General features: G+C 36.4%; 1 long non-coding RNA gene, 1 other non-coding gene and 3 pseudogenes across 2 annotated transcripts; 3 read left to right on the forward strand and 2 right to left on the reverse strand.

The window, feature by feature from the left end:
- Positions 1–10,584: 10,584 nt before the first annotated feature.
- On the forward strand, positions 10,585–21,440 carry LOC146915559 (uncharacterized; annotated as a pseudogene).
- An 8,069-nt stretch (positions 21,441–29,509) lies between these two features.
- On the reverse strand, positions 29,510–29,616 carry LOC146915560 (small nucleolar RNA R71). Its single transcript, XR_015017010.1, has one exon. It is a non-coding gene; the product is annotated as a small nucleolar RNA R71 (small nucleolar RNA).
- Positions 29,617–54,777: 25,161 nt separating this feature from the next.
- Positions 54,778–60,000, forward strand: LOC146915561 (uncharacterized; annotated as a pseudogene).
- A 2,007-nt stretch (positions 60,001–62,007) lies between these two features.
- On the reverse strand, positions 62,008–62,598 carry LOC146915562 (uncharacterized). The gene is made up of 2 exons (XR_015013364.1): positions 62,389–62,598; positions 62,008–62,278 (listed from the first exon to the last, which is right to left on the reverse strand). It is a non-coding gene; the product is annotated as an uncharacterized LOC146915562 (long non-coding RNA).
- A 2,927-nt stretch (positions 62,599–65,525) lies between these two features.
- LOC146915563 (uncharacterized) lies at positions 65,526–68,748 on the forward strand (annotated as a pseudogene).
- Positions 68,749–72,089: the final 3,341 nt, after the last annotated feature.

Raw genomic sequence — 72,089 nt, forward strand, 5'->3', positions numbered from 1 at the left:
TAATTTTTATTCCCTTACTTAATGAATAGTTCTCTACCCGATGGTAAACCTAGCATTTCTCTCACATGCCATGCTTCACTAAATTAGTTAAATACTTGCCTCATTTTCAAGAAAAACATTTTAGAAGATTAACCATTAGGGTCTTGGCTTGAGGGGTTTACTTTTGTAAAAGATTGTACAAAGAAATATGACCCGAAAGATGCCAGAGCTGCCTGAAGCAAGCAAATAGTGCATTTCCACACTGTCTACTCGCCTAGGCGAGCTGTAGCATGTGGGAGGCAAGTAGTTGCTCGCTGTGGCGAGTTGGGGGCGAGCAGACCCCCTGTTCAGTAGTAGCTCACTCCGGCGAGTCATGACAGTCCAGAACCTTCAAAAATCACCTTCTTCCTTCCTTTGTTTGCATGTTTAGCATACCCTTCATTTTTCTTTTCAATTTGCAACTTCACTTGCTCATGCATTTTCTTCACAAACTCAGCTTTGTCTTTTCCATCTTTATGCTTCAAAAGAGAATTGTTAGGCATAGGTAACAAGTCAAGTGGAGTTAGTGGGTTAAAACCATAAACAACTTCAAAAGGTGACATTTTTGTAGTACTATGCACCACACGATTGTAAGCAAATTCCACGTGGGGTAAACATTCTTCCCACATTCTTAAATTTCTTGTAAGAACACTTGTAAGAAGAGTAGAGAGGGTTCTATTTACTACCTCAATTTGACCATCTGTTTGAGGGTGACAATTTGTTGAGAAAAGTAACTTTGACCATCTGTCATGATCTGAAACTATACTCCTTGGAACTCCATGAATGCGCACAATCTCCTTGAAAAATAAATCAGCCACAGGGCTTGCATCATCTACCTTTTTGTATGCAATGAAATGTGTCATCTTGGAAAACCTGTCAACAACAACAAAAATAGAATCTTTCCCGTTCTTTGTTCCAGGTAAACCCAAAACAAAATCCATGGAAATGTCAACCCAAGGAAATTCAGGAGCTTGTAACGGTGTATAAAGACCATGAGGCAAACCTTTTGATTTGGCCTTTTTATTTCACACAACTTTTGGACATCAATTTTCATATGGGGCCAATAAAAATGTTCTTGCAGCAACTCTAAAGTTTTAACAAACCCAAAGTGTCCCATTAATCCCCCCTCATGCGCCTCTTTTAAAAGCAAAATTCTTATGGAACATTTTGGCACCCACAATCTTTTTTCTTTAAACAAATAGCCATTGTGCCTAAAATATCCATTAATGGCAGCATGTTCAAAAGCAAAAAACTTTGATGAAAAATCAATATCACTCTCATATAAACTCTTAATATGCTCAAGTCCGAAACTTTAGTTTCAAGAATGGAGAGTAAGGCATACCTTCTTGAAAGTGCATCTGCAACCACATCAACTTTACCTTTTTTGTGTTTAATCACATATGGAAATTGTTCAAGAAATTCAACCCATTTGGCATGTCTCTTGTTCAACTTACCTTGCCCTTTTAAATGTTTCTAAGATTCATGGTCACTATGAATGACAAATTCTTTGGGCAATAGGTAATGTTGCCAAGTTTGCAATGCTCTAAACAGAGCATACAATTCCTTATCATAAGTGAAGTAATTAAGGGAAGCACCCTTTAACTTCCCACTAAAATAAGCAATTGGATATCCTTCTTGCATCAAAACAACCCCAATTCCAACATTAGAAGCATCACATTCAATGTCAAATGATTTGGAAAAATTTGGCAATGCTAAAATTGGTGCTTTAGTGAAAGTTTCTTTAAGTGCAGCAAAAGCTTGCTCTTGTTTCTCACCCCATTTAAAAACAACATTTTTCTTAACAATCTCATTAAGTGGTGCAGTAATGGTGCTAAAATCTTCACAAACCTCCTATAGAAACTTGCTAAACCATGGAAACTTCTTACCTCACTTACATTTTTGGGTGGTGGCCAATCCTTGATTGCTCTTACCTTCTCTTCATCCATATGGATTCCCTTGGAGCTTACAACAAAACCTAAGAAAATTACATGATCCGTGAAAAAGACACATTTTTCCAAATTTGCAAACAAATGTTATTTTGTTAAAACTTCTAAAACAACCCTGAAATGACCATAATGTTCTTCTAAATTTTTGTTATATATCAAGATATCATCAAAATACACAACAACAAATTTTCCCAAAAATTCCCTCAAGACATGGTTCATAAGTCTCATAAAAGTACTTGGTGCATTAGTTAAACCAAACGGCATAACCATCCACTCATACAAACCATATTTTGTTTTAAAAGCAGTTTTCCATTCATCTCCCTCTCTAATTCTTATTTTGTGATAGCCACTTTTCAAATCAATCTTAGAAAATAAACATGCACCAAACAATTGATCAAGTAAATCATCTAGCCTAGGAATTGGATGTCTATACTTAATGGTGATATTGTTAACAGCCCTACAATCAGTGACATTCTCCAACTACCATCTTTTTTTGGAACTAGAATAACAGGGACAACACAAGGACTTAAACTTTCTCTTACCCATCCTTTACTTACCAATTCAGCAACTTGATTTTGAATTTCTTGAGTTTGTTGGGGATTGCTTCGGTAGGCTGGACGGTTTGGAAAAGATGCTCATGGAATGAGGTCAATGTGATGTTCAATACCTCTTAAAGGTGGTAGCCCATTCGGTATCTCTTTAGGGAACAACGCCTCAAACTCCTGAAAAAGAAATTCAACACAACTTGGAAATTATTGAGTGTTAGGAGTGTTAGTAAACAAAGCCACCTCTTTGCAAAATAGAAAATATAGGGGTTGTTTGCTAACAATGGCATTCTTTATTTCTTATTTTTTTGCCATGAAACTTTCTTTCTTTTCTTTCTTTTTCTGTTTTTGCGCATATTTTTCTTTCATTTTCTTTTGATCTTCTCTTACATCATTAGGACTCAATGGTGCAAGAATAATTTTTTTACAAAAGTGCAAAAAGGAATACTTATTACTTCGGCCATCATGTTGCACTCCTCTATCAAATTGTCATGGCCTTCCTAACAACAAATGACAAGCTTCCATTGGTACTACATCACACACAACAACATCTTTATACTTCCCATTTTTAAAACAAACCTCTACTTGTTTGTCAACAAGAATTTCTACTCTTTCACTAAGCCATTGAAGTTTGTAAGGCCTAGGGTGAGGTCTTGTTTCTAATTCTAATTTACCCACCATGTGTGCACTACCAACATTAGTACAACTACCTCCATCAATAATTAGAGAACATACCTTTCCATGCACTAAGCATCTTGTATGGAAAAGGATTTCCTTTTGATTTGATTCTTCCTCCTTGGCTTGGTTTCCCAACATCCTTCTAATCATGAGAAAGTCACCATTTTCACCATCCTCCTCTTCTTCTCCTCCTTCATCATTCACGACGCCCTCCTCCTCCTCAAGATCTTCATTCTCTTCAATTAACATAGTTCTCTTTGTAGGACATTGAGAGGCTATGTGTCCTTGACCTTGGCACTTGATGTAACAGCCCGATTTTCGCTAGATTTATTTTATTATTTATTTATGTGTGTTATATGTGCTCTTATGTGATTATTTGCCTCTGTGTGTATTTTTGGTCAGGAATTGTAGAATTCGGTGTTAGGAGGGTATTTTAGTCATTTTTGACTTAAGGGTATTTTGGACATTTTGAGAGTAAGGGTAATTTAGTAATTTTGTTGAGGATTATTTTTAGTTCTTAGTGAGAGTTGTTATTTTACTAAGTGCTAGGGAGATGTAGTAATTTATTTTATTACCGGTAGTTGACCGTTAGTATTACATTTTACCGTTAAGTGAGTAATAACATTTTGGGTTAGAATAGAAATGGGTTAGGCCCATTAAGGCATTGTGAGTTAAGCCCAAATAGGTGAACCTATATAAACTCTTGTTAGTAGAGAAAGAGGGTTTTTTTTTCACCAACATTTGCAATTGAGAAGAGATAGAGATAGGGAGAAGATAAGGGGTTGAAGAGGAAGGCTAGAGCTAGAAGAGGAATTCATTATCTAGGAGCTAAATTGAAGCTTGAGTTAGAAATTCTTGATGATAGAGGTAAGAGGGTTAGACTTCACTCATAATTTCATAACTTTTCCTTTTACCCATTTTTATGAAATTGATGAATTGAATCTAATTGTTGTAAATTCGTGCATGATTGTTGTTGTTATGTTTGAGAACATGATATGTATCATAATTGTATGATTGTATGTGAATTAACATGTTGAAATACATAAATATTGGTATATTGTGTTCTTGAGCAAATTTGATGAGAAATGAAGTTATGGTGTTGAATTGTGCATGAATTTGTGTTCATTAGTTGTTGTTGATGATTGTTGAACTGTTGGAACCAAATTGGTATAACTGGAATCGTTGTTTATGGATTTGTGAGGAGATTTGTGGTTGTGTTGGTGTTTTGAGAAAATTTTATGATTTTGATGAAATGAGCCATTTTGTTGTTTCTAATGCTTGAATCATGTTTGTTTAAGTGTATTGAATCTATATTGACCTATAAACACTTTCTGGAACTTGTTTTGGTGAATTGGGGATTTGAAAATTGGATTTTGGGGTGAAATGGGTTGAACCCGAAAGTTTGATTTCTGAACTAAAGAAGCTCGTGTTCAGAAGCTCCTGTTCAGAAGCTCGTGTTCAAAAGCTCCTGATCAGAAGCGAGTCTGTTCAGAAGCTCCTGTTCAGAAGCTCGTGTTCATAAGCTCCTATTCAGAAGCTCTTGTTCAGAAGCTCCTGATCAGAAGCTCGTGTTCAGAAGCTCGTGTTTAGAAGCTCCTGTTCATAAGCGAGCCTGTTCAGACAGCACGCCCTGTTTTGCGTTCTTGCGTCTTTTTCTCACATTTCTGTTTTGATTTGGCTTTTGACGTAAGCACGAAAGTTGTAGATAATTTAATTAGATTTCCAATGGCTTTGGATTGACTTGAAAATGTTTTATGGATTTTATGTTATGACGTAAATACTCAAAGTGGGTTTTGAGGAAATTTTAAGAAAACTTAGTATAACTTATTCCAAGTTAGTCCAAAACCAATGGTTGGTTTCTAAACTTCAAAACTTATGTATTAGAGGTTAAATTGAGGTGTTTTATGAGTATTTAACTTATGTATTGTTTACTCAAATTTGATCTTCCCTTTGAAAAATGTTTTGGTTTTGCAAAACGATAAAGAGAGACGAACTTTGTGATTTTCATGAATTCGTCGTATTTGGGCGGTGAAACACCAAAGTATCCTCTACTGCACCCACATGTGGCCTAGAGGTATACTTAGTTGAGGCATTGGAACTTGTTTACTTGGTTTTGGCTTAAATGCTCAATTATTTCTAATGTTGTGATTTTGAGAGACGAACTTGATTGAAAATGATTTTTGAGAACCAATTGCCTATGGATCCTTTATGGATGGTTGTTATACCTTATGAGAAGATGATTGGTGGTGTATATATGTGACAACTATATGTTTCTTGAATTATGGATGTTGTTGGTGATTGTATATATGTTAAGTGGTGGTGAATTGTTGTTGATTGCATATATACAAGTATTGGTGATGTTGAGGTGATTTGTTTGTGTGAACATATGTATTGTAGTCGAGTCATATGTTCATGCATTCATGACTGATGGTGTCGGATTTTATATCCAATTGAGGTGATTACGATGTTTTTGTTGCATTGAAGGTGACGACCTTGAAGCAATTTGGTACCACATACATCTAGACGAGTCTAGAGCCATTGCATACATTGTTAGTGAATTGAAATGCATTTGAGTTGTGCATGATGATTGAATTTGTTAATTGTTAATTGACATGGTTGAAACTGTGATACCTGTATGATACACTTGTTGATATGAACTTGGAATGATGATATTGAATGACCTTAAATGATATGAATGTTGTGAATACTTATGAGTACATGTATGATTTGTTATGCATCGTTCTTGGATATATCTTTCATTCCCAATGTTCTTGTTTATTTTACCATGGATTATGATGATGTAATGCTAACCCTAAGTGGTTTACCACCTACCTTTCTGTATGGACGGGTAGATGGAGTGCAGGATGCTTAGACTGTTTGCTTGATGTTACCGAGGAGCGGAGTTCCTCTTTTTATGTGCAAGTGTCTAGATTTGGGCTCTGATCTAGGATAGAATTTGCATGTTGGATTCTGTTAATTATGTAGTTTGGAGTTGAGATAATGTTTGTATCTGAGATCATTGAGATGTATTTACTATCTGTTTTATCTTGGTTTTCGGGTGTCAAACATTGATTACGTTTGAACCTTTTTAACCGGTGATATCTTATTTTTTCTTGGGAAGGGAAAAAGTAAGCAAAACCCTTGAGAATCGAGGTCCGGGAGTTGTTTTCGCTACGGGAAGGTGTTAGGCACCCATAACGACTATAGTATCCTATAGGAACCGTCTTTAATTTCTACGCGCGCGCTTTATTTTTAAATGCTATTTTGAAAGAGAATATTAAGCCTAAGAGTTTTCTAAGTGGAGAATTGGAGGGAGAAGAATGTGTTTGAATTTTTATTTTATTTGAATTGAAGGAATTTTGATTCCTTGCCTACGTACCCGTTTAAGGGATCAAATCCACCGTAATTCTCTTCCAAAAATGTTTTTGTTTTTATTGGTTGATTTTAAGTTTGAAAATTGGAATTTGAAGAATGAGAGGGAGAGGCCTCAAGGGCATAAGATTGGAAAAAGGTGAGGTGGAATTAGTTATTTTGCAAAAATGAAAGTCAAAGTATGATTAAAATTCATTAAAATTTGATTAAGAAAATAAAAGGAAAATCAATGGGATTTTGATCCCAAGGTTTATTATGAAAAAGGATTTGAGTGATGTTGTTCATATTTTTTGGAAGAAAGATTTTTCTAAGTGTAAAGCCTAAGCATTCATCTAAACATACAATCCTAAACATACATCTAAACATGCATATCCTAGCCATATATCTAAAGTGAGGTGTGTGCATGTGTCGGTGTTTGTGTCGGTGTACATTATTAGAGTCCATAGTCCTTATTACATCATTGGCCTAGATACATTCTATGGTCTTGCAAGAAATTTAAAGGCATAAAGTAAAATATTACAAGATTCCTAAGTCTTTACATTCTAAGCTTTGCATGAATCTTAAAGTGTAGGAAGATAAAAACCAAGAATGTGAGATGGAAGATGAAATGCTTATGGGATGCATGAAACATGAAATAAAATGGTTAGTAGGATAAGGCATGGTAGAATAGAAACTAGAAGCAAAAGAAACTACTAAAGAAATTGACACAAGGTAATGAAATTTTAACCTAGAAGTAACAAGATGCACCTAAAATTTACCATGACATCAAGCCAAGTATATGACCCATAATCCTCATATCATGCCAACTTTCTAAAGAGTTAATCACATTCAATGATATGAGCATAATGAGGATATATTCAAGGCAAGAATCATGATATATTTATGCATATTTGGCATTTTATCTATAAACATAACTTGCGAACCAAGCAATTTAAACAAAATCCACACACATGCAGCAAAAGCATATACAAACAGTAGCTAAAACTTCACAAAATCATATAGTATAGGTCACAAACATTCATCAAGAAATTGGGATTAGAATCAAGCAAATTTTCACCCATTTTTAATACAAAACATCACAAAATAGCAAGAAAGTCACCACATTATTCTTATCAATTTTTAATAGGCTAGAAACATCACAAAAATACCACAAAACTATCAAGAAATGTGTATGAAAATACTTAGAATTTTTAAAGGATTTCTGGACACAAGAGCACATAAAACTTTCACAAATTTAACAAACATAGTAAACAATTAACAAGAAAATACTACATATTTTTTAAATCAAGACTTAACACATAACAACATCACAAAAATGTCAAGAAAATGATCAAGAACACATAGAATTTTTTTTAGGATTTTTTATGAAAAATTTTGGACAGGCAGGGGTATAAATAGCAAGAAAGCAGCAGGAATATGCAGGAAAGGGGGGGGGGCGCATAGCAAATCAATGAAATTGGGCCCAAAAGCAAGAATCTAACGGGTTAGGGTTTGGAGGCGGGTTAAACCATGGGTTAAACCGATTCATTGGCCTATATAAGGCCTTGAACCGGTTTTGGTTCATTTTCCATCCCTACTTCTCTCTCTAATGGAAACTAGAGAGAGAGAGTCTGCAACAGACTCTTCTTCTCCGATCGTCCTCTTCTTTTCTCCGACGTGGTGTCCAACGGTGGCGCCACCGCGTCGGAGCTCCAAACCACTCCATTTCTAAACCTAATCACATCATCTTAATGCTCTTTCTCTCCTCTACGTGATTCTGAAACTAGTTTTCTAAAAAGATCTTTGGATCGGTGTAGATCTAGAAAAGAAACTTACGGTTTCAGACTTTTCAAAGCTCTTCGAAATCTTTTGAAACGAGGCTCTAATCTGAACTATTTTCACTGCTGATTATGAATATGAACTCGTATTCACGAAATAAACGGTGAATCTTCGTGGATTTATGTTTTAGGGTTTTGACTTCAAGTTTTTCGAATCTCTTTCAATCTTTTTCAAACAAACAAGTCTCAGGACTTGTTATCCTACTTGATTCACCGTTTATTTTTGTTCACGGGCCTTCGATGAAGATTTGAGACAAAAACGAGAAGGTTTTTTTGAGATTACCTGGATTTTGATGTAGATTCGAACAGAAATCCTTGAGAAAGTCTTTGATCCTTCTTCTTCTCGCTCTCTCTGGCTGTGATCGTGCTAATCCACTGGATTTGCGCTTGAATTGCAGTCGTTATAGTTCGATGATGATGATTCTTTGGTGAATCTCTGAGAACTAACATGAAATCCACTTCAATTTTGTTCAATTTGTGATTCTGGCAACTTAGGGTTTACGTGACTTCTTGTGAATTTCTTGTTTTCTTGTGAAATTGAACCAGTTTGATGATTGTGATGGTTCTGTGATATTGAATTTGGCGTGAATTGACTGGATTTGGATGGTTTTGTGGTGGATTGTGTTTCTGGAAATTCAATTAGGGTTTGAAGATGATGAAACTCTTCATCGTGTTCTTCAGATTTTGTGGCTTTTTGATCTGTTTGATGGAGAGAGAGAAAAATGAAATGTGTTTGTGTGAGTTGGCAGGAAATGAATGGGCCTCTGTACTATTGCATTGATGACACAGCCTTATATAGGCTGACATGTGGACCTCTGGACCAATATGTGACTGCCACGTGTTTGGACTTGCTGACTTGGACAATAACTTGGACAAAAGGGCTAATCTGGAAATTCTAAGACTAAAAGGACCAACCTCTAAATTAAAAAAAAAAACTATTCTGCAAAAATTGAAATCTCGAAATAAGAAAGGACTTAAAAATAAAATTTGAACCTAGGAAAAGGACTTGAATGCAATTTCAGAATTTTTTTTAGGACTAAAATGAAATTAAAGTAAAATTGAATTTAAAATTGGCAAAATGGAAAATAACGTAAAGTGAAACGATTAAAATTGACGAAACGGACTAAAATGAACCAATTACCTAAATGAGGTACTTTAAAGTAACCTCTCTGCCGAAATTTCGTGTGAAATGACCAAAATGCCCCTAGGGACTAAAACGACTCGAAATGACTCAAATGCAATTTAAAAATGGTTTTTTAACAGAGAATTGAAGCAAGAGCTTATACAAGCAAAATTAAAAGACTCAGAGACAATTTTAAGAGACTAAACATAGCTTTAACACATGAAAAGACTAAAATGCCCCTAGGGGCTAAACTGACTCAAAATGACTTCGAATGCAATTTTTGGAATGGATTTTGACATAGAATTGAAATGAAGACTTATTCAAACTTTTTGAAAGGACTCAAACAATTTTTAAAAGACTGAAAGAAATTTTAACATAGGAAATGACTAAAATACCCTTCTACGTGCATTTTGCAAGTAATGTTGAAATAAAATGCAGAGAAAGATGTAATTGATCAGAGACATATCAAATGACTTGAAATGCAAGAAGAGAAGAATTGAGTTAGTATTTTTAGGTCCAAAATTAGGGTATAACACTATCCAGAGATTTGGTGATGTTATTCACTTGGTTTATATATATGTTCCGCTGCTATGTTATGAACTTGATAATTTATACATGTATGTTTGTTTTGTTTGATGGCGTAGCATCTATTTCTAAAATATATTCGTATATTCGCGCGTTTTACCGCTTATTAGAAGTAGGGTGTTACAAGTTGGTATCAGAGCCGTGGTCAGTCCTTGTCCAGACTAGTATACGTTGATATTTCCTGCTAGTATGCGAATGCTAGTGGATTACCTTCGGTACTTGTTTGTTGTTCTGTTGTTCTTATCTGTTAGTTGGTTTTGTGTAGAAGTGAGATGGCTGGTGGTAGAGATGATGCAACGATTGCGCAGGCTTTTGCTTCGATGGCTCAGATGTTGGCTCAGGCTAAGGAGCAGGCGGCGGTTGGTCATCGTGACCCTGGAGAGGCTGAAGAGCAGAGGCTTGATTGTTTTTTGCAAAACAGTCCGCTGACGTTCAAGGGTAGGTATGACCCGGATGGAGATCAGTCATGGATGCAGGCCATGGAGAGGATCTTTTGTGCTATGGTGACTAGTGAGGATCAGAAAGTCAGATTGGCTACTCATATGCTTGCTGAGGAGGCTGAGTATTGGTGGACCAATGCTAAGGGAAGGCTTAAGGCCGATGGTGGAGTTGTGACTTGGGCTAGGTTCAAGACTGAGTTTTTGAGGAAGTACTTTCTTGAGGATTTGAGGACTAAGAAGGAAGTGGAATTCTTGAACTTGAAGCAAGAGAACCGTTCAGTGGCTGAGTATGCTGCAAAGTTTAAAGAGCTTTCAAGGTTTTGTCCGTACATCAATGCGGAGGATGCTATGGTTTCTAAGTGTGTGAAGTTTGAAAGTGGTTTGAGGCCTGACATCTATCAGTACATGTGTATTCAGGAGATCCGTGACTTTGACACCTTGGTGAACAAGTGTCGTATGTTTGATGACGCTGGAAGGGCTAAAGCTAATCACTACAAGGCTTAGAATGAGAAGAAGGGAAAAGGTCATGGATTTGGGAAGTCGTATAATAAGGACAAAGGGAAGAAGAAAGAATCTGGTGGAGGCTCTAAGCCGAATGTTGCTGAGGTGAGATGCTACAAGTGTGGAGGTTTGGGTCATTACTCTAATGATTGCAAGAAGGGTGATAGTTGCTACAAGTGTGGGGAAGCAGGTCACAAGGCTTTTTAGTGCAAGAAGGAGATCACTTGCTACAATTGTGGTGAGAAGGGGCATATCAGTACTAAGTGTACCAAGCCGAAGAAGGCGGCAGGGAAGGTGTTTGCATTGAAAGCGGAAGAGGTGGGGCATCCGGATAATCTCATCCGAGGTATGTGTTTTATCAATAGTACTCTTTTGATTGCAATTATTGATACTGGTGCTACTCATTCTTTTATTGCGGTTAGTTATATTGAGCGTTTGGGTTTGGTTGTGAATCTGTTGTCTCGAGGGATGATTATCGACACCCCAGCTAGTGGTTCAATGACTACTTCTTTTGTGTGTTCTAAGTGTCCTGTTAGCTTTGGTAATGTTGATTTTGAGCTGTATCTTGTGTGTCTTCCGTTGAAGCATATGGACGTGATTTTCGGTATGGATTGGATGTTGACTTTTGGTGTTAACATTAATTGTTTGACCAAGAGTATAACGTTTTCTAAGCCGGTAGCTGAGGAAGGTGGGAAGTTCTTGACCGTGGAGCAAGTGAAGAAGTCTTTGGACGGTGAAGCTAGTGTGTTCATGATGTTTGCTACCTTGAAGGAAAGTAGTGAGAAAGGAGTTGGTGATTTGCCGGTAGTGCAAGAGTTTCCAGAAGTATCTTTGGACGACATTACCGAGTGACCGCCGGAGAGGGATGTTGAGTTTGTAATTGATTTGGTACCAGGAACGAGTCTTATTTCGATTGCCCTGTATCGGATGTCTGCATCAGAGTTGGGTGAGTTGAAGAAGCAGTTGGAAGAGTTGCTTGAGAAGCAGTTTATCAGGCCGAGTGTTTCTCCGTGGGGTGCTCCTGTGTTGTTGGTTAAGAAGAAGGATGGAAGCATGAGGTTGCGTGTGGATTATCGATAGTTGAACAAGGTGACGATTAAGAATCGATATCCGCTTCCGAGGATTGATGATTTGATGGATCAGTTGGTTGGTGCGGAAGTGTTCAACAAGATTGATTTGAGATCAGGATATCATCAGATTAGAGTGAAGGCGGAAGATATATCCAAAACTGCATTCCGAACAAGGTATGGACACTATGAGTATTATGTGATTCCATTTGGGGTATCTAATGCGCCAGGTGTTTTCATGGAATATATGAATAGAATATTTCATCCGTTTCTGGATCGTTTTGTGGTGGTGTTTATCGATGATATTTTGGTGTATTCAAAGTCTGAAGAAGAGCATACCGAGCATTTGAGGATTGTGTTGCAAGTTTTGAAGGAGAAGTAGTTGTTTGCTAAGGTTTCGAAGTGTGAGTTTTGGTTGCAGAAAGTGAGTTTCCTTGGTCATGTGATTTATGAAGGTGGTATTGTCGTGGATCCGTCGAAAGTTGATGCAGTGTTGCAGTGGGAGTCACCTAAGTTTGTTTTTGAGGTTAGAAGCTTTCTTGGTTTGGCAGGTTATTATCAGAGGTTCATTGAAGGATTCACTAAGTTGGTGTTGCCATTGACGCAGTTGACTCGGAAAGGGCAAGCTTATGTTTGGGATGCTAAGTGTGAGAAGAGTTTCCAAGAATTGAAGAAGAGGTTGACTTCAGCTCCAGTGTTGATTTTGCCGAATCCAAAGGAATCATTTGTTGTGTATTATGATGCATCTAAGATGGGTCTAGGTGATGTGCTTATGCAGAATCGTCAGGTTGTGGCTTATGCTTTGAGGTAGTTGAAAGTGCATGAGAAGAATTATCCGACTCACGATTTGGAATTAGCGGCCGTTGTGTATGTGTTGAAGAATTGGAGGCATTATCTGTATGGTTTTAAGTTTGAAGTGTTCAGTGATCACAAGAGTTTGAGGTACTTGTTTGACCAGAAGTAGTTGAATATGAGGCAGATGAGATGGTTGGAGTATCTTCCTGGAAAGGCGAATGTTGTTGCTGATGCTATGAGTAGGAAGTCGTTACATATGTCTGCTTTGATGGTTAAAGAGTTGGAGTTGATTGAGCAGTTTCGAGATTTGAGTTTGGTTAGTGAGTTGACGCCGGATGGTGTGAGGTTGGGAATGTTGAAGCTGACGAGTAATATTTTGGAAGAGATTAAGAATGGTCAGAAGGAAGATTTGGAACTTGTAGATCGAGTGGTGTTGGTTAATCAAGGTAAGGGTGTGTCATATCCTAATTTTGGACCTAAAAATACTAACTCAATTCTTCTTTTCTTGCATTTTAAGTCATTTGAACTGTCTCTGATCAACTGCATCTTTCTCTGCATTTTATTTCAATGTTATTTGCAAAATTCACATAGAAGGGTATTTTAGTCATTTCCTGTGTTAAAATCTCTTTCAGTCTTTCAAAAATTTGTTTGAGTCCTTCCAATTAGTTTGAGTAAGTCTTTGTTCCCATTCTATGTCAAAATCCATTTCAAAAATTGCATTTGAAGTCATTTTGAGTCGTTTTAGCCCCCAGGGGCATTTTGGTCATTTCACACGAAATTTCGGCAGAGAGAGGTTACTTTAAAGTACCTCATTTAAGCCATTGGTTCGTTTTAGTCCGTTTTGTCAATTTTAATCGTTTCGCTTTACGTTATTTCCAAATTACATTTTTTACCAATTTTATTATTAATTACCTTTTTAGTCCTTTTTTGTCACTTTTGCAGTCTAGTCCCTTATTTTTAGTCATTTGCAAATAGGTCCAAAAGTTAGTTACAGTCCAGTGCCACATGGCAGTTTGTCATTGGTCCAGATACTCCAGTCATCAGCTATATAAGCCACATCACAGTCAAGGTCAAAGATACCATTCATTTCTTTACACATCATCAAAACAGAATTTTCCTTCTCTCTCCACCAAAAAACAGATCAAAGAAGCTAGAAACTCAAGAACAGTATGAATGTTGCATGAATCTCCATGAACATTCATACGAATTCTTCAAGATTCCAGAAACAAATCCGTTTCGAACCAACACAATCTCACCTCGAATCATCACAAATTGATCCCTTCAAGATCGAAATTCACCAAGAGGCGAATTCCTCAAACCCTAACCGTTCCTAGAGCTTCGGATTCATGTCAAATTTTCACCAATTCAACACTGAAACTATCAATTCATGACTGTATCCATCGTAATTCATCACAAGAACAACGAACACAACAACAAACTCACGCAAAGGGAATCAACAGCAACGCCAGTTTTCGGATCAGAAGCACGAAAGGGAAGTAGAAGCTACGGCGGCGAAGAGAGAAGAGCAACCTTCGTTGATTCTCCGTTCACATACAAGAGAGGTAGCTCGCCGCACCTTTTTATTTTGTTTGAAGTTGTGGAATAGAAATATAGATCTATAAGTCTGAGTGAGTCTCTTCGAAATTTCGACCACAAATCTAGAAAGAGCATGGAAAGAGGTTCAAGAAACTGAAAAAATTGTTTGATTCTGAAAAATTTTCCTCGCCGGCGCCGGAAACTAACTCCGGCCGCCGCGACGGAGCTTAGTGTCTCACCGGAGAAGATGAATCTTCATCTTCCTCCGGTTGCTTTTCCAGGTTCGTGGTTGAAGAAAAGAAGAGAGTTTCTCTCTCTAGTTTAACCTAGAGAGAGAAACGAGTGGAGGATTATGTTGGTTTTCCTATGTTTCATGCTTATATACCCCCCTGTGATCACATGCATGCGCGTCTTTGGTCATACAGTGCTCCATCATGCTTTCAGCTGTTAGATCTAGGGTTAAGGGGGACTGGATCAATCCAACGCCCCTGGTGCGTTTGGATGATCCAGGATCCATTTTCCCTTGGGCCTAAGCTTCTTTTCTGCGCAGATCACAGTTTCTTGCATTTTTCTTGCTATTTTAACACTGCCTAATGCTGTTTACACCATTGTTCTTACTAAAACCCTTTAAAAAAATTCCAAAAAAATTTACTCAAGGTTTTCTTGTTGTTTTCAATGAGTTTTGATGTGTTTTGCATGTTAATTTTGATGGAAAACACATGGAAATATTTGTCCCCTTTGTTAATTCAATTTTTTCCACTTTTTATTAAAATTCTTGTTAAAGAACTTCTAAAAACTTTGTGAACCCCCTTGCAACTATCTTTGGCACCTAAAACTTGTTTCTCATGATATTTTGGTATGTTGAAAATTGATAAAAATATATAGGGAGTTTTCTTGTGACTTTGTGTTACTCTTTGTTAATTTCTTGTGAAATTTTTGCATATTCTTGTTCCTAAAATCTTGCTATGGTGTATTGATCCTTGGTATGAGAATTTGCAATGTGTATGCCCCTGATTTAGAGTTGTTCTTTACTGTTTTGGAGTTTGATTTGTTAGTTTCTTGCGTTACAAGTCATGTGAATAATTCTATGAGGAATTAAAGTGCAAAATAGGCCTAAAATGCTTCATAATTGCTTAGTTTAATGCTTCTCTCTAATCCTCATTGTTAAAATTGAAATGAAACCTTTAAAAATTGATAGAAGTATGAGGATTAGGGGTTATGTATTGACTTTGCTTTTGTGGTCAAGTTTGAGGTATGTTTTGCCTTTGTTTTGGTGTATCTTGAAATTTTGTGATGTTTACTTGCTTACATACTATGCTACATACTATGCTACTAACCCTTTATTTCATGTTTCATTCATCCATAAGCATCTCATACTCCATCCTTCCTCTTCATTTTAATTCCTTGTACTTTAAGTTTTACCAAGACTTAGTATGTAAAAACTTAGGAATTCTTGTATTTTACTTTTATGCGATTTTAAATTTCTTGCAAGACCATAGAATGTATCTAGGCCAATGATGTAAAGGACAATGGACTCTAATGATGTACACCGACACAAGCACCGACACATGCACACACCTCACTTTAGATGTATGGCTAGGATATGCATGTTTAGATGTATGTTTAGGATTGTATGTTTAGATGAATGTTTAGGTTTTACACTTAGAAAAAAATCAATTTTCCAAAAAAATGTGAACAACTTCACTCAAATATTTTTCTTAATAAACCTTGGGATCAAAATCCCATTGAATTTTCCTTTTATTTTCTTAATCAAAATTTCAATGAACTTTAATCAAACTTTGACTTCCTTTCTCAAAATAACTAATCAAACCCCACTTTTTCTTAAATATCATGCCTTTGAGGCCTCTCAATCTCCATTCTTCAAACTCTAATTTTCAAACTTAAAATCAACCAACAAAAAACAAAAACATTTTTGGAAGAGAACTACGGTGGATTTGATCCCTTAAACGGGTACGTAGGCAAGGAACAAAATTCCTTAAATTCAACTAAAATAAAAACTCAAACACATTCTTCTCCCTCCAACTCTTCACTTAGAATACTCTTAGGTTTAATAACATCTTTTCTAATAGCATTTAAAAATAAAGCGCGCGCGTAGAAATTAAAGACGGTTCCTATAGGATACTATAGTCGTTATGGGTGCCTAACACCTTCTCGTAGCGAAAACAACTCCCGGACCTCGATTCTCAAGGGTTTTGCTTGCTTTTTCCCTTCCCAAGAAAAAATAAGATATCACTGGTTTAAAAGGTTCAAACGTAATCAATGTTTGACACCCGAAAACCAAGATAAAACAGGGTGGAGACTTCATATTGGATGAGAACGGTGTTTTGATGTTTTGTGACCGTGTTTGTGTACAAGATGTTCTTAAACTTAAGAGACGGATTTTGGAAGAAGGTCACAGAAGTAGTTTGAGTATTCATCCAGGAGCGACTAAGATGTATCAGGATTTGAAGAGGTTGTTTTGGTGGCCTGGAATGAAGAAAGAGATTGTAGAGTTTGTGTATGCTTGTTTGGTTTGTCAGAAGTCTAAGATTGAACATCAGAGACCGTCAGGTTTGATGCAACCGTTGTTTATTCCAGAGTGGAAGTGGGATAGTATCTCTATGGATTTTGTTGGAGCTTTGCCGAAGACTGTGAAGGGTTTCAATTCGATTTGGGTAATTGTTGATCGGTTGACGAAGTCGGCACATTTTGTTCCTATTAAGACCGGTATGTCTGTGGCAAAGTTGGCTGAGATCTACATTGAACAGATTATTAGATTGCATGGTATTCCTTCTAGTATTGTGTCGGATCGGGATCTGAGGTTTACTTCTAAGTTTTGGGAGAGTTTGCAAGTTGCTTTGGGAACTAAGTTGAGGTTGTGTTCTGCTTATCATCCGCAGACTGATGGTCAGACGGAGAGGACTATTCAGAGCTTAGAGGATTTGTTGGGAGCTTGTGTGTTGGAGCAAGGTGTCAGCTGGGTTGAATGTTTGTCATTGATTGAGTTTACTTACAACAACAATTTTCATTCTAGTATCGGAATGACACCGTTTGAGGCTTTGTATGGTCGGAGGTGTATGACTCCTTTGTGTTGGTATGAGTCAGGAGAAAGTGCCTTGTTAGGACCGGATGTGGTGCAAGAGACAACCGAGAAGGACAAGATGATTCAGGAGAAGATGGGAGCGTCTCAGAGTAGGCAGAAGATTTATCAAGATAAGAGGAGGAAGGACATTGAGTTTCAGGTTGGTGATTATGTGTTTTTGAGAGTGAATCCTGTAACTGGTGTTGGTCGTGCTTTGAAGTGTCAGAAGTTGACTCCTCGTTTTGTTGGACCATTCGAGATTGTAGAGAAGGTTGGGGTTGTAGCCTATCGGATTGCGTTACCGCCATCTTTGTGGAATCTTCATGATGTGTTTCATGTGTCTCAGTTGTGGAAGTATGTGTATGATGCGTCTCATGTGATTCAAGTGGATGATTTGGAAGTAAGAGATAATTTGATCGTTGAGACTTGGCCAGTTAGGATTGAGGATCGTGAAGTGAAGCGTTTGCGTGGAAAGGAGATCGTTTTGGTTAAAGTGATTTGGGTTGGACCGATTGGTGAGAGTGCCACTTGGGAATCGGAGAGTAGGATAAAGGTTTCGTATCCAGAGTTGTTTCCTTCACTTAATTTTGGAGGGCGAAAATTCTTTTTAGTGGGGGAGAGTTGTAACATCCCGATTTTCGCAAGATTTATTTTATTATTTATTTATGTGTGTTATATGTGCTCTTATGTGATTATTTGCCTCTGTGTATATTTTGTTGGAACAAAATGTGTTTAACAATAAACCTTCAGAGTTTTGATGATAACAAGGTATTAAAAATTCACAATTGGAATTGCTAATATTTGTTCATCAACATAATTGAAGCTTAGAAGCTCCTGAAGGCAAAGTGCTTCTGAAGACGAGTGCTCCTGAAGGCAAAGCGCTCCTGAAGACGAGTGCTCCTGAATACTAGTGCTTCTGAAGACTAGAGGTCCTGAAGTGCCATGTCATCAGAAGCTGCCTTATCAGAAGTTATTTTCACCAAAAGTTGAAGATCAACTGGATTTGTAAAATTCAAGAGTTGTTCATGGATCAAAATTCGTCTAAAGATAGCAGAAGACTAGTGGAACGTTGCAACGGTCATTTCAATTGTATTTGAAGGCATTTGCTTGCAAAAGGAACAAAGGCATTGACATTGTACTATGCACGAACTGTACAACCACCTTCTCCACTACTCTGTTTTGTGTCTCTGCTACAAGACAAAATAACAGCTCTGAATGTACAACCAAGCCTGCAGAAATATTCCCTCTCAACTGGAATGGATTTGAAATTGGTTCTTCATAGGACAACAACCAAATCAGGAAAAAGATCATTCTTGAAAGATCAAGCTTCAACATCGACTCTTTTTGATGTGTTGGCAATTTTACAACGTCTCTTTCACACCTCTATATAAAGGAGTGAAGACTTAGAGATTGGCATACGACTCAACTACAATTTACAAGCGCCAAAACTCTGCTGAAATTGTTCTGCTTTCAAAGTCACTTAGAATTTTTGTTTCTCAAGTTCATATCTTAGAAATTCTAAAGTCTTAGAGTCTGTATCTGATTTGTATTGTAAGCACCTCTGATTGTATATCAAGTGTTCAACCTCAAATAATTTTCTGTGTAATTTTGTTTGTTTAGAAGTCTCTTGTAGTTGTGCTTGAGCATAGAAGTCTCTTGATTGTGTTCTTGAGAATAGGAAGATTCTTGCAAAGTGTGCTTGAGCAAAGGAAGTCTCTTGCTGTGTGCTTGAGCAATTGTAATCAGATATTACATTATAGTGAACTCTCCTTGGAAGTGCAAGGGGGACAGGACTACTTCCGGTTTGTGGAAGGAACCTGTATAATTGCTTTGTGTCTTTCTTCTTCTCTCTCTGTTTTTATCCACTGCATTTAGATTCTGATTATCACTTCAGAAGCTGTTTCACTTTGCTTCTGTTCAGTGTGTTCAATTTAGGAGAAACGAAGAAAATTTCAAAACGCAATTCAACCCCCCTTCTTGTGTTTTTCTCACCTTCAATTGGTATCTAGAGCCTTGGTTTGTTGTCTTAACACTTAACAGTGTAACAGAAAAAGATCTGAGAAAAACATGTCTGGTGAATCTCCTAATGGATCTGGTGGATCTGGTCCTAGTCATACTAATGTTGCATATGACTGCGGTGACAACAAGAAATCTAACTTTGGAAAGATTCCTAAGTTCAATGGAGATCCTACAGAATTTTCTTGGTGGAAAACCAACTTCTACAGCTATATCATGGGTTTAGATGAAGAACTATGGGATATACTTGAAGAGGGAGTTGGTGACTTAGTTCTTGATGAAGAAGGAGCTGCTGTTGATAGAAATAAACATACTCCTGCCTTGAAGAAACTTTACAAGAAGCATCATATTATCAGAGGAGCACTTGTCACTGCTATTCCTAAAGCAGAGTACATGAAGATGAGTGACAAGTCAACTGCTAAAGCAATGTTTGCTTCTCTTTGTGCCAACTATGAAGGCAACAAGAAAGTTAGAGAAGCAAAGGCTCTTTTGCTGGTTCATCAGTATGAGTTGTTCAAGATGAAGGATGATGAAACTATTGAGGAGATGTACTCAAGGTTTCAAACCTTAGTCTCTGGACTGCAAATACTGAAAAAGAGTTAAGTTGCTTCTGATCATGTTAGCAAGATACTCAGAAGTTTGCCTGCTAGATGGAGACCTAAGGTGACTGCCATTGAGGAAGCTAAAGATTTAAATACTTTAAGTGTTGAAGATCTTGTTAGTTCTCTCAAAGTTCATGAGTTAAGTCTTAATGAACATAAGTCTACTAAGAAGAGTAAGTCAATAGCTCTTCCATCCAAAGGCAAGTCATCAAAAGCTCTCAAAGTAGTTGAATCTGAAGAAGAAGAACCATCTGGTTCAGATTCTGAAGAAGATGCTGCTGAGATGGCTATGCTCTCCAACAGACTTCAGTATCTGGCCAAGAAGAATAGAAAGTTTCTGACTAGAAGGAGTAACTCCAGAAGCTCAAAGAGAGAAGATCAGAAGGGTTGCTTCAACTGTAAGAAGCCTGGACATTTCATTGTTGATTGCCCTGATCTTCAGAAGGATAAATCAAAGGACAAGTTAAAGAAGTCAACCTTTAAACCAAGCAAATTCAAGAAGCAGATTAAACAGAGTTTAATGGCCACCTGGGATGATTTGGGAAGTGAATCTGGATCTGATAAAGAGGAAGCTGATGAAGATGCAAAGATAGCTGTTGGGTTGGAAGAAACAACAACTTCAGAAGCTGGATCAGAATCAGATTCATAAGAAGAAAATGAGGTATATTCTAAAATTCCCAAAGAAGGATTGATTGAGTCTCTTAAAGAACTCCTTACACACTTTGAAGTAAGAACCAATGAGTTGAAGGATTTAAAAGAAAAATATGTTGATTTAATGAAACAACAAGAAAAAACTCTATTGGATCTAAAGGCTTTTGAAGAAGGACTTAGGGCTTTGACTTCATTTGTAAAACTTATGGAGACAAGCTCAGGTTCTTATGTCAGAAGCTACAAGAAAAGTGTAATGGAAAACCTTTAAGCAACCATGAGATTGCTCTTGAAGATTTTATCATGTCTGGCATTGACAGAAGCAGAGTTGCTTCTATGATTTATAGCATTTACAAGAACAATGGCAGAGGAATTGGTTTTTCAGAAGTGAAAACTAAGAAAACCAATCTTAAATCCTGTTGTGAATGCATCAAGGAAGGATTGAAAACAGTTTTTGTACCTGAAGGTGTTAAAGGAGAAATTGTGGTTCAGTCAGAACCTAAAGCTTCTGGCTCTAAGGCTAAGATTGCATCAAAGCTAAAGAACCTTAAGTCTAAGGTTGTTACTAACTCTGAATCCAAGACCTCAAAGATCAGGATTCTAATGGATCTGAATCAGATTCAGAAGAAGAAAATGAGGTATATTCTAAAATTCCCAAAGAAGAATTGATTGAGTCTCTTAAATAACTCCTTACACACTTTGAAGTAAGTACTAATGAGTTGAAGGATTTAAAAGAAAAATATGTTGATTTAATGAAACAACAAGAATCAACTCTATTGGATCTAAAGGCTTCTAAAGAAGGACTTAGAGGATTTGACTTCATTTGTAAAACTTATGAAGAAAAGCTCAGGTTCTTATGTCAGAAGCTACAAGAAAAGTGTAATGGAGAACCTGTAAACAACCATGAGATTGCTCTTGAAGATTTTATCATGTCAGGCATTGACAGAAGCAGAGTTGCTTATATGATTTATAACATTTACAAGATCAATGGCAGAGGAATTGGTTTTTCAGAAGTGAAAACTAAGAAAATCAATCTTAAATCCTATTGTGAATGCATCAAGGAAGGATTGAAAACAGTTTTTGTACCTGAAGGTGTAAAAGGTGAAACTGTGGTTCAGTCAGAACCTGAAGCTTCTGGCTCTAAGGCTAAGATTGCATCAAAGCCAAAGAACCTTAAGTTTACGGTTGTGACTAACTCTGAATCCAAGACCTCAAAGATCAGGATTCTAAAGAGATCAGAATCTGTTCCTCAAAGTCTGTTGAAACTAGAATCTAAGATCCTAAAGTCTGGTATTCAGAAGAACAAAACAGTTTCTGCTTCTGAAATACCAAAACCAAAAGGTGTTAAACCTAAGGTGATGGTTAATCAGAAGCAACCTAAATCACATCCTAAAGAACAAAAACTGAAGAGTAGAACTTCAAGTACTAACCTTCCAGGACCCATGGCACAATGGGTACCTAAATCTAAACTTGTGAAAAATGCAGATATGTGTAAGAGCAATACCAAAGCAGAAATCATGGCACCTAGACAGCGGTTGCTCAAGACACATGACAGGAGAGAAGTCCATGTTCCTCAAACTAACAATGAAAGAAGGAGGAAATGTGAAATTTGGAGGCAACCAGTCTGGCAAGATCGTTGGTACAGGAACAATTGGTAATTCCTCTACCTCAATTAATAACGTATGGTTGGTAGAAGGTCTTGAACATAACCTATTGAGCATTAGTCAATTTTGTGACAATGGTTATGATGTGTTATTTGAAAAAGCCAACTTTACTGTAATCAACAAGGAAGAAAAATCCATTGTGTTCAAGGGAAAGAGAGTGGAAAATGTCTATAAAATCAACTTCTCTGAACTGGTTGACCAGAGGGTAATTTGCCTTCTGTCAGTGAATGATAAGAAATGGATGTGGCGTAGAAGGTTGGGACATGCTAAAGGCCTTCCAGACATTGACTATCATTCAGATGCACTTTGTGGTGCATGCTAGAAAGGGAAGATTGTGAAATCATCTTTTAAAACAAAAGACATTGTTTCAACCTCCAGACCCTTAGAACTACTCCATATTGATTTATTTGGACCAGTCAGTACTGCATCCTTATATGGAAGTAAATATGAATTAGTCATTGTTGATGATTATAGCAGATGGACTTGGGTGAAATTCCGGAGAAGTATAGATTATGCATATGATGTATTTAGTAACTTCTGCACACAAATTCAATCTGAAAAAGAATCAAAGATTTTGAAAATTAGAAGTGATCATGGTGGAGAATTTGAAAATGAGCCATTTGAAGCTTTTTGTGAAAAACATGGAATTGTCCATGAATTCTCTTCTCCTAGAACTCCACAACAAAATAGGGTTGTAGAAAGAAAGAATAGAACTTTACAAGAAATGGCCAGAACCATGATCCATGAAAACAATTTAGCAAAGCATTTTTGGGCAGAAGTAGTGAATACAACATGTTATGTCCAGAATAGGATATATATCAGACCTATCTTGGAGAAAACAACATATGAACTCTTTAAAGGAAGAAAACACAATATCTCTTACTTTCATCAATTTGGATGTACATGTTACATTCTGAATAACAAGCTCAACCTAAAGAAATTTGATGCCAAAGCCCAAAGAGGAATCTTCTTAGGTTACTCTGAAAGGTCAAAGGCATACAAAGTGTATAATTTAGAGACACTCTGTGTTGAAGAATCTATGCACGTTAAATTTGATGACAAAGAGCTTGGAGATAAAACTCCAAAGCAAGATGAAAGTTTTGCAGAGATACAGGTTCCTGAAGATACTCCAGAACCTGATCAGATAGCTGAATCTGAAGATAGTCCAAAAGCTGAACCCACATCAGAAGCTCAAGATGAAGCTGCTTATGATGAAGCACAAGATGGCTCACATCAAGCAGATCCTCCCATAAACACATTCAAGCACAAGTCTTCACATCCTGAGGAGCTAATCATTGGAAACAAAGATAGTTCGAGAAGAACAAGATCATACTTCAGACAAGAAGATTCAATGATTGGACTGATATCAATGATTGAACCTACAATAGTTGATGAAGCACTTTCAGATGATGGATGGATCTTAGCTATGCAAGAAGAGTTGAATCAATTTCAAAGAAATGATGTGTGGGATCCGGTACCCAAACCTCAGCATAAGAACATTATTAGAACAAAATGGGTATTCAGAAACAAGCTGAATGAGTAAGGAGAAGTAACAAGAAACAAAGCAAGACTTGTTGCACAAGGTTATAGTCAACAAGAAGGCATTGATTATACTGAAACATTTGCTCCAGTTGAGAGATTGGAAGCAATCAGGTTACTTCTTTCCTATGCAGTTAATCATGGCATAATATTATATTAAATGGATGTCAAGAGTGCATTTCTTAATGATGTCATAGAAGAAGAAGTGTATGTCAAACAACCTCCTAGTTTTGAGGATCTTAAATATCCTGATCATGTTTTTAAACTGAAGAAATCACTATATGGCTTGAAATAAGCTCCCAGAGCTTGGTATGATAGACTAAGTAATTTCTTAATCAAAAATGATTTTAAAAGAGGTCAGGTTGACACAACACTCTTCAGAAGGACCCTTGGGAAAGATATTCTTGTTGTGCAAATATATGTTGATGATATAATATTTGGTTCTACTAATGCATTTCTTTGCAAGGAATTTTCTAAGTTAATGCAGGATGAATTTGAAATGAGCATGATGGGAGAGCTGAAGTTCTTCCATGTCATTCAAATTAATCAATGCAAAGATGGAGTTTATGTTCATCAAACAAAGTACACAAAGGAGCTTCTGAAGAAGTTCAAGCATGAAGATTGTAAAGTGATGAACACTCCAATGCATCATACATGCACCTTAAGCAAAGAAGATGAAGGAGCAAAAGTATATCAGAAGCTGTACAGAGGTATGATTGGTTCCCTGTTATACCTCACTGCATCTAGGCTAGATATTTTATTCAGTGTATGCTTGTGTGCAAGATTCCAATCAGATCCTAGAGAATCTCATTTGACTGTTGTCAAGAGAATCTTCAGGTATCTGCAAGGAACAACTAATCATGGACTCCTTTATAGGAAATCCTTAGATTATAAGTTGGTTGGATTCTGTGATGCTGATTATGCTGGTGATAGGATTGAAAGAAAGTCAACCAGTGGCAATTGTCAATTTCTGGGTGATAATCTGGTATCCTGGGCTAGCAAAAGACAAACAACTATTGTTATGTCTACAACAGAAGCAGAATACATTTCAGCTGCAAGTTGTTGTACACAACTACTTTGGATGAAACATCAGTTGGAAGACTATCGGATCATTGCTAATAGTATTCCCATTTATTGTTGCCGCATCATTTTTTGGAGATCAAAGCTATTTGATTAGCGTTTGACTCACTTTTTATTTCACGACTGAACATTTTAATTTTTTAAGGAAAGGGGAAAGAAAGTTCAAAAATACCGTATATTGAAAAGATTTAGGGTTCGGGGGTTGGTTACATAAAGGGAAGGTACTAGCACCCTTTATGTCCGTAGTACTCTACGGGAACCTCTTGGTTTTATTTAACTTTTTGTGCTATAAACTTGCTTGCTTTTTTTTTTTAAATGGAATTTTGAAATGATTAAAAAAGGAAGACCTAATTATCTACATTTTATTGATTTGAAAGGACGAGTGTCCTTTGCCTACGTACCCGTGAAGGATCAAAATCACGTAGTTCGGGGTTAAAAATTGACGTTTGATTTGTTTTGTGTTTTTTATTAGTTTTGAAAAAAAGTTTTAAAATAAAAAGCCAAGTGGCAAATGAGAATTTGTTTGTATTTTTTATATTGAAAGAAAAAAAAGACTCAAAGTATGATTAAAATTGATTTGATATTTGATTAAGAAAGAAAATAAAAAGAACGATCACTTGATTGAAAATCAAGGTTTATTGTGAAAATATTTTTGTGTTTTTTTTTATTTGGATGTTTTTGTTGTTTTTGAATATTGAATAGAACATAAAATAAACTAACGTAGCAATAAAAATAAAAGCGTGAGAATTTTGTAGTGACGTTGGATCACCACAAAATCTCCTAACCTAATCTAATTTTTTTGCATTTTTTGGATTTATATACAGCGGTAAAGAAATAAAAGACACACACACACACACACACACACACACTTTTCTCATTTATATTTACATTGGACCTAAATACATTCTAATTGCTGGAAAATAAATGACAATAATTAAAATGCTAAATAGAAATAAAATAAAATGCTAAAAAGAAATAAAATGCAAGAAAATAAAAGAAAGGGACAACCGAAGGGACAAAAATTACCGAAGGGACAGAAAAAAAGAGGGAGAAGAAAAGAATAGCTCGTCAACACAAGCTAAATGAGGGAGAAGAGAGAAAAGTTCTTTGACAACTCAAGAGAACTTTTGGTGTGTGAAATTGTGAAGGATGAGAGCTCTATTTATAGGTTCTAAGGTTGATAAAAAATGGAAAATTGGTTTAATGCACTTTGATGGGGATTTGAATGAGATTGATGGTTTTGGAATGTGATTTGAATGATTTTTCAAATGGAAGAGTTGACATGTAAAAATGGCATGATTGGTGGCACACTTGAGAAAGAAAAGAAAATTGGACCTTGACACTATATTTTTTGACAATTTTTGGACTCATTAAAAAAGTTAATAAAAACCTAAAGAAGTAATTAAACGAAAAGAATAAAAATAAAAATGGAAAATGGAAAATAAAAAATATAAAAATCAAGACTGAATAAAAATGATAGATAAAAAAACTAAAAGTTTAAAAAAAACTAATAAATAAAAAAAAGTGAGAAGAGGTATTGATGATGAAACGCGTTCCTGATGAAAAATGGGATGAAAAAGAGCTGACCCTGAGATTGTGCCTGTAATGAGGCGTGGAGAAGAGCAAATTGTTTGGACATGGACATGTTATTATTTTGGACCTATTTGACACTTTTGCTTTTGAACACTTTGGACAACACGTAAAAAAAAACTAAAATAGGAAGTAACAAAATAAATAAGACTAAATGACTAAATTAATCTAAATAAAATTTAAAATTAAAATTGAAATTAAAAAAATGGAAATTAAAATTAAAAGAAAAATTAAAAGATGGAAATTAAAAAAAAGACTAATAAATAATAATAAAAATTAAAAAAAAAGTGAGAGGAGTTCTGAAAAAAAAACAAGGAATATTCCTAGTCAAAAGACATGTGTCAGTGGGACGTTAGATCAAAAATTGGGGTATGACAGATGCCCCTATTTAAGTTTCTTCGTCCGGAGATTTGAAGATGGAATCTTTGAGTTGATGGGCCGAAGAGACTTAAATACAAAATACACCAATTTTGGACCTAAGAAGCTATGAATGCTCATGATGCAGGTATGAATGCAAGACGACAAAGATGATTTGACTGAGATGACAAACAACAACAAGATACCCAAGTCCGTTAAAGAAAGGGATCCGACACCGCTGGGGAATGTAGTGTTACTGGGGAAAAGATTGTCTACTACCGTATTTGTTTGGGATGATAGCTTAATGAAGACAACACTTTTAGCGACATCTCTAGAACAGCTAACGCTGGGGATGACACTTTTGAAATTGAAATTGAAATTGATCAGTGACATCACTAGAACAGCTAACGCTGGGGATGACACCTCTGAAATTGAAATTGAAATAGAAATTGATCAGTGACATCACTGGAACAGCTAACGCTGGGGATGACACCTCTGAAATTGAAATTGAAATATAAATTGACCGGTGACATCACTAGAACAGATAACGCTGGGGATGACACCTCTGAAATTGAAATTGAAATTGCAATTGACCGGTGACATTACTAGAACAGCTAACGCTGGGGATGACACCTCTGAAATTGAAATTGACCGGTGACATCACTAGATCAGCTAAGGTTTGGGATGACTGATGAGTCATAGATAGTATTAATTATTGCCTTATTTAGTTTAGTTTTATTTTAGATTTGATTTAGTTTTATTGCATTTTATTTTATATTAGAATATTTTACTTCAAATTATGTTTTATTTTATTTTAGGAATAAATATATGGTGGAAGGTGTCTTGGAGCAAAAGAAAGAGGACTGGAGCAAATACAGCACAAGAATACGAAGATACGGGACAAAAATATGTTCCCACCAAGTCAGAAGCTTGGCACGGCCAGTGCCAACATGTGGCACGGCCGTGCCACCTCCAGAAGCCACTTTTGCTGCTTTTTCTTCAAGGCCAAGTTACCCTGTTGCAGCTTTACTGTTTTACCCTTTTAGTTGCTTAGTTTCTAAGTCGATTGTAAAGCTATAAATAGAGTAGCTCTCCACCATGAACAATCATGCTTTACTTTGTTTTATTTCAATTGCTATTTTAATATAAGTCTTTATTTTCCCTTTTACTTTCTTTGCAATTTATTTTTATCGTATTTTCTTCTTCCTCCATGTCTACGATGAACATGAGTGAGTAGACTTCTTAGTCTTAGGATTATTGGGGAGTCTAATGACTCAATCCTAAACAAAACATGTCTAAACCCTAATTTCTATGTAACCCTAATTTCTAATCTAGATTCACCGTCTTAACGTGGATTAACAATTATCAAACTGTGGAAGCGAAAGCGGAGGGTTTGATAATCGTTAATCCATCATCCCAAACATCAATTCATAAAGCGAGAGCGGAGCTTTGATGTTGGAACAAGTGAATCTAGACAATAGTTGCAAAACAGTGAAATAGTCTTTGCAACTATTGAGACAGAGTAGTTTCAATCCTCTATGCATCTTCTAGTAATCATGTCAGTGAAATAGGCTTGGTTGCTAGAAGTAAACTCTCACCGGACTTTCATCGGAAAGGTGAGGGGCTAAGGGAAACCGGTCTTTAGAAATTAGTGTGTAAACCATGAAATTAGAAGTTTAGGTTTTGTCTAGTGAAGGATTAGTTATTAAGATGAACCAATGATCCTAAGGCCCCTTTATTATTATTGTTTTTACCTTCAGCAATCAAACCCTTTCTAATCAACTTTCTCTCCTCTAATCATTCATTAAAAGTTAATTAAATTGACCAACTCCCTAGCGGAACGATACTCTACTTACTACTATTACTTCGATAGGCCGTGCGCTTGCGGTTTGGCTCTATCAAGTTTTTGGCGCCGTTGCCGGGGAGTTAACTAATTTAATTAGCTTTTTCTTAGTGATTAGAATTCTCTCTTCTTTCTCTTTTCTTTTTTTTTTTTTTTATTTTTAACTTTTTTATTTTTCTGTTATCGTTAACTTCTTGGGTTCTCAACCTTGTATGCGAAGAACTAGAAATCAAGCGGTATTCATACCCGAGATCGAAAGGTTCTTACATAGAAGGAGGAGAGCAGCACAAAATAACACCGCCATGGCCAATCGCACTCTCAAAGAGTATGCAACGCCGTCTACGGCTGAGCCACAAGCTGTTATAGTGTACCCAACGGTTGAGGATGACAACTTTGAAATCAAGCCTGCCCTACTTAACTTGGTGCAGCAAAACCAATTCTCGGGATCCCCCACTGAGGATCCCAATCTTCACATCTCTGTTTTCCTACGAATTAGTGGAACCATGAAGGAGAACCAAGAAGCCGTAAGACTTCATCTCTTTCCCTTTTCCTTAAGGGATAGAGCTAGCGCTTGGTTCCATTCCCTCGAAGTCGGTTCCATTACTTCATGGGATCAGATGAGGCAAGCATTCCTTGCCCGTTTCTTTCCACCATCTAAAACCGCTAAACTTAGAGACCAAATCACGCGGTTCAATCAAAAAGATGGGGAATCTCTCTATGAGGCGTGGGAGCGTTTCAAGGAAATGCTAAGACTTTGTCCCCACCATGGCCTAGAGAAGTGGCTTATAGTCCACACCTTTTATAATGGCTTGTCTTATACCACTAAGATGTCTGTTGATGCAGCTGCAGGTGGAGCACTTATGAACAAGAATTACACGGAGGCGTATGCCTTGATTGAAGACATGGCTCAGAATCATTACAAATGGACCGACGAGAGAGCCATCTCTAGTTCTTCACCCTCCAAAAAGGAGGCAGGTATACACGAAGTCTCTAACTATGATCACCTTGCTTCTAAAATTGATACACTAACTGAAAAACTTGAAAAATTCAATGTTAGTGCTATCAATTCTGCATCTACTCCTTCTTGTGAAATATGTGGTATAGCTGGTCATGCTGGTGTTGATTGCCAACTAGGTAGTGCTATTAATGGTGTTGAGCAAATGAATTATGCTCAATACAACCAAGGGATGCGACAAAATCAAAATTTTTATAAAAACCAAAATCCCTATGGACAAGTAGCACCACCCGGTTATGCAAACAACCAAAGATTCACTCAAAAATCCAATTTGGAAATTTTGTTGGAAAATTCTATTGCCAACCAAAACAAACAACTTCAAGAACTTAAAAACCAAACTGGATTTCTGAATGATTCTCTTTCCAAGCTCAATACCAAGGTTGATTATATTGCTACTCACTCTAAAATGCTTGAAACACAAATCGCCCAAATAGCCCAACAAGTGGCTACATCTTCCCAAACACCGGGAGTCTTTCCTGGTCAAACCGAAGCCAACCCCAAAGCCCAAGTTAATGTCATATCTTTTAGGGGTAGTAAGCTAGGTGAAACTTTTGCTAAGGTTAAAAACATTGGGAAAGAGAATGTCAAGCCCTTAGGTGATAAAGTTGTGATAGAAGAAGCTAAACCACTTGAAGAAAACAAAACTCCATCCCCCTTAAATCCTGAAAAGCTTAAACTAGAGGGTAAGTTTGAAAAATTTGTTAACATACTTAGGAAGATTTGCATTAAACTCCCCTTGGCTGAAGCTTTGTCTAGGATGCCTCTATATGCCAAGTTTTTAAAGGAAATTTTTTCAAAGAAAAAGGCTATAGAGCATAATGAGACAATAGCCTTGGCTAAGGAAACTAGTGCAATCATCCAAGAAGCACCCCCTAAGCTTAGAGATCCAGGTAGCTTTGCCATACCATGTGAAATTGGGAATGAATCCATAAACAAAGCCTTATGCGACTTAGGAGCTAGTGTTAGTTTGCTGCCTTTGTCTCTTCTTAAAAGGATAGGGATAGGAGAGTTGAAACCTACCGAAATGGAACTAAAGATAGCTGATTGTTCTACCATGAAACTTGTAGGATTTGTCGAGGACATACCTGTTAAGATAGAGGGGATATACATCCCCACTGATTTTGTAGTCGTTGACATTGAAGAGGACGATGACGTCCCTATAATCCTAGGTAGACCTTTCCTTGCAACTGCAGGAGCTCTCATTGATGTTAAACTTGGTAGGATAGTCTTTCAAGTGAGTGATAAAATGGTAGGATACGAGTTGGAAAATGTTATGAAGGGTCCCGCTCTTTACTCTTGTTGCATGCTTAATGATCATGTTGTGAAAGAACGTTTTATAGCGTCATCTACACAATATGATATCTTTGATCCATTCTAAGGACTCTTTCTAACCGTCAAGCTAATGACATTAAAAGAGCGCTTCGTGGGAGGCAACCCACGCATTTAATCGCTTTTGTTTTGTTTTTCTTTGTTTTAAGTTGTTTTGTAGGTAATTGTCCAAGTGTGATTCAAAAAAAATCAAAAAATTGAAAAATTCTGAAGCCCCCAGGACCAGAATGATGGCACGGCCCGTGCTAGGTATGGCACGGCCGTGCCAAGTTTTTAAAAGAAAAAAATGGCCATGAAGTCAGAATGATGGCACGGCCCGTGCCAAGGGTGGCACGGCCGTGCCCGACCTCTACACCACATATATCCACAAATTTTTCTTTCTTCTTCCTCATTCACAAACCACAAACCTCTCTCATCTTTCAAACTTCTCTCTAAACCTCCATAACTTTCAAACCTTCAAACCACCATATCTCCCTCAATTCTTAACCAAATCACTCCATTCTTTCACCAATCAAACACAAACTTCACCCAAAACAAAAACCACCAATCAAAAACATCTTTCATCCATCCAAACCCACAATTCACCAAAACCCTAATCCTTCAAAACCTAACAAAACCTTAACCAATCACCATATCCAAACCAACAAAACTTCCTTAAACATCAACCCCAACCCTAAACCAATCCTTTCCACCAAAAATTTTCCCAAACCCTAAACCTTCAAAACCAATTCTACCAAAGGTCAATGGCTTCAAGAAGAAGTGGTAAAGAACCAGCAAGCTCTCAAGGAGGACCTCCCCCAAAGAAGCAAGCCCAAGTGAAGAATCATGGGATCCAGTTCAAAAATAACAAGCAAAGGGACAGGTATAAAAATCTAATCTCTAAACATTTGCACCCTTCTCGTTATCCTGATCCCAATACTTTAGATATGCTAGAGCTGTTTGATGATGTTTCTAGGTTGATAGGAAAGTTAGGTTGGACTGAATTGCTGAAACCTATGAGGGGTTATGAAAATTTCACTTATGAATTCTTGAGCTCAATAGATTTTACTAAAGATAAGTTGAATTTTGATAACCCTAACCATAGAGTTGTTTTCCGGTTAATGAATATTGATTATGACATGTCACTTCAGCACTTTTGTGAAGCCTTAGGTTTTGAAAATGAAGGATATATTCATGATCATTGGGATCCTAGTCTAAAACCGGCTAACTATGACCCAGCTGCCTTTTGGAAACAAATCACCGGTCTTAACAAATACGTCCCTAGGGCGAACAAAGCTAGCAATATTCACAACCCCATACTTAGGTACCTTCAGAGGGTAATGGCTTGCACTATTTGGGGTAGAACCGAGCTAGGAAACACTAGAACCGATGAGTTGTTCATGCTATGGGCAATGCTCCACAACCACCCCGTCAATACCTGTTTTTATTTGATTGATCACCTAGACTTTGTCGGTACTAGACCGGCCGGTAGAGGAGACATAGTGGTGGGTGGCATCATTACATATATAGCTAGGTGTTTTGGAGTGGGTGAAGATGAGGGGATCAAACCAATTGAGGGAAACAATAGGCTTAACATAGAGACCCTTATTGCTATGAATTTCATCAAACATCGTCCACCCCTCCATTACCAACTTAAGCTAAACGTGCCAATCATGTTTTTATTGCCTAACCCATCTCGGACTACCACCGAGGTGGAAGAAAATTGGTTGTATGTTAATGATGTGCAGGTTCTTGGTGAGCAAGATGATGATGAGGGAGAAGGTGCTAACTTGCACCGTGATGAAGGAGAAGGTGCTCACTTGCACCATGAAGAGGGGCACCATGGCCATGAAACCGGTGAGCTTCATGAAAATCAAAGATGGACATGGATTCACAATGAAATCGAGAGGATGAGCACCGAGCAACAACGGCAAGGTGTTGAGATCTCCGGCCTTCGCAATGAAGTTCAAAGGGGCAACCGTGTCAATGATGAAAATAATGAGATGCTCCGTCGGATGATGCAACACCTCCAACTCCAAGGTCCTCCTTACGGACCTCAATAAAGAAATGTGAGCTTTCCTCTTCCTCTCTTCCCTTCTTCTTCTCCCTATCTCTCTCATTCTTCTACTCATCTCCTTCTTTCATCTTCTTCTACTCCTTCTTCTTCTTCTTCTTCTTTTAATTTCTTTTTCTTTTGAATCATTGAGGACAATGCTTCCCCTAAGTGTGGGGGGGGCCTAATAAAGTATCTAGAGTCGTAGTGTTCCCAAACTCCCTTGAACTTTATTCTTTTGTTTTGTTTTTATAGCAAGAGGCATGACTAAGTAGCTTGTTTTTAATGTAAATATGGCATAAAATTTTTGTTTTGTCTCTTCTCTAAAGGTCGCCTCTTGTACATGAAAATAGTTTCTTGTGTTTCTTATGTTCTTGCTATACCCATATCATGTTTTATTGTGAAAATTCTCCAATGAGAAAAGCACCCGGTTGCAATCCTTGAGTAAATGTATGAATAGGTATTTTAAGGAACACGTTCTATCTTTAGTGTTAACTTAGACCCTTTAAAAGTCTTAAGAGTAAAAGTAGTATAAGTTTATGTGGGAAATTAATCAATTGTGCCTTATTGTTATATTCTAAATTGTTAAAGTTATAATGGGGCGGGAGAATGGCACCAACATATGGGGGAAAGGACAATTACATCCTAACTTCCTAATTGTGGTGGTGACTCCTTAATTTGATCCTAAAGTGAAACAAATTCATCAATGCTAGGGGGAAAGGACAATTACATCCAAAAAGACTTCCTACGCGGAGATGAAACAAACAATAATTTTGCAGCACTACTTAGGGTGATTTTGAATCTAGGGGGAAAGGACAACTACATCCGAGAAGACTCCCTACGAGGATAGATAGCCCCTAAGCATCTGCAGCCCCTTGTGCTTAATGGTTATATCTAATAACTCAAATTCCCATCACTCTTATATGAAATGAAGAAAGGACTTTTCTCGGTTACTTTAGCACTAAGGATAGAACCTATTCCTCATAATATCTGTCTTATACAGGAGCAAGAAAAGGGTTGGACTGCACACACACACTCACTTGAGACTTGATGTTGGGTAGAATAGGTTCATGAGAAGTATTTGAAATTGTAATTAGTGCACTTGAGGCAAGGCCTTTCTCTAGAGACTTATGTTCTTAATATTGCCATAATCAAATCTTTTGTTGCTACTATGTTTGCTGCCTTTTGCTTGAGGACAAGCAAAGATTCAAGTGTGGGGGAGTTTGATGAGTCATAGATAGTATTAATTATTGCCTTATTTAGTTTAGTTTTATTTTAGATTTGATTTAGTTTTATTGCATTTTATTTTATATTAGAATATTTTACTTCAAATTATGTTTTATTTTATTTTAGGAATAAATATATGGTGGAAGGTGTCTTGGAGCAAAAGAAAGAGGACTGGAGCAAATACAGCACAAGAATACGAAGATACGGGACAAAAATATGTTCCCACCAAGTCAGAAGCTTGGCACGGCCAGTGCCAACATGTGGCACGGCCGTGCCACCTCCAGAAGCCACTTTTGCTGCTTTTTCTTCAAGGCCAAGTTACCCTGTTGCAGCTTTACTGTTTTACCCTTTTAGTTGCTTAGTTTCTAAGTCGATTGTAAAGCTATAAATAGAGTAGCTCTCCACCATGAACAATCATGCTTTACTTTGTTTTATTTCAATTGCTATTTTAATAAAAGTCTTTATTTTCCCTTTTACTTTCTTTGCAATTTATTTTTATCGTATTTTCTTCTTCCTCCATGTCTACGATGAACATAAGTGAGTAGACTTCTTAGTCTTAGGATTATTGGGGAGTCTAATGACTCAATCCTAAACAAAACATGTCTAAACCCTAATTTTTATGTAACCCTAATTTCTAATCTAGATTCACCGTCTTAACGTGGATTAACAATTATCAAACTGTGGAAGCGAAAGCGGAGGGTTTGATAATCGTTAATCCATCATCCCAAACATCAATTCATAAAGCGAGAGCGGAGCTTTGATGTTGGAACAAGTGAATCTAGACAATAGTTGCAAAACAGTGAAATAGTCTTTGCAACTATTGAGACAAAGAGTAGTTTCAATCCTCTATGCATCTTCTAGTAATCATGTCAGTGAAATAGGCTTGGTTGCTAGAAGTAAACTCTCACCGGACTTTCATCGGAAAGGTGAGGGGCTAAGGGAAACCGGTCTTTAGAAATTAGTGTGTAAACCATGAAATTAGAAGTTTAGGTTTTGTCTAGTGAAGGATTAGTTATTAAGATGAACCAATGATCCTAAGGCCCCTTTATTATTATTGTTTTTACCTTCAGCAATCAAACCCTTTCTAATCAACTTTCTCTCCTCTAATCATTCATTAAAAGTTAATTAAATTGACCAACTCCCTAGCGGAACGATACTCTACTTACTACTATTACTTCGATAGGCTGTGCGCTTGCGGTTTGGCTCTATCAATGACACCTCTGAAATTGAAATTGAAATTTACCGGTGACATCACTAGAACAGCTAACGCTAGGGATGACACCTCTGAAATTGAAATTGACATCACTAGAACAGCTAAGGCTGGGGATGACACCTCTGAAATTGAAATTGAAATTGACCGGTGACATCACTAGAACAGCTAACGCTGGGGATGACACCTCTGAAATTGAAATTGACCGGTGACATCACTAGAGCAGCTAAGGTTGGGGATGACACCTCTGAAATTGAAATTGAAATTGACCGGTGACATCACTAGAACAGCTAACGCTGGGGATGACACTTTTGACCTTCCGTAATCCGACAAAACGGGGAAAAACACTTTTGATATTCCATAATCCGATAAACCGGGGAATGACACTTGAGAGAATAGAAATAGAGTGACGTCTCGTCATCCGTCGTACCAGGAGATGACACTATTGACATTCCGTCATCCGACAAAACGGGGAATGAAACACTTGATATTCCGTAATCCGACAATCCGGAGAATGAAACACTTGATATTCCGTAATCCGATAAGCCGGGGAATAAAACACTTTTTATATTCCGTGATACGATAAACCGGGGAATGAGATTGTTGACATTCTGTAATCCGACAACGCGGGGAAAGACACATTTAATATTCCGGAATCCGATAAACCGGGGAATGACACACTTGACATTCCGTAATCCAACAATGCGGGGAAAGACACATTTGATATTCCGTAATCCGACAATGCGGGGAAAGACACATTTGATATTCCGTAATCCGACAAACCGGGGAAAGACACATTTGATATCCCGTAATCCGACAAACTGGGGAAAGACACATTTGATATTTCGTAATCCGATAAACCGGGGAAGGACACATTTGATATTCCATAATCCGATAAACCGGGGAATGACACACTTGACATTCTGTAATCCGACAACGCGGGGAAAGACACATTTGATATTCCGTAATCCGACAATGCGGGGAAAGACACATTTGACATTCCGTAATCCGATAGACCGGGGAACGATGCATTTGAGATTCCGTAAACCGATAAACTGGGGAAAGACACGTTTGATATTCTGTAATCCGATAAACCAAGGAATGAGACATTTAATATTTCGTAATCTGATAAACCGGGGAATGCCACACTTGACATTCCGTAATCCGATAGACCGGGGAATTGAAACACTTGATAAGATAAAGGTTGAGTGAGGACCGACCTGAAAGGATACAGCCAAATAAAACTTTGAGTGACTAATGCAACCATGTATGAATGATGTGGTGTATATGTTGTGTATGAGTATGTGAAAGTATTGATGTATGAATGTGTGAATGAATGTATGAGTGTATAGACTGGATTGTGACAGATGAACTCGATGAAACGAGACAACACAGGTAAGATGGGAAGCGGACTGGCAGTACAAACACTCGACAAACTCCCTTGGAGATGATACTATTGTGAACAAATCGAGCTGTTGATGGTGTGAAGCCTGGCACAAGGTAGCAGCTGATGCTCCTGGGGATAAAGCTCATTGTTGACCAAGAGTCTGAAAGAAGTCGCCATTTGTAGATCGACGCAGAATGTTCTTCCACTGGTATGCTTCAACAGTCATGTTTTTTGTTTTATTGTTTTTGTTTTTTGAAAATCCCTAACTTTTGCCTGGACCGCCCTTTCGGGTTTTTTGTAACTTTTTTTTGGAATGTGACAGCATCTTTGCTCAAGGCAGAAGTCCTCTCCATAGTGCTTAGCCATGTTTCTCTTCCGGAATGTAACTGTTCTCGAGGCGGATGCTGATGTACGCTTCACCTACTCATAAGTTCAAAGAGAGTGTGTCTGTTATTCACACTTTTCAAAAGATGTAAAAAAGGTTTTGTATTGTGAAAATTTTTGCTTCAAGTATTGCCATCAAAAATAGAAGAAATTTTGCAAATAGAATAAATGAGAGTTCCAAATAAATGGGCACAGGCTCAAATTTGATGAATTGAGTGGTGGCCTGCCAATGGCGTGGCCCCACAGATCTTTGAAAAATTTGGAAAATGGTAAATATATGGGAAGGTACATTGAACACAATAACCGTTATATTCTCTAACAACTTTGAATGCCCATGTTTTGAGTCTTTGAATGCCCCTGTTTCGAGTCTTTGATTTCCCCTGTTTCGAGTCTTTGATTTATGGACGCTTTGAATCGGAGGTCTTTGATAGCAGGTATGCCCCATGCATCGAATAGGAGGTTCTTCGATAGCAGATATGCCCCAAGTGGATTGTGCCTGACCGGATGCAGTTACTTTGTCATGATCCTTAACTTTTGCATAGATCGCCGTTCTCGGGTTTCAACCTATCAGGATAATCATCATTTTTTTGTCTCTAATTTTTGCCTGGACTGCCCTTTTGGGTTTTCAGTCCACCAAGACGCTCATTTTTGCATAAGCCGCCTTTTCAGGTTTGCGACTTATCGAGCTCTTATTTTTTTGACAAAGTATTTCTTGACTGCACCGACATTCATAGGACATGTGTGTTTGTCACCATCCGTAGTTTCAAGAGTTATTGCACATGGGCCTTCATAGCTAGGCGTCACTTGCCCCTGAAGTCTGGTTGAAAAGTAGTATAAAGTTCCCTTCTTGAGATTCATGAGGACGAACCTTTTTGTTAGAAGCTTGTTTCAAACCTCTTTTGATATGTTTGCACAAGGTCGTCTTGCTTTTAAATTCAATCAAGCTTGGACTTTAGCAGAACTTTTATTGACGGGACTTCGACCTCCACGGGGAACACGACCTCCATGTTGTATATTGGGGAAGTAGGGGGTTGCCCCTGTTGAAATGTGTACTGAAGTACGATACTCATGAAGTGTAGACGATAGGATCTCGGGCCAGTCTTTGTAAGCGACTGTCATCTTCTGGACAATCTTCTTGATTTTTGTTTGCAACTTCGACGGCTAAGATGCCCCAGTATGCAAGAGATCTTGTCGGGAGTCTCTTCATTCTCTTCTTCTTCCGCCTCATACACAGGGAATTCAAAGTCGGGAGAGAGTACACAGTTAATGTGTTCAACGGGCTTATCAATGTTTAATCTGCATTTATGTTTGATTTTAGAAAGTGAATGATTGTATGCAGACATTTGGAAAAGATTATTCATTTAAGGTTCTTTGTATTACCACTTTTCCAGAAAAAGCACAAAATAAAACAAAGTCGGGATCAAAACGACCTTTTTATTAATGATGACAATACTTAAAGCAAAAAGCCCTACACAAGTTCACTTTTGTCTCGGGCAGGACGAAAGGATATTTTTGAAAAGCCAAAAGAAACAAACAAACATTAATTGAACGAAAAGCAGCGGAAGGAACGTCAACGTCGACCCAATTATGGCTAATCACTCCATGCGTCACAACATTAGATAATATAATCTGGCAGTGGATTAACTTACGCATCTGAATTCAACCTTCGAAAAGCAAGATATTGGCTTCAATCATCTCTGGACTTCAATCTTCAAAGATAAATAGTTCCCGATGTCATGGCCGGGTGCTCCTTGATGGAAGGCACATCAAAAATCATATCGATACCAAACCGAAAACTTGCTAGGCACCCAAGGAGGCGCTCTAGTTTGGAAAAGGTTCTTCATGAGCAATATGGGAAGCATATCTGCATATGTCATTGGAATTGGGTCAAACTACATCCTTGGAGCCCGTTGTCGAGGCTGTTGTTGATGTTGGCGTTTAGGCCTTTGCTGGAACTGCGACTGATTCTGCGAAGCTACCAGTGAAGCTACCAGGGTACTCAATCTCTCTAACTCGGCCTAGAGTGTTTTTTACCTCTTCAAGAATGCTCGTGGATTTCTTATTCAAACTGATACATTCTATTTGCACGAGTGTTGTAGGTGCGAGTTGTCTTTGGAGGAGGATAGTCGGACCACTCTGAGACGGATTGACCTTTGTTGGAAAAGACGAATTTGTGAGACTCGAAATGGAGACTATGAAATGCAAATGATGCATGATGCTTATGCAAAAATAGACATTTTTTTATTTGAAGGACTTGTCAAAGTAATTGTAGACATTATAAGGAACATTGTTTCAATTGATAATTTGAAGTGTTACAAACAGTTTCCTTAAGAGCAAAAGCAAAGTCAAGGAAAGAGACCCCAACAAAAGCTAAGGTCTGGATAAGACTTTTTAAAATGTATTTATCGGTGTTCCTTTTACAAGGTTCATACCTCTTATGTTTATAAAAACTTATCGAAGTCCTTTGGTATTTAATGAGAAAAAGTTTATGAATGTATGCATGTATGCATGATTATGCAACAAGAACGGTGAAAACATGGTGAGGTTTAAGTCCATAATGTTGGAGCCAAGGGTAACAACACCATTTGGTAGGGACTATGGTTTCCATTTGCACATGTAACAAGGGTTCTACCAAGTTCTCAAAGTCTACAACCACTTCCGAATATTATCGGATTACAGGACTACTCCCGGTCCAACAACATTCGTAGGAAAGTCTTGTTTGAGTGTAGTATCGCGTATCAACCAATTCAATACTACTCTTGATTAGCCATTGCACTACACCCTAAAAGGCCAAGATGGGTTAAAGGTAACTAAAGGTCCTCAACTTCGACGGTCACTCGAAAATAACAATGCCAATCACGACTACTCATGTCGACATAAATTACCTCCAAGAGACCTCCATTGAGCGGGGTTATCACATGTACCATATCCGGAAACTTACTCTCGGTATGGGACTTTGATTATACCACCATCCTATCTTATGTTTCCCTCAAGTCCAGGTGTAGGACTTATCTCACCACTCACGTTTAAGAAAGGAGAAAGAAGAAGGAAGAACACATATATACACGAATTTCCATCTTTTATTTTTTGTTTTTACATTTTTTTGAATTTATTAAGCAAGTTTAAAGCACAAAAATTTTTTTGACTCACTTTTTATTTCACGACTGAACATTTTAATTTTTTAAGGAAAGGGGAAAGAAAGTTCAAAAATACCCTATATTGAAAAGATTTAGGGTTCGGGGGTTGGTTACATAAAGGGAAGGTATTAGCACCCTTTATGTCTGTAGTACTCTACGGGAACCTCTTGGTTTTATTTAACTTTTTGTGCTATAAACTTGCTTGCTTTTTTTTAAAATGGAATTTTGAAATGATTAAAAAAGGAAGACCTAATTATCTACATTTTATTGATTTGAGAGGACGAGTGTCCTTTGCCTACATACCCGTGAAGGATCAAAATCACGTAGTTCGGGGTTAAAAATTGACGTTTGATTTGTTTTGTGTTTTTTATACTGAAACAATTGGTAATTCCTCTACCTCAATTAATAACATATGGTTGGTAGAAGGTCTTGAACATAACCTATTGAGCATTAGTCAATTTTGTGACAATGGTTATGATGTGTTATTTGAAAAAGCCAACTTTACTGTAATCAACAAGGAAGACAAATCCATTGTGTTCAAGGGAAAGAGAGTGGAAAATGTCTATAAAATCAACTTCTCTGAACTGGTTGACCAGAGGGTAATTTGTCTTCTGTCAGTGAATGATAAGAAATGGATGTGGCATAGAAGGTTGGGACATGTTAACTGGAGATTAATCTCTAAGCTTAGTAAGTTATAACTTGTCAAAGGCCTTCCAGACATTGACTATCATTCAGATGCACTTTGTGGTGCATGCTAGAAAGGGAAGATTGTGAAATCATCTTTTAAAACAAAAGACATTATTTCAACCTCCAGACCCTTAGAACTACTCCATATTGATTTATTTGGACCAGTCAGTACTGCATCCTTATATGGAAGTAAATATGGATTAGTCATTGTTGATGATTATAGCAGATGGACTTGGGTGAAATTCCTGAGAAGTAAAGATTATGCATATGATGTATTCAGTAACTTCTGCATACAAATTCAATCTGAAAAAGAATCAAAGATTTTGAAAATCAGAAGTGATCATGGTGGAGAATTTGAAAATGAGCCATTTGAAGCTTTTTGTGAAAAACATGGAATTTTCCATGAATTCTCTTCTCCTAGAACTCCACAACAAAATGGGGTTGTAGAAAGAAAGAATAGAACTTAACAAGAAATGTCCAGAACCATGATCCATGAAAACAATTTAGCAAAGCATTTTTGGGCAGAAGCCGTGAATACAACATGTTATGTCCAGAATAGGATCTATATCAGACCTATCTTGGAGAAAACAACATATGAACTCTTTAAAGGAAGAAAACACAATATCTCTTACTTTCATCAATTTGGATGTACATGTTACATTCTGAATAACAAGCTCTACCTAAAGAAATTTGATGCCAAAGCCCAAAGAGGAATCTTCTTAGGTTACTCTGAAAGGTCAAAGGCATACAGAGTGTATAATTTAGAGACACTCTGTGTTGAAGAATCTATGCACGTTAAATTTGATGACAAAGAGATTGGAGATAAAGCTCCAAAGCAAGATGAAAGTTTTGCAGAGATACAGGTTCCTGAAGATACTCCAGAACCTGATCAGATAGCTGAATCTGAAGATAGTCCAGAAGTTGAACCCACATCAGAAGCTCAAGATGAAGCTGCTTATGATGAAGCACAAGATGGCTCACATCAATCAGATCCTCCCAGAAACACATTCAAGCACAAGTCTTCACATCCTGAGGAGCGAATCATTGGAAACAAAGATAGTTCGAGAAGAACAAGATCATACTTCAGACAAGAAGATTCAATGATTGGACTGATATCAATGATTGAACCTACAACAGTTGATGAAGCACTTTCAGATGATGGATGGATCTTAGCTATGCAAGAAGAGTTGAATCAATTTCAAAGAAATGATGTGTGGGATCTGGTACCTAAACCTCAGCATAAGAACATTATTGGAACAAAATGGGTATTCAGAAACAAGCTGAATGAGCAAGGAGAAGTAACAAGAAACAAAGCAAGACTTGTTGCACAAGGTTATAGTCAACAAGAAGGCATTGATTATACTGAAACATTTGCTCCAGTTGCAAGATTGGAAGCAATCAGGTTACTTCTTTCCTATGCAGTTAATCATGGCATAATATTATATCAAATGGATGTCAAGAGTGCATTTCTTAATGGTGTCATAGAAGAAGAAGTGTATGTCAAAAACCTCCTGGTTTTGAGGATCTTAAATATCCTGATCATGTTTTTAAACTGAAGAAATCACTATATGGCTTGAAACAAGCTCCCAGAGCATGGTATGATAAACTAAGTAATTTCTTAATCAAAAATGATTTTAAAAGAGGTAAGGTTGACACAACACTCTTCAGAGGGACCCTTGGGAAAGATATTCTTGTTGTGCAAATATATGTTGATGATATAATATTTGGTTCTACTAATGCATTTCTTTGCTAGGAATTTTCTAAGTTAATGCAGGATGAATTTGAAATGAGCATGATGGGAGAGCTGAAGTTCTTCCATGTCATTCAAATTAATCAATGAAAAGATGGAGTTTATGTTCATCAAACAAAGTACACAAAGGAGCTTCTGAAGAAGTTCAAGCTTGAAGATTGTAAAGTGATGAACACTCCAATGCATCATACATGCACCTTAAGCAAAGAAGATGAAGGAACAAAAGTATATCAGAAGCTGTACAGAGGTATGATTGGTTCCCTATTATACCTCACTGCATCTAGGCTAGATATTTTATTCAGTGTATGCTTGTGTGCAAGATTCCAATCAGATCCTAGAGAATCTCATTTGACTGTTGTCAAGAGAATCTTCAGGTATCTGAAAGGAACAACTAATCATGGACTCCTTTATAGGAAATCCTTAGATTATAAGTTGGTTGGATTCTGTGATGCTGATTATGCTGGTGATAGGATTGAAAGAAAGTCAACCAGTGGCAATTGTCAATTTCTGGTGATAATCTGATATCCTGGGCTAGCAAAAGACAAACAACTATTGTTATGTCTACAGCAGAAGCAGAATACATTTCAACTGCAAGTTGTTGTGCATAACTACTTTGGATGAAACATCAGTTGGAATACTATCAGATCATTGCTAATAGTATTCCCATTTATTGTTGTCGCGTCATTTTTTGGAGATCAAAGCTATTTGATTAGCGTTTGACTCACTTTTTATTTCACGACTGAACATTTTAATTTTTTAAGGAAAGGGGAAAGAAAGTTCAAAAATACCCTATATTGAAAAGATTTAGGGTTTGGGGGTTGGTTACATAAAGGGAAGGTATTAGCACCCTTTATGTCCGTAGTACTCTACGGGAACCTCTTGGTTTTATTTAACTTTTTGTGCTATAAACTTGCTTGCTTTTTTTTTTTAAATGGAATTTTGAAATGATTAAAAAAGGAAGACCTAATTATCTACATTTTATTGATTTCAGAGGACGAGTGTCCTTTGCCTACGTACCCGTGAAGGATCAAAATCACGTAGTTCGGGGTTAATAATTGACGTTTGATTTGTTTTGTGTTTTTTATTAGTTTTGAAAAAAAGTTTTAAAATAAAAAGCCAAGTGGCAAATGAGAATTTGTTTGTATTTTTTATATTGAAAGAAAAAAAGACTCAAAGTATGATTAAAATTGATTTGATATTTGATTAAGAAAGAAAATAAAAAGAACGATCACTTGATTGAAAATCAAGGTTTATTGTGAAAATATTTTTGTGTTTTTTTTTATTTGGATGTTTTTGTTGTTTTTGAATATTGAATAGAACATAAAATAAACTAACGTAGCAATAAAAATAAAAGCGTGAGAATTTTGTAGTGACGTTGGATCACCACAAAATCCCCTAACCTAATCTATTTTTTTTGCATTTTTTGGATATATATACAGCGGTAAAGAAATAAAAGACACACACACACACACACACACACACACACTTTTCTCATTTATATTTACATTGGACCTAAATACATTCTAATTGCTGGAAAATAAATGACAATAATTAAAATGCTAAATAGAAATAAAATAAAATGCTAAAAAGAAATAAAATGCAAGAAAATAAAAGAAAGGGACAACCGAAGGGACAAAAATTACCGAAGGGACAGAAAAAAAGAGGGAGAAGAAAAGAATAGCTCGTCAACACAAGCTAAATGAGGGAGAAGAGAGAAAAGTTCTTTGACAACTCAAGAGAACTTTTGGTGTGTGAAATTGTGAAGGATGAGAGCTCTATTTATAGGTTCTAAGGTTGATAAAAAATGGAAAATTGGTTTAATGCACTTTGATGGGGATTTGAATGAGATTGATGGTTTTGGAATGTGATTTGAATGATTTTTCAAATGGGAGAGTTGACATGTAAAAATGGCATGATTGGTGGCACACTTGAGAAAGAAAAAAAAATTGGACCTTGACACTATATTTTTTGACAATTTTTGGACTCATTAAAAAAGTTAATAAAAACCTAAAGAATTAATTAAACGAAAAAAATAAAAATAAAAATGGAAAATGGAAAATAAAAAATATAAAAATCAAGACTGAATAAAAATGATAGATAAAAAAAACTAAAAGTTTAAAAAAAAACTAATAAATAAAAAAAAGTGAGAAGAGGTATTGATGATGAAACGCGTTCCTGATGAAAAATGGGATGAAAAAGAGCTGACCCTGAGATTGTGCCTGTAATGAGGCGTGGAGAAGAGCAAATTTCTTGGACATGGACATGTTATTATTTTGGACCTATTTGACACTTTTGCTTTTGAACACTTTGGACAACACGTAAAAAAAAACTAAAATAGGAAGTAACAAAATAAATAAGACTAAATGACTAAATTAATCTAAATAAAATTTAAAATTAAAATTGAAATTAAAAAATAGAAATTAAAATTAAAAGAAAAATTAAAAGATGGTAATTAAAAAAAAAGACTAATAAATAATAATAAAAATTAAAAAAAAATGAGAGGAGGTCTGGAAAAAAACAAGGAATATTCCTAGTCAAAAGACATATGTCAGTGGGACGTTAGGTCAAAAATTGGGGTATGACAATTGTGATAATACTGCTGCTATTTGTTTGCCTAAAAATCCAATTTTGCATTCAATAGCTAAGCATATTGAAATCAAACACCATTTTATCAGAGACTATGTTCAAAAAGGAATTTTAGATATACAATTCATTGATACTGAGAATCAATGGGCTGATATATTTACTAAGCCTTTAATTGTTGAAAGATTTGATTTTATAAAGAAAAATTTGAACATGCACTTTGTGTCTGATTAAAAGCTTGCTTGCTTGCTTCTGATGATGACGTCAGCATCTGAAGTTCAGAAGCTGGATTTTGTGCTTCTGAATAGTAGAGTTAGTGGAAACGCTGGAAGTTACTTTTTGGTAGCACTGGGCCACTAACTTCGCAGTTACTCTGAGAACTTCTGACTTGGCTTATCAGTATTTGTGTATAACTTAAAAGGGCAATGATGCGTTTATGCTTTGAAAGTTCAATCACGCGCCCCCCCAAATGTCATTAATGCTATGTTTGTTTGTCTCTTTTGAATTGCAAACGTTTTTACTCAAAACACTTATTCAATTCACACACTACTCACTTCACAACAAACATATTTCTTTCAACCGGTTCACTTGCAAAGTAAGCGCAATTTCTCTCAACCCTAGAACCCTAAATCATCATCTTTATCAATGGCATCATCAAGCTCACATCAGGACATTCCAGAATCTACTTCACAAGAGGCCCCTGCCTACGAAATCAGAGGAAGAACCATGGAACTAGAAGAATGGTAGTTAAAAGTTCAAATAGAAAATCCTGTTGATTTTGAATCTCTAGCTTTCCATGGATGTTGGATCAGAAGCTACTATGAAAAACAAGGGCTTATGCCATACTTCAAAATGTTGAATGGACCAATATACGAAGCCTTGGTAAGGCATTTCTGGGTAAGAGCATCAGTGTATGATAAAGCTGCTGCAGAAGCTGAAGAGAAGCAGTTGGTATTGATTAATCCCTCTCTGGCTGGGAAGACAAGAGAAGTGATGGGTTTGGAACCTTACAAGGGTATGGAAATTAGGTCAAGCGTCTGTGAAATTTCAGTCTTTATTGCTGAATGGCAAATAACATCTGTACTCGGATGAGATGCTTCTGGTAAATATTCAGGAGTGGATATTCCAGATGCTAGGAACAGCCCCTGGAACAAAGAGGTAAACATTTCTATGTTCAACTCCGAGGTGCCAGGAAAGTATGCTGACCTGAGCATAGAAAAGAAAATGCTTCTGAAGATTCAGAATGAAAATCTGCTTCCAAAAGGTGGAGGTAATGATCAACCTTCACTGGGGCAGAAAGTCTTCCTTCATCACTTTATCAAGAAGGAAAAGGTGAATGTGCCTAAGTACCTTTTCAGGTATATGGTTGGCAAGCTGAGGAAGAGTCAAACAGAGAAAAGAAGCTGGGTGCCTTATGGGAGGCTTATATCAGAAATCCTTCATCAAGGAGGGATTTTGGATTTACTCAGTAGTGTTGAAGCCTTCTCAGACGAGCTGCTTGACACTAAGACTGGGAAGTTCATTAATGCTCATACACTCAAGCATATGAAGCTGATCAGCCCTGTCACCAAGCTCAATACTGACTTGAGTGAATCCAGAGCTAAGTCTGATCTCATGAAGGACTTTCCACCCATATGCAAGAAGGATCCTATTGATGTTCAGATTAACTTCATCAAGGATTATTATGAGACATATAATAAGGTCATCAGGCTAGAGGATGTACCTGAAGAGATGTATGGTGGTACTCTGCCAGTTGCTAAAGGAAGAAAATCAAAGAGGAAGGGCATGACAGAAGAAGAATATCTGGAAGCTGAACAACCTGCAAAGAAGGCAAAGAAAGAAAAAGTTGCTTCTAATAAGCTTAAGATTGGTGGTTCTGGAATGTCATCAATTGAGGAAGAAGTTGAGGACCTGGACACAAATGTGGTCCTGAACAGGAAAACTAGAAGTGGAAAAGTTGCTGCTTCCTCAACTGCTCCGGATCAACCTACAATACCTAAGAAGAAGAGGAAGCCAACAATAAGGAAGATCAAGGAATCTCCTTATGTTATTGAGGAAGTAGAAGATGTTGAAGCTTCTACAAACTTGGTTACAAAGGAATTAAAGAGGAAGAAAGCAGAAGAAGTTACTGCTGCTGCTGCATCGGGAGTTGGTGAAGTAGCTGAAAAAGCTTTGGAAATCACTGCTGAACTACAAGAGATTGTAACTTCAGAAGCTTCAAAACTACTGATGGCTTCTGATATTGCTGAAGATGTTCAGAAGAAAACAGCAGATAGTTCAGAAACTTCTATGACAGGTAATGTCTCTACTCACACAGAACCTGTAATACATGAGATATCTGATTCCTCTTCATCCACCTTATCATCATCCTCTGATTCTGATGATGATAAACCCTTAGGTAAACATTATCCAAATCTATTAAAAATCCATCCAACATCAACCAAAACTTACAAAATGCCCTCTCAGTAAATTCCCTTTGAACCAATGTTTCCAACTATCCATAGAAAAGTAGGTGAGTTACTTGAACTCAGAAGCAGTAGACTACCCCCTAACCATCCTGATCAACCTCAAAATATTCCACCTCTCAACATGATTTTACCTGACATTGTTGATAGTGAGTCTAACTTACAAAAAGCCTCTAAAGTGGCTTCTATGGAAATTGCTTCAGAAAGCCCCCATCATCATCAACCACCAAATCAACAATTTGACCCATAAATTATCACTGACCCAATAGCTAGTCCTAAACATGTTTCTGCATCTGAGCATGTTTCAGTACCTGAGCCTGCTGTTTCTGAACACACTGTTCCTGAACAACTTGCTCCTGAGCTAACCCAATCATCCACCATTCCTTTACCTGTACATGTTGTCAAGATAACCCGCTTTGATGGTGTTTCTATAACCACAGATATGGATATTGATTCTGAGGATGATCAAGATGAGCCTCAATCCTCTGACATGGTTATAGATATTATCCCTGATCAACCTTCAACCAGCAACCTTGAAACTACAAATGGCCAATCATCATCAAATCTAGCCATAGTACCTACAGTTTCACCAAAATCGTCTAGAAAACCTTCACCACCCACCAGATTCCTAGATTCACATGTATTACAAGCTGTGTGAGAAGATATTGTTGATGAGTTAATCAAGCTCATAAAAGGGAGAAGTGACTTGGGTCACAAGGTCAGTTATCAGAAGCAACGGAGGAGACTTAAAGAAAGAGTACTTAATGTTATATCAGCACTGCATGACTCTTGTATAGAAGATCAAGAACAAGCTAAGCAGAAGCTGGAAGACTGGTTAAATGGTATTGAAGAAAGTCTTGATTATATACAGGTCCTTGGAACCTGGGTGAAGAATCCACTGAGCTTAAGAGGAAGAGAACCTAAAGATTTTCTCCCTAACTTTATTCACCCTAAGGATCTGGATCTCTCATTCCTTTCTAAGATCAACTTGAGCAAAGCTGCACCTGATCTGGCTCTAGTTCAGAAGAATAAGGTGTTAGAAGAAAGGAATAAGGAGCTAGAAAGAGAGCTACTTGAACAGAAGGTACTGCTGTCAGAGTACAAAGCTGAGACTGATGCTAAGTTGGATCAGAGAAGAAAAGCTCATCAAGTCAACAGAAGATATCAAGTCAGAGATGGATAAGAAACTTGCTGAAACAAATAAGTTACTCAAGAAGATTTTGGAGAACCAAAGCAAGCCAAACCCTTAGTTGCACACCTTAAGCTTGCCTAATTTTCTTTGTTCATGCTTCTGATATGTTCTGTTTCATCACTTGATTCTGAATTAGTTTTTGGTTCTGATTATCATTTGCTTCTGAACTCTTTGAATATTTTTTTTCATCTTAGCTATTGGAACTGATAACGTGATTCTAGGAAAGAAGTCTCTCTTCTTTTTCTATATATGAAATTCACCAATGGACGCTGTCAAAACCAGCTGGACTATGTACGAGTACACTCTTGCTAACAAGCCTCACGTATGGCATTTGGGAAAACTAAACTTCCCTTTTGTTCGTTATTTCATTAATGATTAATTAATGTATTGGTAACTACTAATTATTTTTATATATAAATTGTAACGCCCCGGATTTTGATCCAAGACATTACGTCTAAATCATTTTCTTTTTCTGAAAAACACTACTATTTATTTATTTCATCAATAATATATATTATAGCAAAACCTATACAAAATTCTTAACATAATCTAATTAAAATTCTTAAACTAATATCCTTCAAAATTACTTCTAAAATTACAATTCAATAAAAAAACCCAATTTGTCCCCCGTACGCACTTCAAGCAAAAACTTCAAAGCATAGACCATCTCTTCTTTCATACCTAAAATGTTAGTGTAACGGTCAATTTCCTTATCCAAATTGGTTCATACTCAAAGCACCAGAAACAATGTCATGAAATAGGTAATATCAAAACTTATCAATCAAAAAGAATTAAGAAAAATACATTCAAGTCATATGCTTCAAAGTAAGGTTCGCACACATCTTATTTGCAATAAAATAGTTTTAAGTCAATAATCAATCACATCTATACAACAGACTCAATGCAATTATGTGTAAGATGCATGCTCTTATAACTATATGATCCGGATATAATTCCCGCCACTAAGGCATCCACATAGAATATAATTGCAATTCCCGCCACTAAGGCATCCACACAGAATATAATTGTAATTCCAGCCACTAAGGCACCACACAGATGCATATGCCATGCATGATCATGAAAATGCAGACTAAAACTCGCCATTAAGGCACCACACAGAATATAATTATAACCCGCCACTAAGGCACCACACAGATATGTAATATTAACCCGCCACTAAGGCAATTACAACCAAATATTAACGCATCATCAAACACACAACCAACAGTCAATCATTTCACAAACTCACATATTCATCTTTCTCTTTTCTTTAATTCATAAAAAAAAAAGTAACACTTCCTTTCCAACACCACAAAAACATAGAAAGCATAATAATATAAATATATTAATTCACACCACATTATCATACACAACTTTCATATAAAACATAATTAAGAATAGTCATAATTAAGAATAATCACTTTTAGAAAGGATTAACTTTTACCATGAAAATACATTTTAATTATTTTTCTGTTTAAAAGACAAGAATTGCTACCACTATTTAATAACACAGTCCTAGCACTTAGTAAGAAGTGTGGGGAAAAACCCTTACCTCGCCCTTTTTCCGTTCCTGATAGGAAAGGTTAGTCCCACTAATTGCTCGCACACCGAACGGTTCAAAACTTCAAGGGGACAAGTTCTGATATAAGGAACAAAACAAAAAAAAAAATAAGAATAAAGAGAATAGAAAAGAGGCTGGTTTGAGTCCCGCACAGAATAAAAGTAAAACCTTCGTAGGAAAATAGCTTATGAGTATAGGGCTTTGATTGAAATGCCAAGTGAAGAATAAATATAAAATCTTAGCTCTCACACAAAAATGGAATGAATATGGATGAACAAGAGGGTAGGACAAAGATAGTGGCGTGAATATGATGATCATAATGTTGGAGTGTAGAAGAAGGGATTGTATTCATATGTCAAAGGAAAGAGAGGACGTCCATGTACCAAATATGAGAAATGTTCATTCTTCTATTCACATCATGGTATTGTGTTAAGGCAATAAAGTGGAATTATTGTTGATGATTCCTTGATGACCAAAGATATATGGTAATTGAATAACATTCAAGAGTACAGGAAGAGACAAGAAAGTAATTCTTTTCCTTAAATGAGAGAAAAATCAGATTTTGTTTGGAATCATTAAAGAAGGATTATGCAGACCTAATGAGAGAAAGTGTAAACAAAATAATAGCGTGGGAGGGAAAGATCAGGGAGAGTATTGAGAGGATGGAGGTTATCAAGAAGTGGTTATTTCTTTAGGCAACAAGGAGGTTTCACGTATGAAAAGAAGGAAGAAAATAGGGAAATAAATCATGAGTCTTCTAATGGATGAAAAACGGTTTATGAAGGCTCCCCTGTTGGAATATTTTATTATTTAATAATATTTCAATATCATTATGTGGGCAAATATCGTAATAATAATTATATTAGCTATTTATCAATTGTGAGCCTTAATTGATTAGTGATCAAATTAAGTAATAAGGCTATTAGATTTCTAATTGAGTAATTAATTAAATTTTTAATTAGTTGATATGGACTCAATGAGTGGATGTCCGGATGACCCATTAACGGAATAATGGGAAACCCTGATGGCCATCCAATATAAAAGAGGCTATGGTCTCCAATATACCGTACACAGCAAACTCTCTCTTCTCCCCATCTGAAGACAACTTGAGGAAGAACCAAATCAGCCGCTGCTAAACCTCGTTGTGTGTTTCATATCATCGTATCTCTTTCTTCATCGTTGCTTGAGAGGGCTACCATCTCTTTCTTTATCGTTGATTGAGAGGGATTCCATGAAACTTTATCCAGGTATTTCCTAATACCCTAATTTTTAATATCCTTGATAAATCAAACATGTCGTAGATCCAATCATAGTCATGTTCAATGTTTTGTTTGCTTCCGCTATTTGATTCATAAATCTGTTTTTATGAAAACCTAAATTTCCAACAAGTGGTATCAGAGCGGGTCTTCATGTTTGATTTATTAGGATTTGCTTGAATTACGCATGTTTAGATTTTATATTTTATGAACGCCGGCTATTGAATCATATTCTTGACGTGTGTTCGGCGTTTGTAGATCCAATACCTAATCTCTCACTAAGGGACAATGGCATCAAACTAATATTCTCCCCCAAATCACATGTTGTTCTTTCTATAGTCTTGGATCCTATGTCACATGGTATGGAAAAACTCTCGGGATCCTTAAGTTTAGATGACAATTTGATTGCAATAGATTTCCTAAACTGTTCATCTAACTTGGACTCATCAAACCCTTGTGGGAAATGAATTTTTGGCTCATATGGTGGTGATATGTGAGGCTTTCCACTTTCTACTACAACTTTCTCACTTTGTGGCTTTTCACTCTCTACCTCAACCTCAATTTTCTTGGTTTCCACAACGGGGTCTTCTAATTGCTTACCATCCCTAGGTGTAATAGCATTTATTGGACTTTTGGGGTTGGTTTCAGTTTGACTCGGGATGACTCCGGAGGGTTGTGGGTAAGAGGTTACTTGTTGGGCTACTTGGGGGATTTGAGTCTCAAGCATTTTGTTGTGAGTAGAAAGAGAATCCACTTTTGCGGAAAGCCTATTGAGAGAGTCATTCAAAATTCCAGCTTTGACTTTAAACTCTTGGTTATGCCTAATGTTATCTAATTCAAAATTTTCTATCAAAAGTTTCAAGTCGGATTTTTGAGAGACTCTTTGGTTGTTTGCAAAACCGGGTGGTGATGTTTGTTGTCCAAAAAGATTTTGAGGGGTTTGAGAAAAAATTTGATCATTCCTAAACCCATAGTTTACCTGCTCGGGACTTCTAACAACACTACCTAGTTGACATTCAACACCAGTGTGACCAAAAATTTCATAAGCTTTACAAGGTGGTGAAAGGGGAGAAAAGGTCCATTGATAAAGGTTTTGAGCCATGCCTGAAATCAAAACAGTTAGAGATAGAATAGAAAAAGAGAAAGAGAGAGAGAGAGAGAGAGAGAGAGAGAGAGAGAGAGATGTTTTTTTTTATTTTTTTTTTATAAATATATATATATGAAACAAATATAAAACGAAAATAGAATAAAACAGAATAAAGTAAAGATTTTTTTTTTGAAAGAAATATAAAAACAATAAAATAAAATAAAATAAAACAACGAAAAAGATTTTTTTTTAGTCTAATCACTATTAAAAAGTTAATCAAATTACAACAACTCCCCGGCAACGGCGCCAAAAACTTGATAGAGCCAAACCGCAAGTGCACGGCCTATCGAAGTAATAGTAGTAAGAAGAGTATCGTTCCGCTAGGGAGTTGTGAATTCAATTAGCTTTTAGAGAATGATTAGAAAAGAAGAACCCTTATGAAATAGGGGGTTAATTGCTGAAGATAAATAACAATAATAATAAAAGAGCCTTGGGATTATTGGTTTATCATAATAACAAACCCTTCACTAGACAAGACTTAAACATCTAATTTCATGGTTTACACCTTAATTCCTAAAGACCGGTTTCCCTTAGCCCCTCACCTTTCTGATGAAAGTCCGATGAGAGTTTACTTCTAGTAACCAAGCCTATTTCACTGACATGATTACTAGAAGATGCATAGAGGATTGAAACTACTCTTTGTCTCAATAATTGCAAAGACTATTTCACTGTTTTGCAATTATTGTCTAGATTCACTTGTTCCAACATCAAAGCTCCGCTCTCGCTTTATGAATTGATGTTTGGGATGATGGATTAACGATTATCAAACCCTCCGCTTTCGCTTCCACAGTTTGATAATTGTTAATCCACGTTAAGACGGTGAATCTAGATTAGAAATTAGGGTTACATAGAAATTAGGGTTTAAGCTTGGTTTGTTTAGGATTATGTCATTAGACTTACCAACAATCCCAAGACAAAGAAGTGTCTACTCACTAACGTTCATTGTAGACATAGGGGAAGAAGAGAGAAAGCAGTAAAAGAACAGTAATATAAAAGTGAACTTTTATTCCAAGAACAAAAGATGAATGTTTATGATGGAGTGCTACTCTATTTATAGCTTTACAATTGACTTAGAAACTAAGCTACTATAAGGGCAAAACAGTAAAGCTGCAACGGAGTAACTTGGGCTTGAAGAAAAGCAGCAAAAGTGGTCCTGGAGGGTGGCACGGCCGTGCCACATGTTGGCACGGGCCGTGCCAAGCTTCTGACTTGGTAGAGACATATTTTTGTCTCGTATCTTCGTATTCTTGTATTGTATTTGCTCCAGTCCTCTTTCTTTTGCTCCAATACACCTTCCACCATATATTCGTTCCTAAAATATAATAAAATGCAATTTGAAGTAAAAGATTCAAAAAGGAAATAATATTAAAATAAAATAAAACCAAATCTAAATAAAACGATACTAAATAATGCAATAAAATAGACTATTCTATGACTCATCACTGCTTTATATAGTCTCTTTTCTTTTTTGAAAAAACCTGTCAAAGTACTAATGTAAACTGCCTCATTTTATATACTCTTAGGGAGTCATTTTCAAGTAGCTAATGTAAACGGCGTTAATGACGAATTAGATGATACTTCTAACTCAGGTATATGCTTTTTTATTTATTTAAGATATATTACTGCTACTTTGTCATTATTCAAAATTTCATCAATGTTTAAATTGACTTATATAGATAATTAATAATATTCTCTTTGAAGCAAATGGATATTCAGAATATTTTGATATTGGCCAACCAAATTGGATATGTGGAGATTGTGGTGCAATGATGTGGTACGAAGAGCAATCACGAAAGCATTTTCGTCCCTCCAATCCAAAATTTTCAATGTGTTGCAGTCAAGGCGATATTGAAATTGCTCCATACCCTCGCCTCCCACAAACTTTGCACGACTTATATCACAAACATGACAGAAGGAGTAAAACTTTTTTGGACAATATTAGATATTTCAATAGCATGTTTGCTTTCACATCAATTGGTGGAAATATTAACACATCGTTAAATAATGGAAATGCCCCTCCGACGTTTGTCATGAATGGAGAAAATTATCATCAAATTGGAAGCCTATTGGCTTTGCCAGCAAAGAAGCCAAAGTTTGCTCAACAATACATCTATGACACTGAAAATGAAATTTCCAATAGAATGTCTGCTGTTGGGTAATTTTACTAGATTTTATTACCTTTTTTTTTCTTCTAAAGATTTTCGTTTATATAAATATTTATTTAGCAGTTCATTATATTACATCCACAATTGTTTAAATACTTTATTTTCAATAATATTTTACTTTTTATAATATTTGGCAGGATGGAAGGTGAAGATTTGGCATTCAAATCTTCAATTGTTAAGGATATAAGAGAAGCACTTCACAACTGCGGCAATCCCTATGTGAAAACATACACTACAATTAGGGACACATTAACAACACAAGATGCTCCAGCAATTAAGTTAAGAATATTAGGCAAGAGAGGTCGTGATGGTAGAAGATACAACCTTCCGACTGCATCAGAGGTTGCAGCCTTAGTTGTAGGTGATTTCGATGCTGCAGACTTTGATAGAGATGTCGTTGTTGAGACTCGGTCTAGACTCTTGCAACGTATCTCAGTCTTTCATCCAGCTTATTGGCCGTTGCAGTATCCACTTTTATTTCCTAGAGGAGAAGATGGGTATAGAAAAGACATTCCGTTCAAAGAAGGATCAAAGACATCCAAAAGGAAAAGAAAGTTTACTACACAATTAGAGTGGGTTGCTTATAGAATTCAACAAAGAGCTACTGACCAGTCAACAATAGTGTTTTCTAAAAGGTTACTTCATCAATTTATGGTGGATTCGTTTAGTACGATAGAGTGTTCGCAGTTGAAATACATGAGAGATCATCAGAAAGACTTGAGAGCTGACATGTACAAGGGTTTAACTGAGTCCATTCTCATAGGAGAAACAGATCCAGCAACAGCAAGAAAGAGAATCATATTGCCATCAACTTTTGTTGGTGGAGTAAGATATATGATACAAAACTATCAAGATGCTATGACCATTTGCGCTTGGGCTGGATATCCTGATTTATTTATCACGTTCACCTGTAACCATAAATGGCCTGAAGTTGTTGATTTTTTGAAGCCATATCACCTCAAACCCAAAGACCGACCCAACTTGGTAAGTCAGTTGTTCAAAATTAAACTTGATCACCTAATAAAGGATATCAAGAAAGGTGATATTTTTGGCAAAGTTAAAGCAGGTATACATGTCTTCTTAATATAACATATGCGTTATTTTTCCCTTTTAATTTTTTCTTTTCAATATTTAAATATATTATGATTCATTTTTTTTATTATGTCCAACTATATTGCAGTATCACCTACCATATTTTTTTTTTAACAGTCAATCAACGGGGACATTTGCATACATTATATAAATAACTTATTGTCTTCAAAATGCAAGGATACATATGACTTATAGAAATGAGACACATATGCTGCATACATACAATTTAAATTACAATAAAATGAAGTTACCTTTTTGTCACTCCAACCGGGATAATTATTCGGCCTAGGATGAATATAGATTACAATCGACATAACAGCCATGAATTGAGTTCCAACATTGATGACAGTTCAATCTAAGCTAGCAATTTCCTTTTTAGGAGAAAGTTTTCGGCACTACCTCTAATCCAAAGCCAAAATTATGATCCATACTCATTATAGATAAATTCATATTCATTATACATACATGGCTTTGAACCAACGAAGTGTCTGATATTCATACTCATTATGCATCTGAGTCGTAATTATGATCCATACACATATATTTTTTTTAACTTAATAATATGTTTATATTTATTTTGCAGTCATATATACAATTGAATTTCAGAAGCGTGGACTACCGCATGCTCACATATTCGTTTTCTTACAACCAAATCGTAGATTGCTCCATCCTCATGATATCGACAAAATTATATCGGCTGAGCTTCCAGACAAAGATAGAGATCCTGAGTTGTTTAAAATTGTATCTTCACTTATGATACATGGTCCCTGTGGTAATCAAAATATAAATTCACCTTGCATGCACAAGGGTAAGTGTACCAAACGCTTTCCAAAAAAGTTCGTTGATTCTACAGTTATTGATGCAGAAGGTTATCCAGTATATAGAAGGAGAGACAATGGTGTGTGCATTAAAAAAAAATGACTCATTTGTTGATAATAGATATGTGGTTCCATACATAAACAATTGTTATTGAAGTATAATGCTCATATCAATGTGGAGTGGTGCAATCAGTCACGATCTATAAAATATCTTTTTAAATATGTCAACAAAGGGCATGATCGTGTTACTGTTGGATCTTATACCGGTCATAAAGATAGAAACACTGTTGATCGTTTGGATGAAATAAAGATGTACTATGACTGTAGATATCTATCAGCATGTGAAGCTGCTTGGAGGATATTTTTGTTTGATATCAATTATAGAGAGCCATCAGTTGAAAGGCTGAATTTTCATCTTGAGGATGAACAGTATGTGGTTTTTCCTGATGATGCATCAATTGAGCAAGTTGTAGAGAAGCCGTATATTGATTGCACCAAATTTTTGGCATGGATGGAGGCTAATAAAAAATACCCTGAGGCAAGAAATCTTACATACATTGAGTTTCCAACAAAATTTGTATGGAAAGATAGAGAGCATCAATGGACTCCACGTAAAAGAGGGTATTCTATTGGAAGGCTTCATTTTGCAGCACCTGGGTCTGGTCAAAGGTTTTATTTAAGGACTTTGTTGAATTATGTGAAGGGTCCTACATCTTATGATGATATCAAAACAGTTGATAACATTAAATATCAAAATTTCAAGGATGCCTGTTTTGCATTGGGGTTGCTAGATGATGACAAAGAGTTTATAGACGCACTTCTGGAGGCAAGCCAATGGGGTTCAGGGAGCTTTTTACGTAGACTATTTGTAGCTTTGTTGCTGTCAGATCAATGAGTCGGCCAGAGATTGTTTGGAATAAAACTTGGGAGCATTTGAGTGATGATATACAACACAAACAAAGACAAGTGCTGCGTTTTCATGGTAGTTTTAAATTTGTAATTTTTGGCCTCATATTAAATTGATTAATTTTCAATTTTTGAATTAATTATAAATTCTATTCAATTTGCAGATTTGGTCTTAACTCCCGAGCAATTGAAGAGCTACGCTTTGGTTGAAATTGAGATTTTGTTGCAGAGTAGTAATGACAATTTAGAAAATTATCCAGAAATGCCGCTGGCAGATAACGAATTGTTACCTGACATAGACAACCGATTGATTCATGATGAGTTGAGCTATAATAAGAAGTCTTTAGCTGAGGAGCATCGTCAATTGATGTCAACGATGACTGATGAACAGAGGAGAATATATGACCGAATCATGACAAGGGTTGCAGACAACAGACCAGGGTTATTTTTTCTTTATGGATATGGAGGAACTGGCAAGACTTACATTTGGAGGGCAATGGTTGTAGCATTAAGGTCTACAGGTGAGATGGTTCTAACTGTAGCGTCAAGTGGAATAGCTGCATTACTAATTCCTGGTGGAAGAACTGCACACTCAAGGTTTGCCATTCCTATCAATGTTGATGAATGCTCGACGTGTGATATAGCTCCAAAAGATCCATCAGCTAATTTAATTCGTCGTGCACAACTAATCATATGGGATGAAGCGCCTATGATGCACAAACATTGCTTTGAAGCCGTTGATCGTACTTTCAAGGATATAATGCAAAACAAAGATATCCCATTTGGTGGAAAAGTAGTTGTTTTGGGTGGTGATTTTCGTCAGATTCTTCCTGTTGTACCTAAAGGACCAAGACCAGAAATTGTTCGTTCTACTATAAATTCTTCTTATCTTTGGAATGATTGTGAGGTCCTTACATTGACTACAAACATGAGACTTCTAACTGGAAGCACAGATTCTGACATTGAAGAGACAAAGAATTTCTCAGAGTGGATATTGGGAATTGGTGATGGAACTATTGGGGTACCTCATGATTTGGACATCACGCTCCAGATACCACAAGATTTGTTAATTAAGAGCTTTGGCGACCCACTTTCAGCTATTGTTCAGAGCACGTATCCAAATCTATTGAACAACATCAATGATCCATCTTTTTTTTCAAGATAGGGCTATATTAGCACCTATAAATGCAATTGTTGAAGCCATCAATCCGTATATGTTGGATTTAATACCTGGAGATGAAAAAATTTATTTGAGTTGTGATTCTCTATGTAATGCCAACTCAAATGTTGACATGCTAGATGATGTGCACACTCCTGAATTTCTAAACACCATTGTTGCTTCAGGAATTCCAAATCACAAGTTAAGGTTGAAAGTTGGAGTCCTAGTAATGTTGTTGAGGAATATTGACCAATCTTTAGGATTGTGCAATGGTACACATTTGATAATTACCAGAATGGGGAGATATGTGCTTGAAGGCAACATTATATCTGGTAGTAATGCTGGTCAAAAAGTTTTTATTCCAAGGTTATCACTCATTCCTTCTGATAAAAAATACCTTTTCAGTATCAACGTCGGCAATTTCCATTAGTTGTTTCATTTGCCATGACTATCAACAAGAGTCAGGGTCAGTCACTTAAGCATGTTGGAGTATACCTTCCGCAATCAATTTTTTCACATGGCCAACTATATGTTGCAATGTCAAGGGTTATTTCAAGGAAAGGCTTAAAGATTTTGATAACTGACGATGAAGGTCAAGATACAAATGAAACAACAAATGTAGTTTACAAAGAAGTCTTTCAGAATGTTCGGTAGTAAGTTATTGACTCTTTTCTCAAATTTAATGTATCCTGATTTTTGGTATTCAAAATGAATTTTGTTCCTTTTATTCAATAGTATCATTGTAGTCTTTATTGAAATATTTTCAATAATACATTTAAAAATGTACACGACTCATAATACCTTCCATGTCATGCTTATATATGACACTCAAGCGTATCGTTCTTTGTGCTAGCCCACATTTGAGTTCGTTCAATCAGGTAATGCCCTTCACATTGTTAAAAATTAAATATATAAGTTAACCTTCAAAATTTAATTGCAGAAGCTGAAAATTCCAGCCAACAGTAGAGGCTGTCTACACTACTACAAGTTCAATCTATTACAACAACTTATCTGACATGGATTACAAGCAATAATATTATAAAAGTAAGCAATACCTCAATAGGCTACATTCCCAAAATCTATATAAAGGTAGCAATACCTCAGTGTAGTCTTTATTAAAATGTTATATATAATACATTTAAGTATGTCGACAACTAATAATTTAATCAATTTGATTTTCATATATGAAACCCCATACATACCCGTGCATCGCACGGGTCGGGGTCTAGTTGCTTCTAAAATTAAGGAAATCACTATACAGGTAGTTTCTGAAAAATGCACCCACGTTGACACACTTTCTTGTTTATATTATTCCTATATTTAAGGATTATAAGAACTAGTAAGGAGGGATAAAAATCGGTATAAGTATGTGTTGATCATGTGCAGATAAAAGTGCAAAACATGTGCCAAATGACCGTTATTGTAGAAGAGGAAAATAAGGAAGGAATGGCACACATGTGAGTGGCGGTTGTTGCTATTATTATCACAAGCAATACATGGCTAAGATATAATAAACGTTAATCACCAAGTTACTTAATATTATAGATAATTCTTTGACCCAGCAAACAAACTCAAGGGACATGGTCATTGAGTTAAATTAACTAGTTATATGTAAATAAACATATGAAATATATTTAGGGCAAACTTAATTTTAATTAGTTTTGAAAGAAAACAAAACACTAAAAATGACATATACAGTGTATACAGGGATGTTACATCAATGATTAATTAATGTATTGGCAACTACTAACTATTTTTATATATAAATAATTGTGCAGGCTCCTTTTGTTGTTTGCCGTGTGTTTGACTGCCCACCAGGGATGGATCTGAATGGTGAGTTCAGAGCCTTAACTTGAAGAAGGCGATGCTGCTGGCGATGACTCTGATGTCTTAGAAACCTATGGGGGCTGGTGTTTGTGATGCTGTTGCTGGTCCTGCTGTTGAGCAAGGTGATGCATCGTATTTGCAGGTAAAATATATTCCGTTCACTACAAGAAAACATCGATTTAGCGTCAGCCATAAATGCACTCTAAAAGGGATAAAGTGGATGCTAACAGTGATTTAGCGTCGGGGTCGAGGGCAGGCTAAAAAAGTCGAAGCTACTGGGTAGAGTCGGCTCTCTAGCATCCGAGGCTAATGTTGTCTCGATTAGGCCGAGTATAAGTCCGACTCTAATTGCATCTGAGGCTAATAATTCCATCATCTTTGAAGTCAACCAAATCATTTAGAGTCTATCGAACCGACGCTAAAGTCAACAAAGAAATGGTCAACTAAATCCTGTAGAGCCGGCCAAGCGACGCTAAAGTCAAGAATGAAAAAGTCAAGGAATTCCTGTAGAGTCGGCCAACCGAAGCTAAAGTACACTAAATTCTATAGAGTTGGCTGGGCCGACGCTAGAGCCAGCTTGAAAGAAAAAAAAACATTTATATTTGTTGGTTCCGTGCTATCAAACATTTTTTGTCACGTTTCACTTCACTTGCAATAACATAACAAACATGTTCAGCATAGCGGTTGTTGTGATACTACAAAATAGTTTAAAACTACAAAATAACAATCCAAAACGTTGCAACTACTAATAATAATAATAATAGAAGTTATTTGTATGTAAACAACTTACGTAAGTTCAATCCTTAAAAAAAAAAGACTTACGTAAGTTCAAAATTTATCAGTACATCACAACTAATTAATTACATAATGACTAGTTATATGGATTTAGAAGAGCACTGGAAATAAAAGTTTGATTGAGACAACAAGAGCAGATAATAACTGATAACTCAATACTTATAACACAGATAAAGGCTTAATGTAATTACTAGCTCACATAAATGGATGTCTAAAACCTGTTAAGCAAGCCAAAACAACTCCAATTGACTTCAACGAAGACCCGGACAGCTACCATAAAACCCCAATTAGACCCATCACCCTTCAGCACCTACAAAACACCAAACAAAAGAATCCACTTTACTTAAGTGATACTTCAATCATGCCAAACATCATATAATATCCCCAAGAATCAAATATATCGGTAGTTTCAAAACTCACCATTCTCACATCATGTCACAAAAGAATCCACTTACATTTTGTCCCAATTTTTTAGATATTCAAGACATGCATCCAGCTAGTCAAATTGGAAAGAACTTTTACACCAACAAGAAACAAATCAAACTCTATAACACATTGATGTTAAAGACTCTACTCCTAAGTCATAAAAGCAGCCAGATTAACGTTGGTTACCTAGCTGATATAACACCCTTGCTTCTGCATAACACATACGTTGTAGTATCACAACAAACTCTATAACACCCATGTTCGTAGATATATTAGTTTTCTACTTATTAATTTTCTATAAATCTATGACATCATGACAGCAAGTTCAGTTCTAACAGTCCTAATACAATTAAAGGTAAGCTCCTGTTATAATGTTTTTTAGAGTATCTATATAAGAAAATTCATAAGAAGTCACTAAATTCTAGAAATATAGGAGTACTAATACATATAAATTTCTGTTCGTATTGACTACTGAAAGTTTGGCATGATATACCTTGTATTCTAACTACTAGCATGTCATGAAACAATCTCTTGCACAATTAATAATTTGCAGGTTTGCAGATATAGTAGTTTTTCCTACTCACTAATTTTCTATAATTGCTTGATGAATGTTCAACTGCCCTATTAATATAAATCTTTTGGTTTCATATGCATACAACAGATACTAATTCTATTATTAATTTCCAGTACAAAAATCACAAGCACATTATAAGACAAACCTATCATATGTATATGCACAATAACTGATTTCCATACATTTCTAGATTTTCTGAATTTGCTATTATATACCCTTGCTTCTATCACTTCTATAGGGTAATTTGCATATGTATATTCTCAGCACTCATTGACTAGTCACAGAAACTAAACTATACAAATTTACCAATCATTGAAATGGGATTCAAGCATTTTGGCCCTCTAGTCCTATGTTATCCACTATAATTTATCAAACTAGCATATTATAAGGCAAAGTCTTTATACATATATCCTATACAGTGAATGAATTCGATGTAGTTTAATCTATTATTCTATACTTACTTCAATTATTCCTATAGGTAGGTTACAAATATACATGTGTTCTTTGTACTCATTTTCACAAGTATTACTCCAATAAACTAAGATGTCTCTACCTCTGTTGTCAAACGCGGCCGCTCCCGGCGCTATCGCGGCACGGAGAGGCCAAAAATGAACTGCCGCGTCACAACGCCACCACACAGCGCGTTTGGAGAAAGCGGGTTTCGCGGCTGCAATCCAGTGGAGCGGGGCGGACCAAAAGCGGGTCAAGGCGGCCACTTTTCACTTAAAACCATTTTTCAGGGTCGAAACAGCTGGATATGAGATTGGAACAACTGGATCTGAGGTCGAAATGAAAGAAGAATGAGAAGAAATGAAAGATAATGATGAACAGAGAATGGTTGGAGAAGAAGATGGTCTGGCGGCAGCTACAGAAAGAGGAGAAAGCTTGGGTTTTATTATTTTGTTTTATAGTAGGGTATTGGGCTAGGCCCAATCTATCAATCTATTTCTGATTTGAACTTCTTTACCCATTTAACAACCATTGAGTCTTTTTCTTTACCCCCTTTTTTTCTTTCTTTGTGCTAGACCAAAAAATTAGTTATGTTTCTCTTTTAAAAAAAATCAATTAATTTAAATAAGTAACAATGTGTAATAATACTAATTACGAATAAGCTCATAAAAATATACTGAATGTCAATATTAAGTATATTTTTTAATACTAAAAATCAATTAAGTTTTTATTAAAATTGAAAATAAACTAATTATAAGTGAAAATGAATTAATAATCTTTAATTTTTGATCTATATTAATACTAAAATCAACATCATACTATTTTAGTATTAAATATATTAGTGTCCGCGTCATGTAATAGCGCACGCGTCACGCCCGCATACTGTGCCGCGTCAATTTTTGGGGTGGCCGCGCCGCGTCGCGTTTCCGCTTTGACAACAGAGGTCTCTACAATTTGTTGAAGTCTTTTAGCTTCACAACTGTCACTATATTTATTAGCTCTATACAACAATTATTATTACTATCGTTTTTTTTCTTTTAAACCACCAATATAAGAAAACTATGAGACTCCTTCACATTTAGAATTACATTCTTTCTTCTTACTTGTATCAAATTTCCATCTTTTAGTATGACAAGGTTCTACTACCAACCAACCCAATGAATCTATGACCTACATGATTGTAAGGAATAATGCCCTTACCTCGAAGTGATTTCCTTTCGACGATAGCACTCTTAGATGTTCCACAAACCAGACGCACGAACAAAGGTTTCAAGTTTTCTTCAACAAAGAGGATGTAGTATTAGAACATAATGAAAGAGGTTTAAAGAAAGAAAACAATGGAATAGTCCTTACCTCAAGGAAAGAATTGCACTAGTACGAGGTGTTGGTAATAATGTGTTTCCACTATAGCAGCAACAAAGCCTTATAATAGAGTGAAAATTTAAAAGGATGCTAATGAAAATCCATTACCCCATCTAGAATCAATTGGGCTCCTCACAATATGACTTCCATAACTCCATTCAAGGAGATGAAGTTAACCTGCAATAACAAAGCAAAGATGAAAACAAATTAAACCAAGATAGGACAGAGCAAAATCAAAAACCAAAACACACCAGCTTACATGATATTAACCCAATAATAAGAGAGCACAAAAAAGAAAGGCTTCAAAACAAAAGTGTAGAAAATGTTTAATTGTCACTATTTCTATTTCATATTCTCCATAATAGCTAGTTACCAAAGTGTAAAAAAGTACCACCACAATCACCATAAGAAAATTGTTGTTGACACATTGCATAAGGCTGTGTCACACATGTAAAATACGATTATGCCCCCTCAGCAGTTAACTGCCGAGGAATTCAAAATCCGGCTGTAACTAACTGCCGAGGAAAACCTGGATAGTTAACTGCCGAGAAATGTTTCATCAGATGAAACAGGAAACCTGCTCCCCCTACACACTATTTTCATAAACTTCCATACCTTCATCCAACCCCCCCTCAAATCTTGCTCCAAAATGATTCAAGCATCAAGCATAAGAGCTATCAACACACTCTTGACGTAAAAAAAATAGGCATTGAGCATTTTAATCGGTTTATTTTTTGATTATTGTATGGGTATCTACGTTAGTTACGTAGAACCCTGGCATGGGAAATCTCTGTAGTATACTGCCGAGGAAATTCTCGGTAGCTTACTGCCGAGGAAAACAAATACTTGTGAAAAAAATTTCACAACCGAAAAATGGCAGCTACTGCCATTTTTTTCAATTTTTTTTTCTTTGTTTTTTTTGTTTTTCTTTGTTTTAATTCATTATGGAATGTATGTTTATGCATTAGTTAGTTGTTAATTCATATTTTTGTGTTGTTTAATTATAGTAATGGTAGAGAACGCGGAAAATGTTCCGGGAGAGACAAAACGAAATTTTGTCCAAATTTCCGGAGATGTCAAACCGCCTAAGGTTGAAGCCAAACCAAACATTGATGGAGCTTTCGTCCATGTTGAAGCTTCTAAATATGTTGGCCCCGGTGTCCTCCCACTTCAAGCCCACGAAGTGGACACGGCTAGGTTTTTTTCGGACGACGTTAAGTGGAAAGATAGAGAAGAATTGCTTGAGTGGGTACGTCGTCAAGCAAATAAGGCGGGATTTACAATTGTTACACAAAGATCAAGCTTGATCCATCCAATGTTGCGCCTAGTGTGTGAAAGGAGTGGAGCTCACAAAGTGCCTAAAAAAACCGAAACATGCGATAACGGGCTCAAGAAAATGTGGGTGCTTGTTCATGATTAGTGGATATCAAAGTACGCAAACAAAGGAATGGGGATTGAACATTCTTAATGGAGTTCACAACCATGCAATGGAGCCGGCTTTAGAAGGACACATTCTTGTCGGTAGATTAAAGGAGGACGACAAGAAGATTGTACGTGACTTGACCAAGAGCAAGATGCTTCCAAGAAATATTTAGATACACTTGAGGAACAAAAGACCACATCGCATGACAAATGTGAAGCAAGTGTACAATGAACGTCAACAAATATGGAAGGCAAATAGAGGTGACAAGAAGTCGTTGCAATATCTAATCTCGAAGTTGGAGGAGCACAACTATACATATTACTCAAGAACACAAAGTGAAAGTACTACAATCGAAGATATCTTTTGGGCTCATCCAACACCTGTTAAGTTGTTTAACAATTTTCCAACGGTTTTGGTTATGGACTCCACCTACAAAACCAACATGTACAAGATGCCAATGTTTGAGGTAGTTGGGGTCACTTCGACCGATTTGACATATTCGGTTGGGTTTGGATTCTTGACACATGAGAAAGAGGAAAACTTTGTTTGGGTTTTAAAAATGTTGCGTAAACTTCTTACGTCAAAGATGAATATGCCTAAGGTGATTGTTACCGATAGGGATGGGTCTTTGTTGAAAGCAGTTGGAATTGTTTTCTCGAAAAGTTATGCAATGAATTGTTACTTTCATGTGCAAGCAAATGTTAAAAAAAAGGTGCATCTTAGATTGTAAATATCATTTGGGAAAAAAGGATGGGAAAGAGGTGAGTAATCATGATGTTGTCAAGAAGATCATGAGGGCATGGAAATCTATGGTTGAATCGCCCACTCAAGAGTTATATGCAAATGCATTAGTGGAGTTCCAAGATGCTTGTAGTGATTTCCCACCTTTCCTAAAGTATGCCATGACCACCTTGAATGAAGCGAAGGAGAAAATAGTGAGGGCATTTACAGACCGTGTGTTGCATCTTGGTTGCAGATCCACTAATAGGGTAGAATCGGCTCATGCTTTAGTGAAGAAATATTTGGACAATAGTGTGGGTGATTTGGGTACTTGCTGGGAGAAAATTCATGACATGTTCTTGCTTCAGTTCACTACGATACAAACAACCTTTGGTCAGAGCGTTACCGTGTTGGAACATAGATTCAAAGATGTCACTTTGTACTCCGGCTTAGGTGGTCATGTGTCTATATATGCTTTGGACAACATTGCCTTGAAAGAGTCACGTTGTAGGGAAACGTTGTGCATGGACGAGGAAATTTGTGGTTGTGCTTAAAGGACATCTTACGGCCTACCATGTGCATGCGAAATTGCTACTAAACTTCTTCAAGAAAAGCCAATTTTATTGGATGAGATACGCCACCATTGGCAAAGGTTACGCATGGGCGAAGAAAGTAATGAAGTTGGTTTTTCTGTCGATGATGAGTTGAAGGGTATTTGTAGAACGTCTCAAGAAACTCCCTTTCCAAATGAAGTTTGAAGTCAAAGAGGCTTTGCGGCAGTTGGCATTTCCTAAAACCACCATGATGTCTCCACCACCACGAAAAGTACCAACCAAGGGAGCCAAGAAAAAAGTGGACATTGCGAGGTCTAAAGGAAAAATTACATCGACTAGTCGGATCCCTTCTTCTTGGGAGGTTGATGATTCCCAAAATCCGGAAAGTCAACCTTCACCATCACCAACAACATCATCATATAAAAGGAAAAAAGGTGCTCGTCATGGTAAAACACCAATTTCCCCACTTCCACCACCTTCTCGGTATCCAAAGCCTAAGGCTCTCCCGGTTATGAGGCCTATTGATTATATGCCACGCTTCATGCTTCCATTTATTGAAAAAGTGGTGGATGTTATTGGCGATGGACATTGTGGATTCCGGGCTATAGCCGAGTTCATGGGCTTGACCGAACAAAATTATCTCATGATTCGTACACATCTTATTCAAGAATTGAAAGATCATAGAGATGATTATGTTGAAGTATTTGCGGGTGAGGATCGTTATAACTACATTTTAAATGGCTTACATCCTTCCACAAATACAAAAAGTTGTGCACATCTTGTTGATAAGTGGTTGACTTTTACGGACATGGGACACATTGTTGCTAATGTTTACAAAAGGTGTGTGGTCGTGTTGACAAATCTTGAAGTTGGTAACTCGGAATCTTTTTTCCCACTAAGAGGGCCACCACCGTAGGGTAAGCAAAAAACTCCCATCATGTGCCTTGGGGTAATTCCGAATCATTTTGTGCTTATTTACTTGAAGAATGGTTGTCCACTACCTCCATCATCTACGGAGTGGCACAGTCACAAGAAACAAGATGCGGTGACTTGGAAAGATGAGTATTTGGATCAACATGAGTTGTTCCGAAAGCTCATGGCTATTGAAAGTGGAAACAAACCGCCGAAACCACAAAAGGAGTCAAACAAAGCGGCGTCTATTTTGTTGGACACTCCCGAAAAACCAAAGCAACAATTTGAAGTTATTGCGGAAGATGAGGAAGATTCTATGCAACTTGATCTTCTCCAATCACTTACCCTTTAACGAGTGATTTTTTTTTCGGTGTTAGTCCTTTTTTTTGGTAGAAATTACACCGACGTATATTATGTAATTTATATTGATATATATGATAATATGACTTTTATGTGGTGAAAATAGTGCAATAATTATTTATAGCTTATTAATGTTTACACATTTGATTTATTCGTTATTACATTCCATTTAATTTTGTTCTAATCTATGATTCTTTTCTTAAAGCTTTTGTCAAGTGAAACATGTTTGAGATTGCAAAAATTGAAGGGCGTGTTAGGTACTCCGCGTTTAAAAAGACGGTTAAAGTTATGATAACGAGGACGGACTCTCTTGATGATTTGAAGGCACAACTTAACACTTATTTTGAGCATCTTGGTGAAAATCAATATACACGGCACTTGTTTGGTCAAATGCCATGCATAGACCTAGGAGAAGATAGAGATGAATACGCATGGAAAACGGCAAGCTATATGCCTTGGCTTATTAAAGACGATAGCGACCTCATATTTATGTTTCGGAATATGGTGGAAAATAATATATTATATATGTATGTTCGTTCCATATGCAATTGTGATGAATGTAAGTAGGGATTTAATTTAATTTAATGATGTGTAATGAGTTGTAATGTGTTGTTTAATTATGGACACTTAATTATGGAAACTTTGTAACGTTTTGATGAATTTCAAACTTTTGTGTATTTTGAACCAAATGTCGGATTGATTTAATTATGGACAATTGTAAAAGATATTGTATTTTACTTGTTTATAAGTGAGTTTAAATGTTGTATGAATTATATTGCCTTTGGAATTGCTCTGGTTTAATTACAGGTAAAAACTGGTCTAAAAATGGCTTGGAAATGCTTAGCATTTATGCAGAACCAACTGTCTGCATAAATGTTTTCCTCGGCAGTTAACTGCAGCCGGCTATGAATTCTTCGGCAGTTAACTACCGAGGGGCCAAAAGCATATTTTACATGTGTGACACAGCCTTATGCAATGTGTCAACAACAATTTTCTCACCATAATGGATACTGCATACAACCTACCCAAAATTAACACCAATACTAAAAATTATTCATTCATAATTGTCAAACTTCATTTACAACGGATCTAATTTAAAATAAAAAATAAAAAATCTGTATACTATTAAATGATATTTCAATGGTTAAAAATAAAAATCTGGGTACCGTCTAATCTATGATATCTTTCACTTCTAAAAAATTAAAAATAATCAAAACTCTTAAATCAAAAACTAGACTATAAGTACAATAATATCCCCAAATATACAAGTCACATGAAGAACTCCAAAAAAGAATTTAAAAATAACTTCAAAATAAATAGATAAAATTTTAGTCCAAGAGATTTATCAAAGGAAATGAGAAAGTGAAAGGAAAGTGAATGAATCAAAGACAGAAGAAAGAATGAACAACTATAGACAATGGAAAAACCCTAAATCCCAAAACCCCTTTGATATAAACCCTAGAAATTGAACATCAGTTATTAACCATAGACAAACATAGAGATTGAGTAGCATAACCATGGTGAGGGAGGAGAGTTGTTGGTGGTGTCGCGGTGGAATGGATGAGGAAGGAAAACGAGATGGAAACTGAGGGAAATTGTGTTGAGTCATGTATATTATTAAAACGTTAATTAAAAATTTGTGTTGAGTTTTATACTTTTTTTTTTGTGTGGTAATTAGTATTTATATATCATTACACGCGAATTAAATACAAATATAAAGCTTGCCATAATGGTAAAAGAGTTATCAGCCCTTAAGGGATGTGGGTTTGATCCCCACACAATATTTTTTAGGCTTAAACCCACTTTTTACCCTCTAAGTTAGCAAAAGTTGCAATTTTGGCCCCCTATTAAAAAAATGGCAAAAGCGACCCCTCATGTTTAGCCCCTATTGCAAAACTCCAATTTTGACCTGGTCAACGCCATGTGTCAAGCCACTCAGCATGAAAAGTTGCCAGCTGTATATTTTTTGAATTTTAAAAAATAAAAAATCCACATATTTACCAACTGAATTAAAAAAAGAAAAAGGAAAAGAAAAAAAGGTAACCGCACGTGAGAAAAAAAGGAAAAGAATGCAACGAACACACACCAGCAACTCTCTCCCTCACCTTCATCTCTCTCACTCTTCAATGTCTCACTCATCTTCATCCTTCTTCTTTAAGCTTACATAATCATCTTCATAAAATCATCAATTCAAGCAAAACCCATAAATCAATATCTAACACAAAAACACCCCGAATAATTCCATATTCATAAAATCATCAATTCCAGATCCTATATGTGCTTGGCTAACTAATCTATGTGCAACTTTGTTGTTCTCGCGTTTAGTGAATTGAACCAACGTTGTCTGAAAGCTACCTAAGCTTTTCCTAATCCTCTCCACCAATCTACCCCATGGATGGTAGATCCTGCTATTCTCCATGATGGCCTTGGTAACCACTTCATAATCAGACTCCATTATCACTGTTTCGAAAGCAACAGTCATGCGCAAAGTCAATAGTTAACAAGATAGTCGTTGCTTCTGCCGTGAGAGGATCGTTTGAATCTTCCTTCCGCCACATGACTGCGCTCAGCCCCCAAAAGCCCTCTTTACAATGAAGCTTTATGGTCGTTGTTGTTTAGACAATTTATCCATGTTTCTTGTGAGAAATTTATGTTAATATATTGATTTGTGCAAAAAAAAATTAATTTATGAAAAAAGAATTTGAAGTTGCTGGGTTTGATCAGTTGTGGGGTTAAGAAGATAAAGGAGGGAAGAGATTGATGAAGAAAGAAGGGAGAGAATGAAGGGTTGGATTCTCACGTGCCCCCTTCCAATTTCTTTTTATTTTTTATTTTTTAATTCATAAAATACACATTTGGATTTTTCTTTTTCTTTTTTAATTTAAAAAATACACACGTGACATCCAACTCACTCAAGTGAGATGCCACATGGCATTGACCAGGTCAAAATTGGAGTTTTGCAATAGGGGCTAAATATGAGGGGTCACTTTTGCCATTTTTTTAATAGGGGGCCAAAATTGCAACTTTTGTAAACTTAGGGGGTAAAAAGTGTGTTTAATCCTATTTTTTATATAAAATAATTAAAATGGATTAAGATTTAGAGTCGGATGGGCGGATGTTAAGTGTACAAAAATGGTTTTAGAAAATTACCATCAGTATTTTGAAAATTTAGCATCGGCCTAGCCGAGGCTATATATTTCTGGAAAAAAAAAAAGAAAAACAACCAAGGGTTATAGCGTAGGTGAAACCGACTCTAAATCGACGCTAGTAGCGTCGGTGTCGGGGGCCGACGCTAAATTTTCGACTCTAAACTTCAGTTTTCTTGTAGTGATTTTGTTCT

This window comes from Medicago sativa, chromosome 6 (assembly GCF_051527215.1).
Source record: "Medicago sativa cultivar Bolivia chromosome 6, Bolivia_mono, whole genome shotgun sequence".
Taxonomy (NCBI): domain Eukaryota; kingdom Viridiplantae; phylum Streptophyta; class Magnoliopsida; order Fabales; family Fabaceae; genus Medicago; species Medicago sativa.